Source organism: Papio anubis, chromosome 10 (genome assembly GCF_008728515.1).
Source record: "Papio anubis isolate 15944 chromosome 10, Panubis1.0, whole genome shotgun sequence".
NCBI classification, from domain to species: domain Eukaryota; kingdom Metazoa; phylum Chordata; class Mammalia; order Primates; family Cercopithecidae; genus Papio; species Papio anubis.
Genome location: NC_044985.1, coordinates 34480566 through 34552654, shown reverse-complemented (window position 1 = coordinate 34552654; position 72089 = coordinate 34480566). Strand labels below are relative to the sequence as shown.

Sequence of the window (72089 nt, the reverse complement as noted above, 5' to 3'; positions counted from 1 at the left end):
TGCCTCAGTCACCCAAGTAGCAGGGATTACAGGTGAGTGCCACCACAACTGGCTAATTTTTTGTATTTTTAGTAGAGACTAGGTTTTGTCATGTTGGTCAGGCTGGTCTCGAACTCCTGGCTTCAAGTGATCCACCTGCCTCAGCCTCCCAAAGTGCTCACAGGTGTGAGCCACTGTGCCTGGCCTTGCATGTAATACCACATTTTCTTTATTCATTGATCTATTAATAGACATTTAGTTTGTTTTCACATCTTGGCTACGAACCAGGGAACATACCTTCACCTGCCTGCCCGTCACACCATTGCTCAAAGCCATAAACACAGAAAGCATCCACTCAATGCTAATAGAGACCCTGAACTCTTTCCCAAGTGTAATGTTTGGTTCTAAGCCCTGAATGTAATTGAGGGGGCGGGGGGGAAAGACTTTCTTCAAGCTGTTTACTGCAAGCAACAACCTTCACTCCAAGTTAAACAATTTTTTTAAAGTATCCGAATATCCAATCCCATCCTTGTCTCTATTCCACTAATGAAGTCCAGACTCTGTTTTGAGCACCAAAAACGAGGTCTGGGGATCAGCCTATGCCAGAAGCTATAGTTCAGGTTCAAGAGATTGTTTTTGAAGGGAACAGAACAGTTTGGACTGTTCTGTGAATACTTTGGCGTGTTTTGCATTGAAGCCTTGCTATAATCAAGGCATAGAAAATACTCCACCTAATGTGCCACTGAACCTTGGAACATTTAGTCTTTGGGAGTATATCTTTAGTTTATGAAATGAAACATTTTTAGCTCTATTGGCTAACTGAATTAACTCAAGAACAGCTCAAGTTTATATTGTTCCAGGAGCAAACAAGGTTGAGGTTAGATGGATGCAAATTTCAGTTTAATTTAAGGAAGCATATTCCAACACTAGAACTTAGAGGTGCTTAAACAGTCCCTGTGGTCATCTTCCCAAAGTCATAAGATGAAGCTAGGTTTTCACTTGTATATACGCAAAAGACTCAGTGAAACAGGGGAATCTGAAGGCATTCATCCTGAGGTTGTACAACTTCTCCTTCATGCTGTGGAGAGTATCTGCATATCCAATGAAATGACAGGAAACTAACATCTATTATGCACTTCAAGTTTGCTAGATATTTCATATATTGCATTTAATCCCCATAGAAATCCAGTCATGCTAATATTATCTCCACTTCACTAAAAAGAAACTTAGACTCAGCTATCTGCCCAAGGACAGAGAGACGGAATTAGGCAGAGACATTTCCAACTCTTGAAGCTATGTTCTTAAAATGAACATTTCTAATGCACTTACTGTGTACTAGCATCATACCTAAGCACTTGACACATTTTATCTCCTTTAATCTCCAACAGCCTGATAAAGCAGGTTCCAATTTTATTCCTAGTAATAGAAAAGGGTATTTAGGTTTAAAAGGTTAATCAAATTGTCCAATGAAAAACATTTTGTTAGTAGCAAAAGCAGTATTTGACTCCAAGCAATTTAACTGCACACTTTTAATCATTCGCATAAACTGCCTCGCTTCTATACTAGGCTGCCTGCTGGATTCTACTACAGTAATGACTTTTGGCGTATGTTTCGAACAAGAACTATGCTTTCCTATAGGCCTATTTAGAAATAAACCCAAATTTATTCACAGATAATTTTTTTAATCTAAAGTAATTATAAAACCACAAGTCATAAGCTCTAAATTATTTCTAATTGCTGGAAATATTATCAGAACCACAGTAATGGAATCATGGAGTGAACTGGAGCATAAATGAGGCAGCACTGAGGAACATGCCATTCCCAGAGTCCCAGTTGTACCTCCAGCCCTTTCTGCCCCAATAAAGAATGCACATGGGATTGCCAGCAAGAGTAACATTATTACAGGGATAAACTTGCATTCTAAGTAAGTTATTTGGAAAAATCATTTATAAATTTTAGTACTTTGTGTGTGTGTGTCACAACTTATGACTAATCAAGACATGCCATGATACTGCATCCTCCAAGGACTCTTCCATTCTAACATTCTCTGAATATGTGCAGCAAATAATGTTGATTATCTTCCCAGATCCTTTAGGATCTCATTTTTACATTTTTTGTTTCCTCATTGGAGGATTGCTCATGGGCCAGGCCCCAGGAGTCTTCTTTTCCAGGGCTGAGAGCTAGAAGTGCTGAGAATTTACATCCCCCAAGGGTGGCCCTTAACCAATGACTCTTAGGTATGGGCACATGAAAGTTCACAGCCCTTGCCTTGGGTGGAAAGTACTCACAGGCTGATCCATCGAGGCTGACTTCAGCCTTTCCCTGAGATCACCCTCTTGCTTGGTTTTCTCCCCTTCCCCATCCTGCTTTCCCACACTCTCTTTCCTACTCCTTACTGGCTTTTCCTGGGAGCACTTGGTTAATAGAGTACTTAAACTGGAATAATCCTCTCAGGTCTGTGTCTTGGGAACCAATCCTCAGCCTCTATGGATCAGCCTCTAGGTACTTTCCACCCAGGTCAAGAGGTTGAGGTTTTCATGCTCCCATATTTAGGAGTCATTGGTTAAGGGCCACCCTTGGGGGGTGTAAATACTCGGCACTTCTGGCTCTCAGTCCTGGAAAAGGGGATTCCAGGAGACCATAAGCAGTCCTCCAACTGGGAACCAGGAGATATTACAGACTTTAGGTCCCAGGAATGACAAACAGATTTTATGAAAATACTTGAAGTTGAATGTTTATGGATGCATCTATCAGAAGATAAGAAAGGAAGAGAGGAAAGAGAAGGAGGGAAGGAAGGAGAAAATGAAAAGGAAGGGAGGGAAGGAAGAAATGAATAAGTGAAGGTAGGAAGGAAGAAAGGAAGGAAGAGAAAGAATAAAGAAAATATGCAGGACTCTACTCTGTGGGGTATAGATATAAAACATCTTTCTTTTCCAACCTTTGCTTTCAATGCTACTCAGCCAAATTCATTTTCTTTTCCCTTACCAACGTCGTACAGCATTATCAACACTCAGTCTAGTTTACAAATGAATCTCAGACTTTATTTCAATTGCATCTCTTCCCTTGCTTCCAGGACAGGTTTCAGCTAGGGGATGACTGTTTGGGGAGTACTTATATATGCCAGTGGATGCTTCTGAAAAGTATCTTCCACACTTTTTTTCAAAGTGTAGCTCTTTCTGTGTGTTGATGCTATTGAGAAGGAGAGTAAGGTAAAATAGTGAGGGCTGCCTTAGCTCAGGCTGCCATAGCAAATACCCTAGACTGGGTAGCTTAAACAAGAGAAATTAATTTTCTCACAGTCCTGGAGGCTTCAAGCCTGAAAGCAAAGTGCCAGCATGGCCAGGTTCTGGTGAGGACTCACTTCTGGGTTTGCAGATGGCCATTTTTCTCTGTGTCCTCACCTGGCCTTTCCTCTGTGCTCATGTGGAGAGACAGAGAGTGAAAGAGAGAGGGGGAGAAGGGGAGAGAGAGATCTGGTGCCTCTTTCTCTTCTTTTAAGTCCACCAATCCTACCGGATTAGGATTCTACCCTTATGATTTCATTTAACCTTAGTTACCTCCTAAAAGCCCTTTCTCCAAATACTGTCACATTGTGGGTTAGGGCTTCAACGTATGAGTTTTGAGGGGACGTGATTCAGCCCATGACAGTGAGCATTCTCAGACCTACCTAACTCCTGTCGTGGTCCTCATTCCGAGCAGTCTTCAGTTCTCTGAGTGGCCCTGACCAGGCGTCATGCCCACTGTGGAGCAGTCGCCTCAATGATGGCTCTCATGGGCACATGGGTGAGTCCTCTGGGGGGCATTGCAAGGCCTCTCACTGCTTAGTTCTCCATGGGAAAACTGATCTTAACACTACTGCTTTGTCTACTTCAGCTCCTGCCACCAGAAGTTTACTATGCAGGTGGGGTGCCAACATGATGGCTCAAACTCAGCTAAATTCCATGAGGTACCCTTGGCCTGTGGAAATTTTATTATTTTTCCCCTTATTCTCCTCTTCTGTTTTTATAGGCTCAGCATAGATCAACAGGTCCACTACCTATACAGATATCCAAATGGGCAATATGATACAGTGCCCCATTTGTGTCATACAAAGACACACATTGTCTACTCTCTGTGAGAGATTCTCCTGGAGTCTCATGCCAAGCCACCCTTTAAACTTTAGAAAAGGTACAAAATAATTTCTGAGACACTCATATAGCATCCCTATGAGGTCAATTCTAAAGACACTGATGACTCCTTTTTCCCTGTCCATGCCCAAGTCTTTAAATAGATAGATTGGTGTAGATAGATTATAAATGAGAGGTAGATGGATAGACAGACAATTGAAGGGTTTGCTCAATTATACATGATTCATGATAGATACATAAATTCATAGCTATAGGATTGATTGATAGAGGGTAAATAGATAGATGCCAGATGGATGGATGATTAGATAGATAATAAATGATAATAGCTAGCTAGCTAGATAACTGCATGGGTTTTTCTTCCTCCAGTTAAGTCCTGAAGAAGGTAGTTGGCGCCCCAATGTTGGTAGCTGTTTTGACTGAGGGGTAGCTGAGCACATGTTGTTGTTTTGTCTGTGTGCTGTAGAGCAAGGGTCAGCAAACTATCAGGCCCTGGAATAAGACTGAAGAATCATATATAATCTGGGCCTCTTTTTCTATAGCCTGTGAGCTAAGCATGGGTTTTATATTTTTAAAGTTTTGCGAAAAAGCAAAGTGACAATGGCAATGGCAAAACTTAAAATATTTAGTAGTATTTAGGAGAAAAAGTTGACTAATCCCTACTCTAAGGCCAGTAGAGACAATAGAAAATGTTCCTTTCAAAATCCTGTTACACATTTCCCCGATTCTTTCAGGTGAGGAAAAGGAGTCTGGGATGGGGATTTAGCATTTCTCTTTTGGCCACCACGGAAGATTAACTTTAATAAATATTTATTTAGTACATGCTGTAAAATTAGAATTGTGTTTGGTGAGAAAGTGGTGCAAAAGAATGTAGGTTCATAGAGTTGACCCTCAAGGAGCTGCAAACTCAGGAAAACTCAAGTCATATACGTGAAGTATGAAGCTATAGTACAAAACAATCTATGACTAACCAGCTGAAGAAATGGAACTAACGGTAATTGCTGTTGGATTAAGATGGTAACAAAATCCGCACAGGTTGAAATCACCAGGGAAAAAGAGCCATGGTTTTGACTTTAAAGCATGTTTAGAGATGTGTAAATCCCCACAAATTGGGAAGCCAAGATTTAAGTGCTTGTAATTTCCTGGTACTTGGGAATACCAAATATCCAATGACTTATTAAAATAGGAGATTATTGGTCTAGGAGTCTGAACTCCAGAGCCATCTAAACAGTAGAATTATTCTTGAAAAATTTTTTAGAGATTGCCAGTAATATTACTTGAATCGTGGTTTGCTATTATTCATGGTGCGATAACCTGAATGTATGTATCCTTTGGTGATGTTGCAAAAGCCTAATCCCAAGACTTCAGACAGGATTCCGAGGATCACAAACATTCATCACAGAGCCCCCAAGCCATTGTATAATTTGGAGAGTAATTACTGCTTTACACTGATTAACAGTGGAAAATCTTTTAATTGACAGAATGAGAAAGAAATAGCAATGATACAATGCATCCACAAGATACTGGGGCTGTAGGGGTTCTGCTTTAATCATATGCTGAATGACATCAGGTCCCAGATATTCTGGACAAATAACTTTTCATTCTTCTTAGCTGGTGACCAGCTCTATTTATATCAAATCTCTCAGGGTTAAAAACCTACTATTGCACATTTATCTAGCAAGGGGCTGGGAATGACCAGCACTTGTGATCTGTCAATCATGAGAACATGAAGTTTGATTAAAGTACTGGATGAAAAATAATTGTCAAATACATTCTTGTAATTTTTGTTACTCTAATTGCCAACAAAGCACTTGGGCAAGACCTGGGGAACTCATTGTCTCACTGAGGTTCTAGGATCCTTATTTCAAGCCCATTTCAATCCCTAACTGATCCAGAAGTCACTTCTATAGACCCTTATAGAATCACCCTTTATTATATTAAAGCAAGTGTGTGCCTTGTGTAGTTTAGATATGTCAGTACTGTTGTCTTTGGAATCAAGAGATGAGTTCAAATTACTAGATTCTTGTGTAGTGTATCTATGATGATATAAAAATAATTTCAATACTACTACAGTAGTTTTTAGATTAAAAAAAAAAAAGCTGTTGTTTATAGCCAGTTAAGATAACTGAAGAAAATTTTTTTTCTTTTGGCCAAATACGCATTTTTCTGAGACCTCTCTGGAGGGCAGTGGAACATTACGACCAGTACCAGGCTCTGGGAAATACAACCACATCTGTGTTTCATAATGATTTTGAACCTGGATTTTAGTTGCAGGGATTTTTTTGTCTATTCTGCCAGGGGTATTAACATACTAACTTCCTGTAAAAGGATTTAAAAAAAAAAAAAAAAAAAAAACTAAGAAAAAGGAAAGGAAAGACAAGGAAAGACACCAGGCAGACCTAAGCAGACTAGCTTCCTTTGTTTGCTTGGCATTTAAAATATTCTTCTGAAATGGAACCGACTGTCATTTTCTTTGGTTTGTATCAAACACAAATGATTGAAGTGTGTCCTCTTCACACATCTTCAAAAATGCAAAACAAAAAAGACAGGGACATTTCAAGAACATTCATTCGGGGAGCTAGTGCTTAAAGCAGTGGGTGAGATAGGCATCCAATTTTTGTTGGCTATTCACCAAATCATAGCACTTAGGGAAAAACAACTGCGCATGTTATACTGTCTAAAATATTGACAGACCTGCAAAGCAGGGTTCAGAAATCAGTCTTACAAGCAAGTTCTGAATAGAGAGAATTGGATTTCCTAATCTAGAGCAGATTTTTGACAGATTTCAGCTAAAGAAGACTGATACAATAACAAACGTATGAGTTTTAAAATCAGATAGACCTGGCATTGAATCCTGTTTCTGCCATATATTAGCTGTTTGTCCTCGGGCAAGTTATTTGACTTCTCTAATCTTGTTTCTTCATTTATAAAATAAAGGTAATGGTCCTCTCAAGTAGTACTATTCTGGGAAATTCAAGACAATACATCTAATATCTAGTTGGCTGCCTATTATCAGCTGTGTTTGAATTTATTTTTATTTTAAATTCTGAGTTATGTTTCAGTTTGTTTACGTAAGAACCCCGGGATAGGAATCACCTCAGACTAATGACCTCTTATTTAATTATTTTAACACACTTTTAACACCTTCTGCCTTGAATATAGATTTCATAGTAATTTATTTTAAGACCTGTATAAAATTTGACATATGTAACATAATTTAAGTACTTTACTACTTTGGGACATTTAGGTTGTTTCTAAAGAAGTTTTTTAGGGACCATGAAGAACATTTCTAAATACTCATGAAAAAAAAAAAAAGAAATAAAAACAACAGCAACAAAAATAGAGGCTTATTTAATAATAGAAGTGTCAGGGTCACCTAGGGCAGCACTTACCTAGAAGGACTTCTCTGTCCCTCTTGTCAAGGCTCATCCTGACTCTAACTGCACACTTCCAGTGGGTGATAAAGATCAGGCAGACCACACAGCTCTGGGGCAGAGGATCTGATGGCCTCCTGGAGCTGTCTTCCAAATGGTATCTGTAGGTAGTCTTCCCCATGTGTACCCTCTAAGGAACTGGTGAGTAGCCCCACACTTTGTTTAGGAAAATAGGGTATTTTAGTGGTTGGAATTATTCCCACACCTCTTTTTATGGCAAAGAGTTTTCTCTTCATCAGCAGATTCCATAGTATGTAGAGCAGAAGTCTCCAACTGGCAGCCCAGGGGCTAATTATGGCTGCAGATCTGTTTGGTTTGACCCAAACAGGGCTAAAATTATATGCAAAGTTTGTTGCCAACTTCACATACAGATCTGAATTCCTTGCATCTTTGAGCAACTGGAGGATTTGGCATCACAGAATCTACATTTTTACTTTCCAAAAACGGCCTGGACTTGACTAGTGTCTGTGCCAAAAGAAGAGACATAAACTCTTCATTTTCTCCTTACCTCTTGCCTGCATCATTTATTTGTTTACCTGGCTTCTGTGATATCTGAATTTGCAACTCTCTTCTGCTAGACATCTCTTGTCTTTGTGCCTGTATTTCTGCACAAAGATAGAAATACAATTGAGTAATAAGCACGAGGGGCACGGATTGACTTTCAGTTAGAATACAAAGCTATTAAACATTTATAACCAGATTCTTAGTAAATGCAATCGTTGTGTGTGATCTTTACAAGCAGAGAATAAAAAAGAATTGTGCCAAAAGCAAAACATGATACAGAGCCACATCTAAGACACCGAGTCAGCTCCAAGCCAGGGAAAGTTTATCATTCTACAGAGAGAAGAGGTTGAAGGTCAAGGTGTGTTTGTGTTTATTTGTCTGTATAAATATCATAAAGAGAATTGGTGAAGAAAGCTCAATGCATGTGGGACTTAGGTCTTCTCAATTACCCATTTTATTTTATTTTATTTTTTAACATTTGAATTAAAGAGTTCTACTGAAACACTAATTTGTAGGAAAAGACAAAACCAAAAAACCAAGGACATCAAGTCTTGGCACCTTAATGGAAATATGTAAACAGATGTAATATTTTGACTGAGTTTTATTAAATTGATCCTAATACCAGTTTAATGAAGCATTGTTACTTCATATATATGCTCACCAAAGTATGCAGAATAATATGCTAAACCCCAAGGTACTCAACCACCCAGTTTAAGAAATTATCCATTTAATAAATAGACCAAACCCATCATGTGTCTCTCCTCTATCACATTTTCTTTCAACTGCACCCCAAGGTCATATTTTCCTAAATTTAGTGTTTATGACTTTTGTGCATGATTTTATATTAGGTACATAGATTCACTAATCACATATGTGATATTTTTCAAACTTTAAAATTCATATGTGGCTCGTTTTGGCTGCTATGTGGAATTTTCTTACGAGTATATATATTTTTTTACCATTTTTTTTGCTAGTATAGACATTTCTGCAGTGAACATTTTTGTACTTGTTTTTTTGTGAACCTCTTAAATCTAGAAGTACAATTCCTGCTGGGTAATGGGATATATACCTTTTTTATATCACTAGATTTCGTTAAGTTCTTTCCAATAAAGTATATCAATTTACACTCCTACCAGGGTTGTAACAAAGTTGTTTTGCTATAACCTTGCTAACACTCGTTTTTTATTTAACAAAACTGATGGATGTAAAAATGGTAGTTTAATGTTAGTTTAATTTGCATTTTTCTGATTATTGTTGAAATTTCCTGTTTTTATTTAACAAAACTGATGGATACAAAATGGTATTTTAATATTGATTTAATTTGCAGTTTCCTGATTATTGGTGAAACACTTTGTGTCTGTTTTGGGTTTTCTCTTTGAATGGTTGCTTCAAACCCTTTGTACAATTTTTTTTTTCTCTTGAATTGTTAATTTTTAAGAGAGTTTAATTGAGTTTTAAATACCAAAATGATGATATATTTATACCAATAAACCAGCTATGCACACTGGAATCATCTCAATTTCCTAGGTCCTTTAAAGAATGATTTTAAAAAACAAAATTTAGAAATATATTTTGATGCCATGAACACATGAAAAGGTTAATAGGTCTGGTTGCCAGTTATATTTCCTTAAAATGATTACTGAGTTCTCTTCATATGTGCTAACACATCCTTGATCTTTTAAACTGGTCTCAAGACCATTTAAGATATTTTACACAGATTTCTGAAGAAAAATCTCTGAGACTGATTTATGTAGCTTTGTAAATTGTGTTAAAAAGTCACTTGGATTTATTCCTGGTATTTTACACATTTTATCCACAATCTGCTTATGTAAATGAACACCTTTTTGGATTGTAGAAGGAGAAAAATCTTTTTGTAAGTATTTGGCATCTTCTTTCTATACTAATAATTATTTTTGAAAGCATTCCTTGTATCATAAATTATCTATCTTGTCACAGATGATAATTTCTTTCTTATTTTTCCTTTCTTTCCTTTTTTCTTTTTAATTGAGTAGGACAGTGCTTTCCATGACTGATAAAGCCATGTTTCTCAATTGTACTCTGCATTTCAGCAAAGCCACTCAGCTTTAAAAAGTCATAGATCACCTCAAATTTTTTTCCTGATACATTTTGAATGACACAGACATAGTTCCCATTCATTGCAGCTGTGCATGTAAGTCAGATAGCAGTGAGGTAGTTTGGATAAATGTACAATGAACTGGATTTAAGGTTGTTTGTTTATAGATATATTTTGAGACAAAGTATCAAGTATCAAGATCTTCTCAAAGGCATAATAAATTCTGTAAGCATCAGTGCTAAAATGTCCTTGGATTTTATGTATAACAAGGACAACTGGAAGTCAAATCCAAAGCAAGAATGACCAAAAACAGAGAGAGGGCAAATTGAAAAGATTTTAAACAGATGCAAAAGTATGAGTCCATTTTGTAGACAAATGTAAAATGCATAGAAATCAAGAATAGTTAGAAAGGGAGCTGCTTAAAGTCACCTTCTGGAGGAAGACAAATACACATAAATATAAGTAACACAACCAAAGTGTGTCTTTAAGAGGCTTGAGGGCCAGTGATTAAGAATCATAACCATATTGACGCTGTGAAAATAGGTAAAGTTCTTCTGTTGTAGTAGAACCCTTATAAAATCATTACAGCAAATGATGAGGTCTGAATGATAGCTATAAATCGCATTCAGTCTGAATGCTTTTGAAAACATAGAACTCCACAGTAAATTTCTAAAATGAGTAAATCTATCTGGTGGAAGAAGGAGAGACAAAGTAGAATCCAACTGTGTTTTACGTAGGTTATGCTGGAGGAATAATTTTTAGTTAGAAATTTGCCAGAATCCATTGAGGTGGCATAATAAAGGAGAAATGTTTAGAGAGTGCCAGAGGATCAATGTGAAAATATATCTATTAGCATTAGCAGGAGTACTTAACCATTGGAACAGAATTCAGAGCAAGTAATTGACATATTAGCCCTCCATAGTCAAAGGTATATTTTTACAAAACATCAGTACAGGGTCAGTAGAGGTGACCCAGGAGACCTTAGGAGGTCCTACCATCTGTGACTAATTTTATGTAACATTAAGCAGCACTTTACCTAATCTCTTTTTATGAAATAGAAGCCTTTGAATGTTGTACTTTATTGTCTCTGTAAAGCTGTACTTATATGGTTTCTGTACATTGTCTAATTCTCATAGACAATTAAAGCAGCAAAAAGAATCTCAATATAATCTTATGATAGTTATCATCCTTGAACTTGGAACATGCATTTTTCTTTATGGATCTGTGGATAAATGTAGATATCTTCTGTGTTTTCTATTTGGTATCTCTAAGTACCCGGTGCAAGAGTGAGAACACAGAGTTAACCTAGATCCTTGGGGAAGCTGAGGGAGAATGGTACACAAAGAAATCACCTTGGCCTTGACATTTATGAGAACTTGCTTTCTCTTTTTGCAACAGACCAAAGGTTAGCTTAATATTACATCAAATTTTAAATGACTTGTAATCAAGTAAAATTTGTGCTTCTCTGGGATGTGTATGTTTAACCCATGTCTTAAAACCCCTAGCACATGTGGCAACCCTTCAGAGTGCTGCCTGCCCCAATTTGAGAAGTGTAAGAGTGAAGGAACTGGTGCTGCTGTATAAGACCATTCACTTCATAAATCCTTGACAAGGACTGACAATATGCCCGCCACGAGGTGAGGCTGGGGATACAACAGTGAACAAGACACAAGATTTAGAGCAGGAGTATCCAATCTTCTGGCTTTCCTGAGCCATATCGGAAGGAGGATTGTCTTGGGACACACATAATATACACTAACACTAATGATAACTGATAAGCTAAAATAAAATTGCAAAAAAATCTCATAGTGTTTTAAGAAAGTTTATGAATTTGTGTTGGGCCATGTTCAAAGCCGTCCTGGGCCACATGTGGCCCATGGGCTGCAGGTTGGATAAGCTCGACTTATAGTGGCAACCAGCTTTTACCTGCAAATATTTCTTCCCACAGTATAGATAGACACTCATGCCAAAATGGCCGGACGCAGTGGCTCACGCCTGTAATCCCAGCACTTCGGGAGGCTGAGGTGGGTGGATCACATGAGGTGAGGCGTTCAAGACCAGCCTGGCCAACATGGCGCAACACCATCTCTACTGAAAATATAAAAATTAGCTGGACGTGGTGATACATGTCTATAATCCCAGCTACCTGGGAGGCTGAGGCAGGAGAATCACTTGAACCTGGTAGGTGGCAGTTGCAGTGAGCTGAGATTGCACCACTGTACTCCAACCTGGGCAACAGAGTGAGACTTCATCTCAAAAACAACAACAACAAAAACAAAATACTCATGCAAAAAGGCCAGTGAATGTACTACCTACTGGAAGGGATGATGGTTGACTCAGGAGGCTGAAGAGATCTTCAAGCAATAGAAGCTTGTTGTAATGTCACTTGCATGTGGGTATTAGCCACCAACAGGATCGACACTGCAGGGCAACGCCTTTCAGGACTTTAAGTTTCTCCAAGCACTAGACTCTCCCCTTGGATGAGTCCAAATTGTGTTCCCAAACAGGACAAATTGTGTTCCCTCTAAATTCATATGTTGAAGCCATAACCCCCAGAGTGACTATTTTTGAAGATATAGCGTATTTAAAAAGGTAATTAAGGTTAAATAATGTCATAAAGGTGAGGCCCTAATCCAATAGGATTGGTATTCTTATAAGACGAAGAGATACCAGAGTTCTCTCTCCTTTCCACAGAAGCACAGAGACAAGGTCATGTGATGTTACAAAAAAAAAAAAGAATGCAAGTCACTGATGCATTTAAGTCATCTCCTCAGTGATGGTTAGGTCATAAAACTATAAAAATAATTGTGCTTGGATCATTTTGCCTATTAAGTACTGATATCTAAAGAGTGTACTTCTTAGAAATTTGTATTAAAAAATTATGTTGCTGTATTACCTGTTGCAGTCAATGTTGTGGTCCACATTGATTGCTTAGCACGGTGCTCTCACCAAATCTGCAGGCTTACCTCAAATGTGCATCCTTGACAGACGTAACACAGTTTCTTTAAGTTAATTTGAATTTATATACACAAACTACAACATATGGCCAGTTTAAATAAGCATTGGTTTGGGGGTATTGTAAACACATTTGATAAACTACTTGAAATCCTATTTTGACTATATAGCGTACTGTTCTCCCATCTGGCTCTTCCATGCCATTTTTGAAGTTTTAACGTCAATTTCTACTCAGCCAGCTGATATGCAGCATGAAGACTTGACTTACGCTTCTCAGACATTTCTGTTACTTATTCTAGGTATTGCATGCCCTCCAGGAGCTCTGTAGTTCCTTGGCAAAGTTTTCTTTTTATAGAGAGGGCTTGGCCTTGCTTCCTTTCTAAGTAGGTTCATTTTAAAGGATGTTCTTTCCCAAAGTGGAAATAATTTTTCTGGATGCAAGATAAACTGGTTGTTTAAAGGAGCCAGACACTTCTGCCTGCTAACTTTTTTGAGCCCCCATCACTTTCCACCAAAACAAACACAGGATAGACCATATAAGACAATTATCTTCATAGACAATATAAGCAAACATAATTGACCACTTATTAACTATGCCTACCTAACCTGTCTCCAGAAAGCAGTTTATAGTGAGAAAAACATACAATAATGTTGATAAAATTAATATAAATTAAATATATGAATTAAAAAGAAACCACCATATGCTAATCACTCAGCCTAATGAGTTACTATGATAAAGATTACATTTATCTCTGAGTCTCCTGGAAGTCAAAGCAAAAGCAGATGAGCTATGAGCTCCTGCAGTTGATGATGGGGCAATGATAATTTTTTACTGCCTGTTTTATGTCACCTTTGTCCTAACATACATCTTCCAGCCACCCCATGGGACTAGTCCACCATCCTTATTTTAATACGAGGAAGTAGATACACTTAAAGGGAAAATGCCTTTATCAAGAGAAATAGCTAGAAATCTTGGAAATATTTCAGGTATGGCTGTATCCCACTTTTGTTCTTTCTAAAATCCAGGAGCATAGTATTAAATTTTAACTTAATAAAGGCATTTCTGCAGATTCTCCCTTGTTATCATTACCTGGGAACAGAAAATAAAAATTTGATATTCAAGAGTATACTATTGTAGTTTGTAGGCAATTGTTTTTCTTCCTATGACCAATACTCAGTGGTAATGTAGTCATCAGTTTCCACATACCAGAATATCAGGAAAGTGAAACCATCCCTATAAAGTTTATAAAATTAATCAGGGAAGAAGAGAGGGGGAGAAAAAAAAAAAACCAAGCTTGCAGCACACTTAGCATTAATCATTAGGTCAGCTGCTCTCTGACCCACTTCCTCATAGTCATTTGCTGCCTGTTTCCTCAGAATCACATTAGACCCTGTCCCAGGATTATAGTTCCCTTTAACTGCTCTGTAGATAACATCTTAAGCATTGTGAAACATCAAATTTTCCATTTGAGAGATTCTTTCAGGCCCTGCATACTGATGAAATCACTGATGTCAGTTGGTCTGAAAGACTCCATGACATACTGACTCACTGGATATACGGTTTCCACATCCTGACGAATTCATCCCCTTACCCTGACTGATCAATGATCCCAATTTTCCAGCCCTTTGCCCTCCATGATCCCCTTAAAAACACCTAAGGGAGATGTATCTGAGAGTCCCTCTCATCTCCTTGTTCAGCTACCCTGTGATCATTAAATGCTTTCTTTGCTGCAAACCCTACTGTCTCAGTGTGTTGGTATGTTACTGTGCAGTGGGCATGCAAACCTGACGGGCCTGTAACTAAAGGAAGTTTGTTAAAGGCAGAAAATGTGTTGAGCATGAGTCTCTTTTTATATATGTGTTTTCCACACTCCAATAAAAAATTAATTACTTTATTATTTACCTGGTGTACAAGTTTCCTTGGGCTGCTGTAAGAAATTACCATAATAGGTGGTATAAAACTACAGGGATTTATTCTTTCATGGTTCTGAAGGCCAAAATCAAAGTGCTGGCAGGGAAGCATTTGCTGCTGATGCTTTAGGGGAGAAACCATTTTTTTCCTCCTCCAGCTTCTGGTAGCTGTTGGCATGTCCTGACTTACAGCTACATCACTCCAATCTCTGCCTCTGTAATCGTATCACCTCTTCTTCTTCTGGGTGTCTGTATCTGTTCTCCCTCTGCCTCTGTCTTATGGGGACACCTGTGGTAGCATTGAGGATTCACTTGAATAATCCAGGATAAGCTCCTCCTCTCAAGATTCTTAACTTTGTCACATCTTTTGCCATAAAATAAAATAAAAATGCCCTTTTGCCATTTTTTAAGCTTACCACATCTGTGACCTATGACCCAAAAGATTCACATCTGTCCCACATGTGAAATATATTCACTTAATTCCAACATTGCAAAAATTCTCAATAGATTTAAGCATCTATTCAAGTCCAAAAATATCGTCTAAATATCAGTTCAAAAGTCCCAAGTATCATTGCTATGGTCTGAATGTTTGTGTCTTCCCTAAATTCATATGTTAAATTCTAATCACCAAGGTGATGGTATTACAAGGTGAGGACTTTGGGAGGTGATTAGGTTAGGAGGGCCCTGACCTCCTGAAAGGGATTATAAAAGAGGCCCCAGAAAACTGCCTTGCCTCCTTCCACCATGTGAGGACGCAGCAAGAAGACACCATCCGTGAGGCAGAAATTAAGCCCTCACCAGACTCCGACTCTGCTGCCACCTCAGTCTTAAACCTTCTAGCTTATAGAACTGTAAGAAAAAAAATTCCTGTTGCTTTTAAGTCATCCAATTTTTTGGTAATTTGTTACAGCAGTCTGAATGGACGAAGACAATCATCATCTAAATCAGGTATGGGTGAGGGTCTGGATATGATTTATTCTGGGGCAAAATTCTCCTTCTGTCTGCCTAGGAAATTAGAAAATAAGTTATCTTCTTTCAAAATGTAATGGTGGGACAGACAGTTATAGACATTTTCACTTCAGAAAGGAGTAAATGGAAAGAATAAAATGGTCACAGGTTCCAGGTAAGTTTAAAATTGAGCAGGACAAATTCCATCAGGTTTCAAGGCATGAGAGTCCTCTATGACTCACACCTGTGTACGCCTCGTCATTAATGTCTACTCTCAGAGTCATTCTTTTTCTTGGAGGGTAGCACCTATTTTTAGCTGATTAGTTTTTTCAGCATGTTTTTTGCATGTAGAATTTTGGAGTCCAACAGTATTTCTTCATGTTGTCTTGTCTTTGTCTTTCTCAATCGAACTAACGATGTTTCTGCTAATATAATATTCTTGAAAACCTGTGGGTCTTCTGTGAATTTCACAGGAATACACAACATGAGACAACAGCACGCTCCACAAATCTTCCCTGGATAAACTCATCTTGATTCTTGGCTTCCACTGAGACTATTGAGTGGATCCGTGAGTCACACGCCTAATCTCTTTAGTTAATAGGTGCCCAACTACACCCTTGGTTTTGTCTCCAGAGCGTGCTTTCCTAACAGTGACTCTTCTAATTTTGGCATTATTTTCAAGCTGTAAAGGCTGATAATTTCTCATATCAATATCTGATTCATTTTTGCTTAACTGTTCTTTCCTCAATTTATCTCTTTCCTCTCTCATTTTACTCTAAGCAGCAATAAAAAACCCAGGGCACACCTGCAATACTTTGCATGGATATCTCCTCAGCTAAATGTCCAAGTTTATCACTTACAAATTCTACTTTTCATATAACTGTAGGATGCAGTTTGGCGAAATCTTCTGCAACTATGTAACAAGAGCCACCTCTTCTTCTATTTCCAATAACATGTTCCTCATTTCCTTTTGAGTTCTTGCCAACCATACCTTTAACATTCATATTTCTATCAATATTCTGTTCATGAAAATATATATATTGTCTTAGAAAATAGAAGCCTTCTCTACTGTGCTGCTTCTCCCCTCTGAGCACTCATTAGCAGTGTCTTTTAGTTGCATATTTCTTTTAATAATCTGCTCAAAGCAATGTAGAATTTTTGTGTCATGCACCTCATAATTCTTCCAGACTTTACCCATTGTCCAATTCCAAAGCCACTTTAAAATGTTTAGGTATTGTTACCACAGCACCTCACTTCCTGGTACCCAGATCTGTATTTGTTTACCTCAAACTGGGTGGCTTATGACTACAGGAATTGAGTATCTCACAGTTCTGGAGATTGGAAGTGCAAGATCAAGATATTATTAGGACCACATTCCCTATGAAGCTCAAAAGGAGAATCCATTCTTTGTCTCTTCCAGCTTCTGGTAGCTGTTGGCATTCTTTGACTTGAAGCTACATCACTCCAACCTCTGCCTCTGTGGTCATAACACCTCCCTGTGTTTTGTGTGTCTATCTGATTTCCCTTTGCCTCTCTCCCATAAAGACCTTTGTGATGCCATTTAGGGCCCACCTGGGTACAACCCAGAATGAGATTGTCCTCTCAAGATCCTTAATGTAATCACATCTTTATCCATATTAGGTAATATTTTATACTTTAAAGTATATTTTAATACTTTAGCCAATAAGAAAATATTCACAGGTTCTAGGGATTCAGAAGAAAATATACTTTTTATGTTTTTGCATGGGTTGGGGAGGATATTTATAGTCTACTGTACCCTACAACATCATTAACACTCAGGGGCAAGGAGATTTTTGTGCGGCTATGCCACCAGAGGTAGATTTATTTATTTTTTAAATTTTTAAATGTTTTTGAGACAAGGTCTGGCTCTGTTGCCCAGGCTGGAGTGCAGTGGTGTGATCTGTGCTCACTGCAGCCTCCGCCTCCCAGGTTCAAGCAATCCTCCTGCCTTAGCCTCCCAAATAGCTGGGACTACAGGTGCACACCATCATGCCCAGCTAATTTTTTTTTTTTTTTTTTTGTACAGATGGAGTTTCACTATGTTGACCAGTATCTTGAACTCCTGGGCTCAAGCAATCTGTCCACATTGGCCTCCCAAAGTGCAGAGATCAAAGGCCAAAGGTAGATTTAATGTGCCTGGTGAGTTAGCTCTTGTTTAGAGAACAGATTTGGATTTTAAACCTAAAAGGCACTCTACATAGATTTCAATACTAGATAATAGAAAGGAAAGCATAGTTATTATTTTATGATAAGGCTTATGCCTGTTCATATAGGAAATATATAAGGACTTGAATGTTGAGGATAAGTGTAGGAAAGCAGAGAGGCAGAGGCAGAACTAGGCAGCCTGTTGCTATGGAGATACAATTAGTATTTCCTTTAACTTCCCTAAGAAACCCTGCAGCCAACTTTTCTACATGCAGATATTTAGCACAGTTTGAAATCCTCTTTAGTTTCCCTTGATCACACAAAACGTATTCCCCTCTTCAGCAGAGAATCTTCTACTGAGGTTATTCTGGCGAACAAAGATCTTCCTGCTGCTCATCTTCTTCCTCCCCCAACACATAGACACACTAGCTACACACATGCACATGCCTGCTTGCTTTTTGCCCTCTGTTATTGTAATTCAGCAATTTAAAATCTTTGGTGCACATCATAATTCCATGCTGAGTTATTTAAGGAAATAAATGTCCAGGTTTAGCAATAAAATAGCTGAATCAAAATCTCTGGGGATGAGGTCCAGGCACAAGTGAGAATCTCCAAAGGAGACTGGGATATCCATCAACATATGCAAACACTTGGACTAATTTACTTTCAAGCCTCCTGACTGTCAACCCTAAGTCACTGTCTTAAGTCACTTGCCAATACCATTTCTCTCCCATTTCGTTTGAACTTTGCCTTCAACCCCTGTAATTGGAATTCTCAAATAAGGTCTCTACTATTGTACTTTGAAGCTAACTGCTTGCTTATGCCTAATATCTGGAGTCAGATTGCCCTAGTGGCAGCCTCTGACCAGCCAGTGGGGCATTCACCTGTCACCTAGTTTGTATCCTGCAGACTGCTGAATGCCAAATGCCCAGAATTCCTTTTACTGCCTAATGACATACCTTTCCCTGACTGTCTGTGGAACCGTGAGGACTAGGTATTCTAATCTATGGCAATACCCGATCTTGTCATTGAGTCCTGTCTTATCTTTAAGGAAGCACTGGCAGGAAAACAGGCAAGATTTCAACCATTTCAGCCCTTAGAGAAGCTGCTAAACCCAAACCAAAACACCAACTTGGAACCTAAGCCATTGCAGTCAGTTAGCTATGTTCGCTTTACAAAAAAAAAAAAAAAAAAAGAATAAAAGAAAAAAAGGTAGTGAGATAAGTGCCTCATGAAGTACATATAACATTGTTATATTATCTACTTACTTGTCTGTATTTCTACTAGATTGTATATCCTGAAAAAAATCATACTAATTTTGTTTACTATTATAGTCTCCATATCCCACATGGTGCCTAGCATATAGCAGTTATAATTAATATGTTTTTGATAAATGAATGAATGATTGGGTACAGACATTATAGTTAAAAGACTCTTTATTATCCCTAGCTTCCTACCCAGTACTTGACTTTCCTCCCCTGTGGCTGCCTCAAGTGAATTTAGGGAATAAAGTTCATGTAACCTATGGCCTCTCATGTAATATAGTCTGAAGAGCCAGTACTTTCCATCTAACTAGCCCTATTATGCCCAAACATTAACTGTCCGTGGTTCATGGAGCCTTCCATAGTCTATCACACTACGTTACATTGTCCTTCATTGATAGGTTACCACAGTCTAGCAGTTTTGAGTAGTGTCATTTAAGAAGTGCAACATTCCTCCCCCTTGAAATTGCCATTGAATCCTGCAGATTTGTATTAGTTTGTTCCGGCTGCCAGAGCAAAATGCCACCAATTGGGTGGCTTAAAAAACAGAAATGTATTTTGTTACAATTCTGGAGGCTACAGACCTAAGATCAAGGTGTTGACAGGGTTGAAGCCTGAAGGCTGAAGCCTCTCTCCTTGGCTTACAGTCATATCCCTGCGGCTTCTCATGGTCTTTCCTCTGAGTATATCTGTAGCTTAATTTCCTCTTCATATAAGGATATCAGTCAGATTAGATTAGGGCTAACTCAAATGACCGCATCTTAATTTAAGTAAGTTTAAAGACTTTTAATATAGTCACATTCTGAGATACTGGGGGTTGGGGTTTCAACATACGAATCTTGGCAGCGGTGGGGGGCATGATTCAGCCCATATTATCTCCATATGCCACATCAATAGCTTCCCTCCATGATCAGCACACAACAGTCGTGGGGCTCACCCATTTACCCCACCCTAGAATAAGGGATTACTTTACCAGAGGAAATACATCAGAGAGTGGATTTTTAACTCAATTACTTAAAGCCCTTTCTATAGGGCACTTCCTCACTAACCACACTTAAAATAATTCTCAAGAGTGGATCAGTGGGGTTTCCATTGTTTTTTGCTAATTATTTGTGACAATAATTGCTACACTGTAGTCTCTGAAGTTTTTCTAAAAGAGAGTTTAATAGAATCATCAAACCTTAGTTTATTTGAACTCCACATAAAATGAAATACTGTTTTGTAAACCCCTAAAACCTTCTGTTAAATTTTTTATTTGTGATCTAGATCTACAGAACTCTCCCCTAGGGCTTTACCAACTTTACTTTAGCTCTACTCTACTCTATTTAAAATTCTAAAAACTCCCACCAGTCATGCAGGGCATGAACAGACAACACATAACAAGTTTCCCTGACCCATTCATACCACTGCTCCTCCCTTACCAGAATTGGTGGCCATTTTTCTACCAGGAGCAAAATCTGATCTATCAAAGCCAACAATGATTTCGCAAAATCATTTATTTAAAATTAAATCAGTGATTTAAAATGATTGATCAAAATCCAATTTACTAAAGTCAATGGTAGGTCTATTATTTCTACCACTGATTGATTTATATGTGGGCACATGGGTCCAGTTCTACCCAGTGAGACATGAGAAGACCACCACTAGAGCTTTGGGGAAGTATTTCTTATTCCTAATAAATAAATTTTTAAGAGATACCACTGTTTCTGGAATTGGCTCCTTCCGGTGGGTTCTTGGTCTTGCTGACTTCAAGAATGAAGGAAGCTGCAGACCCTCATGGTGAGTGCTACAGTACTTAAAGATGGTGTGTCAGGAATTTGTTCCTTCAGATGTTCAGATGTGTCCAGAGTTTCTTCCTTCTGGTGGCTTTGTGGTCTTGCTGACTTCAGGAGTGAAGCCACAGACCTTCATGGTGAGTGTTACAGCTCATAAAGGTAGTGTGGACCCAAAGAGTGAGCAGCAGCAAGATTTTTTGGGAAGAGTGAAAGAACAAGGCTCCCACAGTGTGGAAAAGGACCCGACCAGTTTGCGCTGCTGGCGAGAGTGGCCTACTTTTATTCCCTTATTTGGCCCCACCCACATCTTGCTGATTGGTCCATTTTACAGAGCGCTGATTGGTCCATTTTTACAGAGTGCTGATTGGTGTGTTTACAAACCTTTAGCTAGACATAGAGCACTGATTGGTGCGTTTTTACAGAGTGCTGATTGGTACGTTTACAAACCTTTAGCTAGACAGAAAAGCTCTCTAAGTCCCTGCCTGACCCAGAAGCCCAGCCGGCTTCACCTATCAGCACCTTTCTGCCTCTGGACTTTGTCATGTCTAAAATAACTGTAACTACATTACTCTAAGCCTGAAGCTAAAAACCAACAATGGAAGAAAGAACAAGATAACCTTAGGAAGGGAGGTGGGAGTCCCAACACACAATGTCTGAAAGGGTCTTACACCGACTCAGTATCCTTTATTTGAAATGCTTGGGACCAGAAGTGTTTCAGATTTCAATTTTTTTTTTTTTCAGATTTTGGAATATCTGCATATATATGATGAAATATCTTGAGGACAGGGCCCAAGTCTAAATACTAAATTCATTTATGTTTCATGTACACCTTATATACATTAGCCTGAAGGTAATTTTATAAAATATTTTAAAGAATTTTGTGTACAAAAAAAAGTTTTGACTACATCTTGATTGTGATCAATCAAATGAGGTGAAGTGTAGAATTTTCCTCCTGTGGCATCATGCCAGGGCTCAAAAAGTTTCTGATTTTAGAGCATCCTGGATTTCAGATATTTGAATTAGGGGTACTCAACCTGGGTTTCTTATTCTATAAAATTACTCATTCTCATATGGGTTTAATCAATTTCCTTCAGATGTTTTCCTTTCTTGCAGCTGATGGCATTTTAAGTGATTCAGTAATTCACAAATATAAACCAAGGAGCTATAGTGATCCAGGAATTTTACTGGAGTGTGGAAATACTATGAGAACAAGAAAAACAAGTTTCCTATCGGAAAGACTGACATTAAATCAATTGTATTTTTAAATTTAATTCTAACTGAAAATACTACAAAAGAGAAATACAAGATACAATCAGAGTATAAAATAGAAGTCATAACATGAGTTGGGCTTAGATTTGGTATCAAAGAAAACTTCCCTGAGAAAGTGACAATTAACTGTGGATAAAAATATGGAGTGTTTTCAAAATTTCCATTAAATGAGTGATCCTCTTACTGTCCAGAAACTGTGGTATTTTTCTTTTTAACAAAGTAAAGATTCAGAAAGTTTCTACTCTCCTTCTGCTGTTAAATTCTAAACAGAACCCAAAATAAGTCAGAGGCAGGTTTCGAAGGCCATATTCAACAGGAGGTATTTGGTGTTGAGAAAATCTGGGTTAATGTCCTATTTCTACCACTAACTGGCTGTCATAATAGGCAGATTGATTGATTTAATTTATTTTTCAGAGAAAGGGCCTTACTCTGTCACCCAGGCTCAAGTGATCTTCTCACCTCAGGTTCTCAAGTAGCTGAGATTATAGGTGTGTGGCACCATATTTGGCTAATTTTTATTTTTATTTTATTTTATTTTATTTTTTAGAGATTGGTCTCACCATGTTGCCCAGGCTGGTTCTGACCTCCTGGGCTCAAGCAATCTTCCTACCTCAGCCTCCCAAAATGCTGGGATTATAGGCACGAGCCACTGTGCTCAGCCACCATAGGCAGATTTTAACATAGCTATGAGCCTTAGTTTTTTATTCTAGAAAATGAGGCTGAGAATACCTAGCTCATAGGGTTTATAAAAAGTAAGTAAGTATGCAAAGTAGTTAACATAGTGACTGACACATAGAGAGTGCTCTATAAGTGGTAAACATTTTAATTTCTATTTACCAAATAGTTGTTTTTCTAGGCACTTAATGCAATGTGTCTCTGAATATGGCAAATTTTGGTGTGAAAATAATTGTAGTGGATTATTATTCTTTAATTATACTCCGGGAGTTGATTTTTGGTGTTTTTTTTGGTTTTGTTTTTGTTTTTGTTTTTTTTGTCTTCCAATATATTCAGAGGAATCTGAGAGAATAAGTGCTGGTTCTTTGATTATTCAATGAGTACAGTGAACATGAAACTATCTTAGCAGTTTCCAAATGTCCAGCTCAGTATTTCCAAGCACTCGTCACACAGTTTTAAGAAAATATTTCCTAGGCAATGAACAAAACATGATTTCAGTTCAGATTTAATTTTTAAATTTTATTTTCTTAATTGAGTAATAATATATATGAAATAAAGAGCATAAGGTGTACCAATCTTAAATGTATTTCTCAATGATTTCTTACACGTGTGTACATTCAAGTAAACATCACTCAAATTAAAATACTAGATTACTTGAAGCACATTATAAGGTTGCTTCATACCACTCAATACTCTATTTTCCCAGAAATAACTTTTTCTACTTTTGCCGTAGCCTGTTTTTAAAATTTATATAAATATTATTATTCAGAATGTATTTTTCCAACTGTTTTCCTTAACTTATTTGTAATATTATTCATGGTTTTGCATAGTCATTTTTTTCTGTTTATTAGTGTTATATAGTATTCCATTTAATAAGTATACTACAAATTATTTAACTATTCTCCAGATAAGGAGTAATTTGGTTGTTTCAAGTTTAGAAATCTTATTAATAATTATGAACTTTCTTGTCCATGTTTTTGGTGGCTGTATGTACTCATTATCTTGGTGTATAAGTAGGAGGAAAAGTACAGAGTTGTAGGAGAGACAGTGTTTACATTTAGTAGATAATGCCAAACATTTTTCAAAAATGATTGTGCCATTCACAGTCCTACTAGTCAGTGTTTGTTATTGTCTGTTTATAAATTTTTAGCCATTTTAGTCTCATTGTGGTTTTAGTCACTGTTTCCCTGGTGAGTAAAAATGTAAAGTACTCTTTCACATGAATATTGGTAATTTGGATACTCCTTTTTTGTGATGAGTCTATTTAAGTCTTTTGCACAATTAAAAACTTGAGGTGTTTACCATGTCCTTATTGATTTGTAGGAGTTCTTGCTTGCTATATTTCAGATATAAATCATTTTTCAGTAATTTTTCCATCTTTGAATTGGACTTAAAATATGTGTAGTCAGCCACCCATTTATCTTTGAAGGAAATCAGATGCTTCACTTCTTTTGAAAGCTCTCTCATATAAAACAAAAAGAAGGAAGATCACAAAGAAGGATATTCCCTCAAGTTGCTGTTGAATAGATTCTCAGCAGTTGCTAATGAATTTGCTAAAAATGTATTCAAATATTTATTTATTTGAGAAATTTAATAATCTATGCAACTTTCACTGCTCTATGTATGATACTTTTGCCTAAACTAAAAAGACAGTAGTAACCTGAGTTTAGAATAGCAAACTCATTGATTCTGTTATCTTTTTCAGCTGTATAAATCGAATTATTTGAATTATTAATGCACACTGAGGTTACTGAAGAACAATGAAGATTAAATTTATAACCTTAAAGGCCAGAAGAGAGTGAATGATATATTTAAAGTTCTGAAAAAAAATACTGACACTCAAGAATATTATATCCAGTACAATTATCCTTCAGAAGTAACAAACACATGCTGAGGGAATTTGTTACCGCTATACCATCTCACAGGAAATGCTCAGAGGAGTCTTAAACTTGGAAGAGAAAGAACTACATTTAGCATAATGAAACCACACAAAAGTTCAAAACCACTACTAATACAATCACACAAAGGAGGAGGGGAAAGGACTCAAATGGTACCACTGCAGAAATCTACCAAACCACAATGACAAACTATAAAGAGGAAAATAAAAAAAACAAATAATATTTAAAACAACCAGAAAAAAATTAACAACACGACAAGAACAGTTTATTCACTCATTATAGCACAGTTTATTCACTCATTGATTGATGGGCATTTGGATTGGTTCCACAATTTTGCTATTGTGAATTGTGCTGCTGTAAACATATGTGTGCAAGTATCTTTTTCACCTAATGGCTTATTTTTCTCTGAGTAGATACCCAGTAGTAGGATTGCTGGATCAAATGATACTTCTACTTTTAGTTCTTTAAGGATCTCCACACTGTTTTCCATAGTAGCTGTACTAGTTTGCATTCCCACCAGCAGTGGAGAAATGTTCCCTGATCACCACATCCACCCCAATATCACTGCTTTTTATTATTTTGATTATGGCCGTTCTTTCAGGAGTAAGGTGGTATCACATTGTGGTTTTGATTTGGATTTCCCCAATCATTAATGATGTTGATTTTTTTCATATGTTTGTTGGCCATTTGTGTATCTTCTTCTGAGGATTGTCTATTCACATCCTTAGCCCACTTTTTGAAGGAATTGTTTTTTTCTTACTGATTTGTTTGAGTTCATTGTAAATTCTGGATATTTGTTTTTTGTCAGATTTATAAATTGTGAAGATTTTCTCCCGTTTTGTGGGTTGTCTGTTTACTCTGCTGACTGTTCCTTTTGTCATGCAAAAGCTATTTAGTTTAATTAAGTCCCAACTATTTATCTTTGTTTTTATGGCATTTGCTTTTGGGTTTTTGGTCATGAAATCCTTGCTTAAGCCAACGTCTAGAAGGGTTTTCCCAATGTTATCTTCTAGAATTTTTATAGTTTCGGGTATTAGATTTAAGTCCTTAATCCATCTTGAGTTGATTTTTGTATAAGGTGAGAGATGAGGATCCAGTTTCATTCTCCTACATGTGGCTAGCCAATTATCCCAGCATCATTTGTTGAAAAGAGTGTCCTTTCCCCACTTCATGTTTTTGTTTGCTTTGTTGAAGATCAGTTGGCTGTAAGTATTTGAGTTTATTTCTGGGTTCTCTATTCTGTTCCACTGATCTGTGTGCCTATTTTTATACCAATACCATGCTGTTTGGGTGACTGTGGCCTTATAGTATAGTTTGAAATCGGGTAGTGTGATGCCTCCAGATTTGTTCCTTTTGCTTAGTCTTGCTTTGGCTATGTGGGCTCTTTTTTAGTTCCATATTAATTTTAGAATTGTTTTTCTAATTCAGTGAAGAATGATGGTGGTATTTTGATGGGGATTGTGTTGAATTTGTAGATTGCTTTTGACAGTAGGGTCACTTTCACAATATTGATTCCACCTATCCATGAGCATGGGTTTCCATTTGTTTGTGTCATCTATGACTTCTTTCAGCAGTGTTTTGTAGTTTTCCTTGTAGAGGTCTTTTGCCTCCTTGCTTAGGTATATTCCTAAGTATTTTATTTATTTTATTTTTTTGGCAGTTATTGTAGAAAGGATTGAGTTCTTGATTTGATTCTCTGCTTGGTTGCTGTTGGTGTATAGAAGAGCTACCAATTTGTGTAGATTAATCTTGTATCTGAAAACTTTGCTGAATTCTTTTATCAGTTCTAGGAGCTTTCTGGGGGAGTGTTCAGGGTTTTTAAGGTAAATGATCATATCGTCAGCAAACAGTGTCAGTTTGACTTCCTCTTTACCAATTTGGATGCCCTTTATTTCTTTCTCTTCTCTGATTGCTCTGGCTAGGACTTCCAGTACTATGTTGAAGAGGAGAGGTGAGAGTGGGCATCCTTTCCTTGTTCCTTCCAGGGTTATATTACATTGAGGTATATCCCTTAATGTAATATATTACATTGGTATATATCAGCCGATTTTGCTGACTTTTAATCATAAAGGGATGATGGATTTTGTCATGTTTTTCCTGCATCTATTGAGATGATCTTGTGATTTTTGTTATTAATTCTGTTTATTCAGTGTATCATGTTTATTGACTTGTGTATGTTAAACCATCCCTGCATCCCTGATATGAAACCCACTTGATCATCTTGCATTATCTTTTTGATATGTTGTTGGATTCGGTTAGCTAGTATTTTGTTAAGGATTTTAGCATCTATGTTCATCAGGGATGTAGTTTTCTTTTTCAGTTATGTCCTTTCCTGGTTTGGGTATTAGGGTGATACTGGCTTCACCGAATGAATTAGGGAGGGTTCCCTCTTTCTCTATTTTGTGGAATAGTGTAAACAGGATGGGTACCAAATTCTTTGAATGTCTAGTAGAATTCTGCTGGTAGAATTCTAGTAGAAGTCTAGTAGAATACATCTGGTCTTGGACTTTTTTGTTGTTGGTATTTTTAAACTGACATTCCAACCTTGCTGCTTGTTATTGGTCTGTTCAGGGTATCTAATTCTTCCTAATTTAAGTTAGGAGGGTTGTATTTTAACAGGAACTTATCCACCTTTTCTACGTTTTCCAGTTTATGTGTGTAAAGGTGTTCATAGTAGCCTTGAATGGTATTTTGTATTTCAGTGGTGTCAGTTGTAATATCTCCCATTTCATTTCTTAATGAGGTTATTTGGATTTTTCTCCCTTCTTTTCTTGGTTAATCTTGCTAATGGTCTATCTTTTATTTATCTTTTCAAATAACCAGCTTTTTATTTCATTTATCTTTTGCATTTGTTTGTTTCAATTTCATTTAGTTCTGCTCTAATCTTGGTTATTTCCTTTCTTCTGCTGGGTTTGGGTTTGGTTTGTTCTTGTTTCTCTAGTTCCTTGAGTTGTCACCTTAGAATGTCAGTTTGTGCTCTTTTGGTCTTTTTGATGTAGGTGTTTAGGGCTATAAATTTCCTCTTAGCACCACCTTTGCTGTATCCCAGAGGTTTTGATAAATTGTGTCATTATTGTCATTCAGTTCAAAGAATTTTTAAATTTCCATCTTGATTTCATTTCTGACCCAATGCTCATTCAGGAGCAGGTTTTTAAATTTCCATGTATTAGCATGGTTTTGAAGGCTACTTTTAGAGTTGATTTCTAGTTTCATTCTACTGTGGTTTAAATCTATTGTTTCTTTGTTGACTTTCTGTCTTGATGACCTGTCTAGTACTGTCACTAGAGTACTGAAGTCCCCCACTATTATTGTGTTGCTGTCTATCTCATTTCTTAGGTCTATCAGTAATTGTTTTATAAATATGGAAGCTCCAGTGTTAGGTGCATATGTTTAGGATTGTGATATTTTCCTGCTGGACAATGCCTTTTACCATTATATACTGTCCCTCTTTGTCTATTTTAACTGCTGTTTTAAAGTTTATTTTGTCTGATAGAAGAATAGCTACCCCTGCTTACTTTTGGTGTCCATTTGCATGAAATGCCTTTTTTTGCCCCTTTACTTTACGTGAGTCCTTATGTGTTAGGTGAGTCTCATGAAGGCAGCAGATAGTTGGTTGCTGAGTTCTTATCCATTCTGAAGTTCTGTATCTTTTAAGTGTAGCATTTAGGCCATTTACATTCAATGTTAGTATTGAGGTGTGAGGTTCCACTCCATTCACTGTGCTATTTGTTGCCTGTGTATTTTTGGTATTTTTGTTTTTGGTTTTTTAATTGTATTTTTCTTTTATAGGTTCTGTGTGATTTATGCCTTAAAGAGGTTCTGTTTGATGTGTTTCCAGAATCTGTTTCAAGATTTAGAGCTCCTTTTAGCAGTTCTTGTAGTGGTGGATCGGTAGTGGTGAATTCTCTCAGCGTTTGTTTGTCTGAGAAAGACTATCTTTCATTCATATATGATGCTTAGTTTCACTGGATACAAAATTCTTGGCTGGTAACTGTTTTGCTTGAGGAGGCTGAAGATAGGGCCCCAATCTCTTCTAGCTTGTGGGGTTTCTGCTGAGAAATCTGCTGTTAATCTGATAGGTTTTCCTTTATAGGTTACCTGGTGCTTGTGTCTAACAGCTCTTAAGATTCTTTCCTTTGTCTTAACTTTAGATAACCTGATGACAGTGTACCTAGGCAGTGATCTTTTTGTGATGAATTTCCTAGGTGTTCTTTAGGCTTCTTGTGTTTGGATGTCTAGGTCTCTAGCAAGATTGGGGAAGTTTTCCTCGTTTATTCTCCCAAATATGTTTTCCAAATTTTTGATTTCTCTTCTTCCTCAGGAACACCAATTTTTCTTAGGTTTAGTTGTTTAACATAATTCTGGACTTCTTGGGGACTTTGTTCATATTTTCTTATTCTTTTTTCTTTGTTTTTGTTGGGTTGGGTTAATTTGGAGGCCTTGTCTTCGATCTCTGAATTTCTTCCTTCTACTTGTTCAATTCTGTTGCTGAGACTTTCCAGAGCATTTTACATTTCTGTAAGTGTGTCCAATGCTTCCTGAAGTTTTGCCTGTTTTTTCTTTATGCTATCTATTTCCTTGACTATTTCTCCCTTTACTTCTTGTATCTTTTTTTTTTTTTTTTTTTTTTTCCTTGCATTGGGCTTCGCCGTTCTCTCATGCATCCCTGAGTAGTTTAATAACTAACCTCCTAAATTCTTTTTTAGGTAAATCAGAGGTTTTTTGTTCTTGGTTTAGATCCACTGTTGGTGAGCTAGGGTGATTTTCTGGGGTTGTTAAAGAGCCTTGTTTTGTCATACTACCAGAGTTGGTTTTCTGGTTCCTTCTCATTTGGACAAGCTATGTCAGAGGAAAGGTCTAGGGCTCAAGGCTGCTGTTCAGATTCTTTTGTCCCACGGGGTGTTCCTTTGATGTAGTACTTCCCCCTTTTCCTATGGATGTGGCTTCCTGAAAGCTGAACTTATGTGATTGTTATCTCTCTTCTGGGTCTAGCCACCAAGCAAGTCTACCAGGCTCCAGGCTGGTACTGGAAGTTGTCTGCACAGAGTCCTGTGTTGTGAACCATCTATGGGTCTCCCACCTGTGGATACCAGCATCTGTTCTGGTGGAGGTGGCAGGGGACCTCACCTTTTCCGTGCAATTTTTTTTCTCACAATCTTTGAATGTTACTAACCTGTCAATATTCATTTGAATATTGAAAATCAAATTTTTAAAATAGGTTGTTTATTTTGTTGAACTATTATACATGAACTTTATAATATTTTCAGAGAACATAAAAAAGGTATACATTGACAAATAAGCAGCTCCACTTCTGACTCAGTTTTTTAATGGCATTCATCATTAATAAATTCCTTTGTACCTTTTTTTCTGAAAAAGCTATCTGCTTTTTAAAAGTTTATCTTTAACACGCGCACACACATACTCCAAAAAATACAAATAACAGCATAATTTGCACTGCTCTAAACTTTGCTTTTTTCTTAAAAATATAGCTTAGAGATCTCTCCAAATCAGCACCTATTGAGAACTACTACTTCATTCTTTTAATGGCTGCATCTTATGCTATTCTGTGTATGTACTATGAATGATTTAAGCAAATTTCCTACTGGATTACATTTTTTTCTCCTGTTTTTTTATCTATTCTAAATTTGAAGCAATTAACATCTTTGCACATATGTCTTTGCACACATTTGTGCGAAGCTAAGTCAGTCATTTACCCAATTCCTAGAGAGATGGCATTTACACCACAGACTATGGGAATGGGAATTTCCGACAGTGCATACCCTGCAAGGCAGTACTCAGTGACTATAAGACAATGCCCTAAAGGTGAAATGCTAGTTCTAAGTTCAGAGTATTTAAAACATTAATGTGTATTTTTTGATAATCTCATTAACAGTGAGTGTTTGAGAGGGTCTGTTTTCCTCATGGTTCCCATACTGGACAACATACAATCCTATATGAATGGTGCCCCTGGAGTTCCGCAGCATGTGAAATATGGTGGCCCTGATTTCCAAAAGCTCTATAATCAGACTGAATTAGCAGACTCTTAGGTAAAAGTACTATCTTCTTACATTTTAAATTTGTATTTATGTAATTTTAAAGAAGTTTGAGTATGTTTTCTGTTTTTTTTTTTTTTTTGAGACAGAGTCTTGCTCCATCACTCAAGCTGGAGTGCAGTGGTGCGATCTCGGCTCAGTGCAACCTCCTCTTCCTGGGTTCAAGTGATTCTTCAGCCTCAGCCTCCCAAGTGGCTGGGACTACAGGCATGCGCCACTGTGTCCAGCTAATTTTTTTGTATTTTTAGTAGAGACAGTGTTTCAGCATGATAGCCAGGCTGGTCTCGAACTCCTGACCTCAGGTGATTCACCCACCTTGGCCTCTCAAAGTGCTGGGATTACAGGTGTGAGTCACCATGCCCAGCTGAGTACGTTTTTATATGTTTAAAATTTATTTATAGCAGTGTCTAAGTGTGTGTGTACCCTTTGTTCATGCTGTTTGCCTCTGTTTTTCCTAATGGATTGTATGTCAACATTCTTTACATGCTAAGCAATTATTAGATTTAAAATAATTATTTGATATTTTACATATGCTGGATATAATTTTTCCAGTTGTTTGTCATTCTATTAATCATGAACAATTAAATATAGTTTGAGTTGTCTCTCTTATAAAGACTTTTCCCATTCTATGTTAATTTTAAAAAATTACCCATGTTTTCTTTTTAATTCTTTTTAGTCTTTGAAGTAATTTATGAAATGGGGTAAATATCCAATTTTGTGGGGGGTTTTCCTCCAAATGGTTTATTACTTTCTGACACCATTTGTTGAATAACCCATATTTTCTTACCGACAGGAAGTACCACTTTTGTATGCTAAATTCTTATATATATTTGAGTTTGTAGTCCTTTATAACTGAGCCGGGGAAACCAGACAAAAGATCAGAGTTGTACAAAATAAGGTAGGGGGAGGAATAATGGATTAGTTTGGGATATGTTTGTTTGAATTAAATTTAGGACAAATAAATGAAGGGGTCCACTTGGTATTTGGGATTAAAACCAGGCCTTCACAGGAATTTAATTGCAGTCACAAAAGCCTCGTTAAACCCCCCAGTTTGCCCCAAATATTCTGTCTTCAGTTTCCATGTGATTTGTCTTTTATGGCAGGGACTTTCAGTCTTGCCACCACTGCAATTTGGAAAAATAAAATGGTTCTAGCTCCAATTGAGTTGGCAGAAAATTTATCCATGGCCTTTTGTATTTGATTTCATGTAAAGGAAAGGCATGTAGAAATGCACCTTTTATGAGTAGACAGTTCTGGTACCATTGCTATTTAAAATATAGCCTCATTTAATGGTAATATGGCAGAATTCTTTTGAAGTATGGTTTGGTTTCGACAGTTATTTTTATAAAGTTAGCAATGAGACTAGCCTTAAGAAAAAGTTAGAAACTATGTTTTAGTCAAAAAATCCTATTGATGAAAACCTTCCGTAAAGAAACCAAAAACATTATTGACAGTTTACTTCCAATTTGGCATTGGACTGAGTGAGAACATTGGCTGGTTGCAATCCTCTGAAGCATTTTCATCTTATACTAACATCTAGCTAAAACTTCTTTCTGTATTTCCTCTGTTCATTAAGAGGTACAATTCAATATCCAGCCAATTTGTTTGCAAATTCTAATTAGATTTTCACCTGTCCTTTTCACACTTGAGTCTTTCTGGAATGAGTGTGCATATTGGGCCAATTGATATTAGTTGTAATTGTATGCAACAACCAGAATGTGTAGTATTGCTAGATTATAGTTCCCACTTCTACTCAAGGCCTGGAATGCTGGTGCCCTGTGCTGCCCTGAGACTCTGCTTCATACATCCCCACTGCTATAGCTCCATCTGTGGCTTAAACAGCCTCAGGTACTACTTGGGCTGCTATTCCAGAGAGCACAAGCCATAAATTTTGGCAGTGTCCACGTGGTCCTTAGTCTACAATCTCCCAAAATGCAAAAGTGGTGGAGACTTGAAAGCTTCTATGTAAATTTCAGAGGGTGTATCAAAATGCCCGGGTGCTTTTTGACAGACAGAAGCCTATCACAGCAGTGAAGCCACAGCAAAGAGCCTGTACTAGGGCAATGGCTAGTGGAGTTGTGGGATCAGGGCCACCATTCTCCAGACTCCAGAATTATAGACCCTCTGGCAGCATGCAATCACAGCCTGGAAAATCCAGGGATATTGTAGTCACAGGCCAACCTGTGAAAATAGTCATGTGGCCCACCAGTGGCACCAGTGTGCCTAGGATATAGGGCATGGAGTCAAAGGAGAGTATATTGGAGTTTTCAGACTTGACGTCTACCTTGCTGAGTTTTGGATTTATGTGAGGCCTGTTACCCTTTTCTTTTTGCCAATTTATCCCTTTTGGAATAGTAGTGTTTACCCAATGCCTGGTAACCGTTAAATCTTGGAAGAAAAGAACTTAGTTTTTATTTTACAGGCTAATAGCTGGAAGAAACTTTCCCTGAGTCTCATATGAGACTTTGGACTTTGAACTTTTGAGTTGGTGTTGAAATAAGTTAAGACTTTTGGAGACTGTTTTTTGTTTTTTGTTTGTTTGTTTGTTTTATTGAGACAGAGTCTCACTTGTCACCCAGACTAAAGTGCAGTGGCACAATCTTGGTTTACAGCAACATCCAACTCCTGGGTTCAAGCCATTCCTGTGCCTCAGCTACCTGAGTAGCTGGGATTACAGGTGTGCAACACCATGCCTGGCTAATTTTTGTATTTTTAGTTGAGATGGGGTTTCACCATGTTGGCCAGGCTGGTCTCAAACTCCTGGCCCCAAGTGATCTGCCCACTTCGGTCTCCCAAAGTGATAGGATTACAGGCATGAGCCATAGACATGGTCTTGAGGACTATTAAAAAAGGATGATTGGCCGGGAGTGGTGGCTCACACCTGTGATCCCAGCACTTTGGGAGGCCGAGGTAGGCAGATCATGAAGTCAGGAAATCGAGACCATCCTGGCTAACATGGTGAAAACCCATCTCTACTAAAAATACAAAAAATTAGCCGGGTGTGGTGGTGGGTACCTGTAGTCCCAGCTACTCAGGAGGCTGAGGCAAGAGAATGGTGTGAACCTGGGAGGTGGAGCCTGCCATGAGCACACATCATGCCACTGTAGTCCAGCCTGGATGACAGAGCGAGACTCTATCTCAAAAAAAAAAAAAAAAAAAAAAAAAAAAAACAAAAGGATGATTGCATTTTGTAATATGAGAAGAACATGAGATTTGTGGGACTAGGGACAGAATGCTATAATTTGGATGTTTTTTCTCTCCAAATTTCACATGATCTTCAGTGTTGGAGGTGGTGCCTAATGGGAGATGCCTAATATGTTATGAATAGATTAATGCCTTCCCTGGGCTGGTAGTGAGTGAGCTCTTGCTCTGTTGGTTCCTTTGAAATCTGATTATTAAAAAGAGCCTGGCACCTCGCCTCTCACTCTCTTGCTTCCTCTCTCACCATGTGATCTCTGCACACACTGACTCCCTTTTGCCTTCTGCCATGAATGGAAGTAGCCTGAGGCTTTCACCAGATGCTCAGTCTTTCAACCAGTAGAATCATGAGTCAAATAAACCTTTGTTCTTTACAAATTATTTAGCCCCAGTATTCCCTTAGAGTATCACAAATGAACTAAGACAGTCCCCCTAAGTCTTTACTCTTCATTGCTGGACTATATTGCCTCATATTTTTTACCAAGGTACTAGAGAGTACCAAGGTACTCCATTCACTTGGAGAATGAGCATTCATAGGTTGATTTTGGTCATCAGTTGTTGGTGACTTTATCGGGTGACTCTGGACAGAATGAAAGAATGAATAATAGTCTTCAAAACCTCCACCACAGAAAAACGTCTTTTAAGTAGTTAGGATGGTTATGTCAGTCATTCATAAAAAGCTCTTTCTGGTTGATTATTGTAGTAATCCATTTTGCATTGCTATAAAGAAATACCCGAAGCTTGGTAATTTATAAAGAAAAGAGGTTTACTTGGCTCATAGTTCTGTAGGGTGTACAAAAAACATGGCACTGACATGTGCTAAGCTTCTGATGAGGCCTCAGGAAGCTTTTACTTATGGCAGAAGGTGAGATGGCTGGCATGTCATATGGTGGGAGAAGGAGCAAGAGGGTCGGGGGCAGTGCCAGACTATTTTTAACAATCAGATCTCATAGTAACTAATACACTTTGAGGTAACTCATTACCTTGAAGATAGCACCAAGCCATACATGAAGGATCCACCCCTATGAAACAAACACCTCCTACTAGGCCCCACCTTAAAAATTAGGGATCACATTTTAACATGAGATTTGGAAGGGACTAACATCCAAACTCTCTCAGCTTTCCCTGAACACAGGGAACTCACTCAACAAGACCACTGGAAGCATTGCCTTCTCAGAAGAGGTAGCATTTGAACAGAAGCTTGAAGAATGAATGAGGCTGTCAGGCACCCAAGCTGGGAGGCTGTTCCAGGAAGAACCCTGGCAGGGTGCCAACGGAGGGATTGGTGCATTCAGAGAACTCTAAGTAGTTCAAGATTGCCAGTTTGCAAAGAGCAATTCAGAAATGACAGATGAGAGTTGACTTCTAGGTAGTGGCCAGATCCTGAAGTTCTTTGCCAAGTAAAGGAATTTACAGTTTACTCCTATAGGCACTAGGAAAGCATTTTAAGGGTTTTAAGCCAAGGCTTCATGGTTAGATTTTCACATTTGGACTATCATTTTGGCAGCCAGTATAAAAGATGGATTGAAGGGATGTGATCTAGAGGCATGGGCCTGATAGGGGTCTTAGGCTGCCCTGCTCTAGGGAGTTTCTTGGCATTGGAAATAGCAGTAACCCTGAACTTTCCTTTATGGAAAAGGTCTGGGTCAGACCTCGTGGAATTTCAGAGCTCATTGTCAGGTGAGATCAGGAAGGAGGTATAAGGGAAAAATGATAGCCTGAACCATCTAGACTGCATGGTATAACAGGTAGAATTTGGAATTTGAATCAAGTGTGTATGCACTGTGGAACATCTTTTCAGCCATTCCACACATTAAAATGACAGCAGTATCATCCTCAAGTGCAAAATTTCACTATAGCAGCGTTGTCATTTTTATCGTAATGCCATAAGACTTACTTGGAGACCAAACCAATTCATAATTTACCTATTTTTTAACTTCTACAACTAAACTCCCTTGGATTGTGTCCCAGTTGAATTTATAAACAAGCTCTATGTTTCAGGGAGCATGGTTGTGTTGCAAAAGTTAGTGTAAAGTGTACTCTTTTTATTTCAGATAATTGTTAGTCAGATCAGCTTTAGTTTTCTGATATTTATGCCATAGCTACCCTGAGTTGGTCAACAGGGTTATTCCTCCCCTTTTGGAGGATTTACTCATACACACGCACACATGCTACACCCACACACACCTCAAAAGTGCTTCCACACATACAAAAGATGGAATGTTGTCTGTGTGGTTCTTTACCTTCTCTGGGAAAGAAAGCCTTGATTTACTGACCTTAAGTCATAATTTAAAGTTTATCTTCTTTAATGCGTTTTCTAAAATACTTAAAAGATTTGTTTTCATGCCAATTCTGCTATGTCTGTATTTGTGTTACTTTTCTCTTTTTGTCATCTTAAAACAGCATTTTGCCAGAAAAATCAGTATTAAAATAAGCATTTTGAATGGTGTTGGGACCCTGGATGGTTTTGTTACATGAATCATTCCATCAACATTCTAACCCAATGCAGCTAAATATAAATTGACCTCCAGCTCACTGTCACTTTAGAGGTGATACCATTAATCGACCTTCTAGGCAGTATATAGTGTTTTGATGATTTTGCAGTTGGGGTCTGTGTGTCTGTAGGCATATGCACAGGCCACATATGAACATCTGTAGTCTCCTAGACAGCTGCCAAGTTCTGTTTTCATGTTATTGATTACATACTCAGGCATCTCCCCTAATAAAAGAAGCCCATCTAAAATGAAGTGAGCAAAATGGAAAACATACAGCATGGCCAGGGGCCAGGAGGCTGATACATACATTCCCGTAAGCTAACGCCTCACGGTCTTGTGTTGACTGTCAAAACTCATGAACCTCAATTCATGTCACCTGACACTGATTTTTCCTGAATGTTTTACGTCATTCACTCTTTTTGAAGCTAATCAGAACTTGTGATTTTGCAATATAATCATTTCAGAAGACTGAGACCCACATCCAATATAGGACATGAAGAGTTATTCCTTGACTATGTAATAGAAATAGTGTTATTCTGATATATACTGACTATTAGATAACTATAAGTAGAGATTTTGGAGTTAGATTGCTTGGTGGGTTTAAATTCCAACTTACTGACTAGGTGATCTCGAGCAAGTTTCTTAACCTTTCTGTGCCTCAGTTTGCTCATCTGTAAAAAAAGGATGTGGAATACATCCTTTCTAGTAGACTATAATGAGGACTAAGTAAGAAAGTACACATAAAGTGTTTGGAACATAGTAAGTGTTAAATATCTTCTCTGTTATTACTCAAGTATCAATGCCTGACTATCCTGTAGCCCCAGTAAACACTGATGTCCTTTAGTTCCTGCAGGTTAATTATCTGGATTATCATTGATCAAGAATGTGGAAAATCTGTCTTGAGGGTTATGTGAACTCTGTGACTAAGATCTCTCTCTCTCCACCCCACATAATCCCCAAAACCCTACCCAAAGTGATACTACTCATTTTTTCTTGTCACAGTGAATGATAATGAAAAATGTAAAATATAAGGACTATAAGAAACAGCTATTTTACAGTTATCAGAAGTAGATGCTGATTATGATAAAGAACTGAAGAATTCAGGACCCCTCTTGAAGACACCTTGTCAACATGCAATTATCTTTACCTTAAAAAGTGATCATAGAGTATATTTTGCAAATGTGAGAAAAAGGAACATATAAATACTAAATAACGATTCTCACCACAGAATGATTTTTTTCCAGAGCTGCAAATGCCAAAGACCCTGAAGAATTTATTCACCAAAGAATGTTTCAGCATACAAACTAATTTCAGGCAGATATGATTCAGATGATCAAAACAAAGTAATCATTTCCCAGTATCATATAATATAAATATTAATAAAAAGGCATTAATTTTATTTTCAGATGTGAACTATGTTATTTTTCTATTTGTCATTTTCACTTATGCAATGTTTTTGGCAGAATTTTCATAGCTTTCCTAGAAGTAAAATGAAGCTATAGGTATGTGACAGTGCCTACATATATATATAACATATATACAATATATATGAGATATATGTGCATTATATATGTGTGTGCATGTGTGCAGAGATCTACAGAGCGAGTGAGAAACAGAACCCAAATTCTTTGTATGATGAATACTAGTATCTGAACACGTGCCTTTGATGAGATGTCTTGTAAGAGTCAGAGTGCAAATGCATAAAGGGCAGAATGTGTCATAGATCTTGCTCTCTCAGCTATTCCCACTATCCTCTTTAGAGTGGACATGTCAGAAATGGATTTACCTCATTGTCTTTACCAAATAACATGATCTAGGTACAATCAATCTATTTTTTTAAATTTTTCTATGGGAATAATAATAACAATGATGCGGAAGAGGTGTCTGAAGATCAAATGAGATAATGTGTACAGTGATTCATATGTAGTGAAGATTTTTTGTTTTGTTTTTTTGTTTTGTTTTTAAGATGGAGTCTCACTCTGTCACCCAGGCTGGAGTGCAGTGGCTGATCTCGGCTCACTGAAAGCTCCGCCTCCCGGGTTTACGCCATTCTCCTGCCTTAGCCTCCCGAGTAGCTGGGACTACAGGCACCCTCCACCACACCTGGCTAATTTTTTGTATTTTTAGTAGAGACGGGGTTTCACCGTGTTAGCCAGCATGGTCTTGATCTCCTGACCTCGTGATCTGCCCACCTTGGCCTCCCAAAGTGTTGGGATTACAGGTGTGAGCCACCGCGCCCGGCCAGGTTTGTTCTTTTTTATGATTATTAGGCATCTGACTTACTCTAACCTTTTAGCTTCCACACTTTCAGTTGATAGAGTTCCTTAGAGTTTATAAACCCCTTTTAAATTAATTAGCACAGTAGCTTTCAAACAGGCAATATTAGTTCCATTTTTCAGATGAATAAAATTAATAAAACATGACTAGGACAATCGGATTTTTACTAGAGATAATTTTTATTATTGGAATATATAAGAGTGGCTTAGTCCATTGGAGTACTATAACAAAATATCATAGACTGGGTAGCATATGAACAACAGAAATTTGTTTTTCAACATTCTGAAGGCTGGAGGACCCAAGGTAAAGGCACTGGCAGATTCGGTGTCTGGCGAGGGCCTGTTTTCTCATACAAAGATGAAGCCTTTTGCTGTGTCCTCACTTGTCGTCACTTGATGGAAGGAGAGAGGAGTCTCATTAGAGCTAAGGGCACTAATCCTATTCATGAAAGTTCCATCCTCATGGCCTAATCACCTCCCAAAGAGCCTACCTCCTAATGTATTACGTTGGGGGTTAAGATTTTAATATATGAATTTTGAGGGGACACAAACATTCAGACCATGGCAAGGAGTGAATGGCAATTAGTTCAAGAGCATAACTCCCTGGCAGGCCAGGCATTATGTTGATTAATAATCAATAGGGATGCTGCTCCTAGCAAGGTAAGAAAAACGTATTTGGGGACAGAAGTAGTAACAATTTAGAGAGCACATAATGCTTAAATAATAAAATTGCCCATCAGTTTCTGTTGTCTTTCTAATTTATTTCACTTAGCATAGAGGTAAGAGAAGGAAATTTGGAGAGAAAATGCTTTAATTGTATTGGAAATGCTAATCCTTTTTGAACATTTTGAATGATGTTAGTTATCTGGTTCTCCCAAGGAGTTATATTACTTAAGTGACTTCTCTCTGGAATGAAGAATTTTCAACAGAGGGAGTGAAATTCTTGGAAAATATGTATTTGGGAAAAAGAATAAGTATTCCTTGGTTTATTCTCTGAGTTGTTTTTGAACTTTGATTTTTTTAAATTTAAAATTAAAAAAAAATTGTTAATTGAAATATAATTAAAATTCACCAGTTTTAGGTATGGTCCTATGAATTTTGGTACATAAATACATACATGTAACCACCACCACAGTCAAGACAAAACATTTCTATCAATCCTAAAGCATGAACTTGGCTTTGAGTCAAGTTATTCTTAGTAAGTTTTGTGTTTTAAAAATTTCTGAGAATCTGACAAATGCAGTGGTGCTCTTCCTTGGAAAAGTGCGGAGATACACACAATATTACCTACTATTTCAGAGGAATGATGAAATCTAGCCTTGGGTCCCCAGATTCAGAAATAGAGTTTAAATTCTTTACAATTAGTGTCTTTATAAAATAACACATTTTCTTAGAAGTAGAAATCTTATTTTTCTATCTATCAATTGCCTGGAGAGCTGACTTATTTGTTGATGGATGATTTCTTAAATATAATCACTCATCTATACATGAAGATATATTAGGCTTCAAAATTTGTGGATGTGTTAATGGTTAAATTCTTTCAAAGTATTTCAACTTAACATGGACAAAGAGAGGGTTAATGCTAATATATTGGTCTGATTACACCAGTAACTAACCTAGATTTACCAAGCAAGGTGCAGAGCACCCAGTTAAATTTGAATTTCAGATAAACAAACATTTTTCAGTATAAATATTCCCATGCATTGATAGTTCCCATAAAATTCAAATATGTCCCAATGCATAGGTCATACTTTTACTTTAAAAAAAACCTATTAGTTGGTTATCTAAACTCAAATTTAACTGGGTATCCTGAATTATTTTATGATTCCCGCTCCTTCCCATTGGCAAAGATATATTTTGTCATATTTTATTCACTTCCACCTTTGCCATTGTCTGTTGAAAACCCTAGGATGTAGTAGATAGTCATAACATTCGCTAAATGAAAAAAGTTATTCAATTTCTAGATAAGAGAGACTTTATATTTGGTTCAAGTATTTCAAGGAACTTTCTAAGAATTCAACATAGGATTGAACTCCAAGCCAGTCTTAATTTTGAATAATTTTCCCCACATGCAAATTAAAATTAGAATCCACATCTTAACTCCAAAGCCCATGTTTCAACCTCTATTAGTGATTCTCGAAGAAAGACAGACTGCATTTTAGGGAGGATTTTAATTAATAGGGGCAGCATGAGGGGTGGGGAGTGGAGGAGTAGAGAGCTGCTGGAAGTTAGAGGGCAGAAGCCAGGGATACTACATATCCAGCAATATATGGGGACAGTCTCACACAAGAAGGAACTGTTCTGGGTCCCACAGAGTTTTTGAGATTACTACCAGATATTCATGTCAGAAATAGACAAAAATTATCTAAACCTAGAATATAACTCAAACAGACATATATACACAAAATTTTGCATGGTTTTAATATTTTTTAAATTTTCCAGAAGTGAAACTGAAATGTAAGTCAAAAGAAGGTTATCCATAAAATTCTGACAAAAAATCCAACAGTGGATAAAATGCCAGGTGATATCACAAATTGATGAAATGAGCAGAGTAAACCTGCACAGCCAGCTAGGAAATAATAGTTCTAGTGGCCCACAGGCAAGGTCTACAATCCAATTATGTCCACGTCCCAGGTGCAGTGTCGCACCACCTTCAGGCAGTTGTCTTCTCTGGCTTTACATCTTTGGGGACAATTCTGGGTCCTGTGGATGGCTAGAACTTCCAGAACAACAGCAGCAATTCCAGAAATCTCTTGATTAGTTGCTTATTGGTTCATGATCTCAGTAGAATAGCCCACTTTCCCCCTGATATTTCCCTGGATGAAATTGCCTGCCTGGCTTTGCTCTTACATCTATGTTTTCAACTCTCATCTCAACAAGAACTTCAGACTAGCTAGGCACTGTGGCTCACACCTGTAATCCCAGCACTTTGGGAGACTGAGGCAGGTGGATCGCTTGAGCTCAGGAGTGTGAGACCAGGCTGGCCAAAATGGTGAAGCCCCATCTCGACCAAAAATATATTAGCTGGACATGGTGGTACACATCTGTGGTCCCAGGTATTTGGGAGGCTGAGGTGAGAGGATCACTTGAGTCTGGGAGCAGGAGGTTGCAGTGCGCCTCTACACTCCTGCCTGGGTGAAAAAAAAAAACAAAAGCAGGCGGAGCGTGGTGGCTCATGCCTGTAATCCCAGCACTTTGGGAGGCCGAGATGGGCAGATCACAAGGTCAGGAGATTGAGACCATCCTGGCTAACAAGGTGAAACCCCGTCTCTACTACAAATGCAAAAAATTAGCTGGGCGTGGTGGCAGGTGCCTGTAGTCCCAGCTACTTGGGAGGCTGAGGCAGCAGAATGGCGTGAACACAGGAGATGGAGCTTGCAGTGAGCCAAGATGGAGCCAGTGCACTCTAGCCTGGGCCACAGAGTGAGACCCTGTCCACTCCCCCGCCCCGCAAAAAGAAAAGAAAGCAAAAACTTCAGACTAGCTTCCACAGAGAGTGGACATGAGCAGAGGATGGGACCAAATTTATCCCTATCTCCTTATTAAGAATGAACTATCTTACAGTTTTACTCTTTTTTGTTTGTTTTATTGTGGAACTTTCATAAGCGCTTTTTACCATTTTAGAAAATGTCGTCATTAATGGTAATCTTTCTATGATACTTGATCCTTCTATTTAGCAATCTGTATCTGTTCAATTCAATTCTACATGGAGAAGAAAATGTTTCATTTTATTTTCTATTTAAACCACATTGAAATATTATATTATCATAAATTTATTTTTTTATTTATAATATAGATGTGGTGTTGTTTTCTTTTTAAAAATTATGTATACTTTGCAATATTTATTGAAAGCTGATGCTCTGAGTTATCTGATGAGAATACTTCTTTTAAAGAGTACCAGCCAATCTGAACAATGTCTGACATTCAGTTAATTACATTATAAATCACTAGTTGTTAGATTAATTAGCCACAGTATAAAATTATAGCTGGAAAAAAACTATACCAAAAAATAATAGTAGTAAATAATATTTTTGACACATTTCCTAGGAAAACCCTGTAAACATTTAGAGAAACCATTTGCAATTTTACTTGTTATGAATATCTCTTAAAGTGTTCTTAAGTAAAAAACAACATTTCTTATAATCTCAATGAATACGTTCAGCATACATAATATTTGGATAGAGAACTCAAGAAGAGGTAAGGATTTCTTATGGGAAGGCTTGAGGTTGCATTGGTTAAATGACAACCCTAATTCCATTTGTTTGTTGTTGTTGTGGTTGTTGTTGTTGTTTTTGGACAAAATCTTGCTCTGTCACCAGGCTGGAGTGCAGTGGCACAAATCTCGGTTCACTGCAGCCTCCACCTCCTGCGTTCAAGTAATTCACCTGTCTCGGCCTTCCAAGTAGCTGGGACTACAGGCGTGCACCACCATGCCTGGCTAATTTTTGTATTTTTAGTAGAGATGGGGTTTCACCATGTTGGTCAGGCTGGTCTCGAACTCCTGACCTTGTGATTCGCCCACCTGGCCTCTCAAAGTGCTGGGATTACAGGCGTGAGACGCTGTACCCGGCCAGCCCTGATTCTTATAAAATGCCAGTGGACACATCTGGACCAAATATAATGGGGAAAGGTGACACCTTCTCAGAACTGCTCAGGCCACTTGTGTATTTTATTAGCTAAAGGATGCAAAGGGGCATAGTGATTAGGAACCTCATTTGGAGTTGGACAGCACTAAGCTTGAGTTCCAGGTGTGCCACTTCATGGGACTTTAAATATTTTACTTAGTCTCTCTGAAGTTCAATGTTCTCTTCTGTAAGTAAAAATAATTATAGGCCCTACCTTCTATCCTTATAGAAAGTAACACACTTAAGGGCTGCATTAATCTGCACACACTGCCATAGCAAAATACCATAGACTGGTGCCTTAAACAACAGAAATTTATTTTCTTACAGTTGTGGAGGCTGGGAAGTCCAAGATCAAAGGGCTGGCCAATTCAATATCCAGTAAGGGCTCTGGAAACTGAATTGACCAGCCCTTTGATCTTGGACTTCCCAGCCTCCAGAACTGGCTTGCAGATGGCTGACTTCTCCCTGTGTCTTCTCATGGCCTCTTCTCTCTCTCTCACACACACACACACACACAGAAACAGAAAGAGAGAGAGAGAGAGAGAGAGAGACAGACAGACACAGCTGTCTTCTTATGAGGACACTAATCCTATCAGATCAGGACTCTACCCTTATGACCTCATTTGACCTTCATTATCTCTTCAAAGGACTTATCTCCAAATACAGTTACATGGGAGTTTAGGGCTTCAACAGATGAATTTGGGGTTGGGGAGAGGGGACACAATTCAGTTCGTAGCACAGAGCCAGACTGTTAGTTGCACTACTAAACATTGGTTATTACTAATACCAGATGCCTAATCTAACACAACTATGTTGTAAAGTAAGCATTATTATCCTTCTTTTAAACATAAAAAAACTGATGCTTATAAAGCTTTACTCACATCCTTGGGTTATACACACACTAGTACAAGCATCCAGGCAGTGGTGATACTAGAATTTAAAGTTAGTTCAGGTTTTTTGATGGCAATATACATGCTCATTTCACTCCACACTAGATTGCTTTACAGAATAATGGTACTTTAATTCTTATGAATAATTAACATTCTTCCAATACTCTATAATTTGTAAAGTGTTTTCCCAGCCTTTAATGTTCCTGTGGAGGAGGCCTTGGGCTGGTTAAAAAGGAAAGAAAGGGAGGACTGAGGTGAAGGAGGGGGCAAACAGGGACAAAAGAGCTACAAGAAAGAAGGTTTCATTCGAAGAAAGCAGGTAAAATAAAACTTAAATGACTTCTCAGGGCCAGAGAGGCAGCAAAAGATGAAAAAAGGGGGACTCAAAGAAACAACAGGCTTTGCAAGAAAACAGCAAAGCAAGAAATGAGAGTAGAGTTGGCATCAGGGACTATAGGTAGAGCCTACAGTCAGATGCCTCAAGTAACACAAACACGCTGAGAATGGTTCAGCAAGAATTGCAATTGCTGTAGTCAATTAGAAATGGGAAGTGAGCAAGAAGTTTGTTCTGCATGAAAGAGAAGTCCATTGTTGCTATGATCATGGTGGGCGGTTTACGGTGTTGATCTGGAGTCAGATTGCCTGGATTGCACTCTGCCTTCATCTTTTCTAGCTGTGTGACCTTGGGGAATATTGACTTCCCTAGCTGCAGTATGGGAATGTTGATGAATTAAATAATATACTGAGGGTTCTGTGCTTAGCACTCTACCAAGGACACAGTAAAAGCAGCATAGTGAAGTTCTAGCAATGATGAGGAGGAGGAGGAGGAAGAATTTTATCCCTAAAATAATATCCGTCTGACTAATGTGAGACATTATGTGCATTGCAGTTGTGACTGTGTCTCTTACACTCCAGGTGACAGGAGAGAAGGTGCAATATTCCTGTAAAACATCATTATTTGCATTTGACCTTTTCTAGGAAGTACTCAGGAAGACTTAACAGAGACAGTGCCTTAATTAGTGAAAACAGGTTCCATTAGAAGTTCAGGCGAACAGAGCAATGCGGTTAGGCTGAGCTAGGGGTCAAGGGTTAACAGGACTTTCTGAGGAAACATCATCTGTCATTCTTTTGTTCTCCTGTCCAGCCTATCCACACACACTCATGGAAGTCCCCTTTTCTGGACCAGAGGTTAGTGACTGTCTCCCATAGTGAACTGCTTGCCACCCTCAGGAATATTGGTCCCAACATCAGTGAAAGAGAAAGTGAGAGAGCCAGAGCAGGAAGAAAAGAGAAAGAAGAAAAAGAGGAGAGGAAGAAAGTGAATAAATCAGAGATCCCTCAGAAAGATTCTCATAGCCAGAACTCCATGAGAAAGGGCTGAAATATTCATAGCTGAAAATTTCATAGCTGAAAATACTGAAATATTTCTGAGGACTTGCTGCTGAAAAGGTCAGGAAATGGATCATCAACTCAGATCTACAAATTCAAAATTATACTTGCTCATTGTACTAAGTCTTGCTTTTCCCCCCGCAAAGTGTGGGAATTCACAGAATGCCAGATGGAGCATGGGTCTGTTTCAACTCCCAGCTCTTGTGGTGGTTGAAAATGGCTGTGTGGTTGCTCCACCGTGGTTGCTTAGATGACTAAAAGCTTTATTTGGAAAAAGTAATGATAGTTAGTCTCGTGTAGTATCATGTTACAAATGAAACTCATTCATTGAACACCAAAACTGTATGGTTAAATCTGCTTGAAAGATTGTCTGTAAAATAAAAAGGTTAACTTCACAGCTTATCTGTTCCTTATACATTGCGTATCTGTACATAAAGTTTTCTACATTTAAGCTATAATGTTTTCCTAAATGTGCATCATGGAAACGGTAAATCCAGATACTTCATTCCATGTATAATTGAGGTCAGCCTCTGCAGAAAACTGGGACGCCTCGATTATATAATCCCAGTCCACTCCACACCATCCTTGTTATTTACAGTGTCAATCTCATTCTATATTGCCCGTCTCTAAAATAATAAATATCATAGGTAGTTGTCATATATAAACTTTGATGATTTCTTATTTTAATTGAAAGAATTTTAAAGTATTGATGCAAGGTAACATTGATGATTTCAAACAGAATACAATTCCTGAATGAAGCAAGCCAGAAATCTTACATGAGACTATCTTCAGAAAACAACTATTGTGATCATATATCCTCTAGTAAGATGTTCACATTTAATTCAAATGGTCAAGAAGTCTGAGTATCTTTTATTTCCTGAAGGGATGTATATATTTGAAATCTGGCACAACTCACTGAATGTCAGTGCATTAGATATAGGGGGAAGAACAATGAAGAAAAAGAAAATATATAAAAATAGACAGATGATTTTGGGAAGCTTACATGCCTTGGGGGAAAAGAGCTATGAAATAGCTGCTAGCACCCTTGAAAATACTGCTTATGTGCCTCATTATGCCACCTAGATTTCCAGCCTGTCACATTCAATGAGGTCTTTGTGAGCCCATGATGCTAGGGCTGTCAGCCTGATATTCTATAATTTGGAAGACTCCCACCCCTGCCATTTTGTAATGCTTCCTGAAAAGCAATAGAGGAACCTTGCTGGATATTCTAACTTCATTTAATAAGAGTATTTCATGGTTTCAGTAAGAACAGCTCTGTGTGCTGGGGCATCCAGTCATCCTCAGTACCATTCATGCTGCTGCTGCTTCTTTTTTTTTTTTAATTTATGTAGCGTTATAACTCATTGCCTCAGCATGGAAAATTGCATTTGATTCAATTCGTAGAAATTAATGGTATATATAATGGCCCCAAATTCACCACCCTAGTTGCACCTTCTACAATCAGCCTCATCCATTCTCTCAGTTCTGTAGCCTCTCCCCTGAGATTCTGATTGCACATGTTAGGCCATTTCTGGAGAGCTAGATGTGTCTTCTTAGAGAAAGTGCACATTGTCTAGGAGTGGGGCAGCAGCTGCTTAATGCATCTTGTAGTTCTCCATGGAATGACTGGAATTCTGTCTAGCTCCAGAAGGAACAGTGAATCCCTCTTTCTCCTAACATGTGCTTCTTGATGCAGGATTGAGTGGAACTTGTTTCCCTGGAGTGCCCCTAGATTCTGTCCTGGCCTTGGTTGGAGGGCAAATCACTGATGAGGTGGGGACTGGCAGACGCATCTAATGAAGCTTCCAGAAGCCTGCTAGGAAAACAAGGTCAGCACGGGAGTGAAGTGCTGTGATTTGGTGCCTGAAGGAATTATCAGGTGACTGTGAGGGCCCTACACTATGGGAATCAGTAAGATGTGGGATCATCTAGAGAGCCACTTTCCTAAAGAGGAAGAGGATGGATCACTTTCCTTCCTTCTTTCAACATCCTCCCCAAGCTTCTCTTTTCTTTAGAGAATGACAGCCACCTCCACCCACCACCCACCGCCCACCTCCCTTGGAGGACTATAGAATCAGGTATTTTTTTAACAGATTTAGAGAAACCGTTTTGACGACAGGGCTCATATTCTCCCATCTGATTTTGGCAGGTGTAATATATGTTTGGCAGAGGGATAAACTGGGTCTTGTATCTTTGAAGAGATGCTGATGGGATCAAAGCGGAATGACCACAGAGGAAGGAAGGAGAAGACAAGAGAGTCTTAGTACAGCACTCAAGTCCCAGCACCAAATTATTTCGGGAACAGTATCTTCCTCTTCCTGCCTGTTCTCTCAATGTGTGTCCTTGTTTTCTTGCCTCACACAAACATTCTGATGTCCTCAGTGCCCTCGGTTCATTTCTGTTCCTAGCTAGCCAAGAATAATTATTTCTGTTCACATTTTCCTCTTACTATGGCCTCTCTCACATCATGAGGTTACACTGTTAAATTCCAAGGACTATGCACTTGATTTAGGTATATTTGCTAGGAATATTGTCCTCCCTGCTGGAAGAGAACTCTCTCATTTGGCGTCCTGTGCTCTCTCCCTCTCTCTCTCTCTCTCTCTCTCTCAACATTTTCCCTCTAGTTTAGTACAAAGAATCTGTAATCTGCTTTCAGTCATCACTGTTGACACACCAGAGAAATATGACTCTAATTTTTCAAAGAAAATATGAATCACGTAGTGTTCCCCACACAGACAGTACCCTCCTCTGTTAGCTAGCTGTACAATCTAAAATTCTGAGCATGACTTTTCATAGAAGCAATGGTCAGATTATTGGGACTGTACAGAGCAGAGCGCTACAGCACCAGGATATGACCTCATCTGCTCTGAGGAACTAAGTGGGGTTGAGCTGTGTCCATGTTTGGAGGAGCACACTTCCAGTGGAGAGAAGCCCAGGAAGGGTCAGCAATTTCTCATTCTGGACAACAGCCTGCTTCTTTGATGAGAACACTTCAATTGAAAATTAAAATGCAATGATAGGCTCATTATTGTCACAGAAAACTGCTTAATAGAGAATAAACTCTGTTTTTCACTACCAAAGAACTAAATGGCATGGAAAAAGAAACATCAACTAAATGGCATAGAAAAAAGTTAATTAATGGTTCATTTTTGTGGGTGACATAGACAATGTAAATAATGGAAATAAGGTTTGTTTCCAGATGAACAACTTCTAAGGCATGTGCTATGGTCAGAACAGTTTTAGCTTTTTTCGTGTGTGTGTGTATGCAATGCTTTGCATGGAAATGTCCTCATGATGCCCCTGTCATTGCAAGACCTTGAATATCCATATCCTTGATTCATCCAGATTACTATTTCCAAAGCCTTCCGGTAAAATACAGAACAATTGCTAATGAGAATTAACTATTAAACTATTGGGACGGTACTCAGGAACCAGAATATTGCATGAACCAAAGCATCCCATTCTCTAGCCCCTCAGATAAAAGGAATTTATTGTCTTTTGATGACAAGGCAGAGGAAGGACATATGAAGTAGCAGAAGGTGAGTATTCAAGAGCAGCACTTAAGCTTCAATCCTGTCATTACACTCTGCCTACTGAAGGTTCCCACAAAAATCACTTGGACTCAACTCTCTCAGTCTCTCATTACTCATCGGTTACTGCTTCAAGGCTTTTTATCTGACCCACTGTGAGGGGGATGCATTCCAAAGCTGAGAAAATTATTTCCCTTGAGCGTGTTCAGGTGGGTGGGTGAATTTACAGTTGCAGGCATTCAAGAATGTATCAGTGACAGCAAGATTCCTGCAGGTTCATTTCAGCTGCCGAAGAAATGAGTCTGCTGAATATTGATTCTGTTCTGCTTTAGGTGTTGCCCTTGGAGGCAGTCACCATCCACAAACACGCACGTAAACTCATACTCATGCAGCCCACACAGCAACAGCACATTGCTCTTAGATAGAACAGGTAGCTACAGCTTCTGGAATCGACGCTGGGCAGAGAACTATTCTAGACTGTGTGTGTGTGCTGGGGGAGGATGGAGGGTAATTACACGGAAAATAGAGAACATGTGTTAGTAATCTGAAGGTATTGATGGTTTAACAAGAAACATAAAATTAAAGCCTACTAGTACATACAAATAAAATGGGCAATAAAATGTACGCATAAACAACTGAACCAGTACAGTGACAATACTGGCATTTTTGTATGAAGAAATCCTAAACATTTTCGTATGAAGAAAAGGTAAAGAAGCAGAAATTAAAAGGATAACTTGAAGAAGACCATAGGTAGCATGTCAGGCCTGTGGTAAATCTTAGAAGAGATGAACAAAAAGCTAATATTTTTCTAGTCTTAGAGGAAAGACATGAAGTCAGTGTAGTTAAGACAAATGAATGCCGTGGGGCAGCCTATCCAAGACTGTTGTTCCTAAAATCCATGCAATGTTCAGAGGTATTTATCCTATTTTTTGGAATATAAATTCTGGTTTCAGAAAGCAACAAACAATATTCTCTCTTAGAGATTAACGAAGAGTATCAACATCTTAAGGGCCCCGAAGATTCTTCTACAATACAGCTCTCCAGCTGTAACTATTTTTAGTTCCATGTTTCCCAAACTTCTTTGATTAGAAGGGCTTTTTTTTGTGGTCCCAGGAATATTGTAGGAATCTTTTATGACACACAGTTGGAGAAGCAAATAGAATGGAATTATCAAAGATAATGTTGCGTACATATATCTTCCTTTTTCCCTTGCTGGTAGAACCATGGAAATACTTTTCCCAATGGCCTCAAGAACTTGCAAGTTTCTATCTTGTTCATCAACTTATCTTTAAAAAAAAAACTTTCGAGTCAAGTTAATATGATTATTTCATTTCAAAAACATTTGGGACCTAATTGCCTTTATCAAACAAGCTCCCATAATATGTTGAACATATTTGCTATAGTTTGCACTGAATCATCAAAAGGAAAACTGTGGTAAAGAATACATTATGCTGTCTAGAAGCATTTTACGTTGAGGAGCATGAAATCAGGAACCTGAGAGATCACCCTTCAAAGAACTACAATGCAATTATGGTTCAAGGTTGTGTATTGTTTTTAATGCATTCAGTTATGATACATCAAGAAGAAGGTAGCTGAAATGATTTTTGTTAATCACAGCTTATCATCAAACTGAGTTACTTCTTGTTTGTCACAGATTGGGTAATACTTGTTCAGCTGTCTCTAGTCTAAATGTATATAGGGATCCTAGTAATAACTAGCTTAGGAACTGGCCACTGGAGACAAAAGTCACAAACAATGTTTATCACTAGATTCTTTTAAAAGAGGGAGCGTAGGCTGTGTCCTCAGGCCAGAATTCACAACATCCTATAAAAGTAGAAGCAATTTTTCTCATGAATTAAGAGTAGGTTATCTTAGGACAATCAGGTAACAATTAACCTCAACTTTTTGACTAGCACCTAGATAGCATTCAGTGAATTATATCAGTGAGAGATAACTAATTCCATATTCATGATATTATCAGGCTCCATGTTTTTATGTGTGTAATTTCTTGTTAGAAATTCAAGTCCATCGCTTCTAAGTCAGTGAACACATTATGCATGTTTCTCCTTATTTTGAAGTATTTAATGATACATAGTAGGTAAGGAAGATTCAGATATAAAACCTCAAAGTTGAAATATTTATAAAGGGGACAAATTTGACTCCCTAAATATGAAATTAAAACCTCCTCACTATAAAACAGCCTATAAGAGGATGTGAAAAGACAAAACAGTGTAAAAGAAAATATGTGCATCAAATATCATCATCAAAGGCTAATATCCAAACTATTGGAAGAGTTGCTACAATACAATAAGAAACAGACAAATAATATAACACAAAAAGGAAGTAGGGTATAACAGAATGTTCAGACAAAAAGATACAGGTAGTTTATCAACATGTAGAACAATGTTCCACCTTTCTGGTGGTCATTTAAATGCAAATTAAATCAACAGTGAGATATAATTTTAGCCTTATCAGATTAGTAAAAGTCCAGTATTTTTGAAAATATTTTTAAAGCAGCTGAAATCTCAATCAAAAGAGTTGAGAGGGCAACTTTCCAATAGTTATACGTTTATGTAGTATTTAAACCCTTTGACTTAACAATTCTATTCCTACTAATTAATTTTACAGAAATATTTTCTAGAGTGTTTATAAAAGTGTTCAGAAATAACGATGTCCCCTGAAGGATAATTTGTAATAATAGAAATGCAGCATTATTTGTAGTAACAAAAATTTTAAAAATAACCTAAATTCCTATATTGAATATGTTATAGTTGATTCATGGAATAAGAAGACTAATAAGCCATTAGAAGGAATCAGGATTTGCAAAATCTAACAAGGAAACATGTCTATAACATATTGCTAAGTGTAAAACAGCAATGATAAGCAGTTCATATAATTTTATTTTTTAGATAAATACATGTTTGTGTGTGTACACACATGTAAATGATGTAGTAATGAATTTCTTTTTTGTTTTTCTAGACATATTTTATTTTTCAACATTTTATAGAAAACTTTGTTTTTAAAAAAAGCAAAATAAAATACTCAAGCAAAAACACCTCAGATGGGGTAGTGATGGAAGGATGCCATATGGCTAGCCTTAAATGTCTTTTTAAGGTAATTTCCCAAGTCAAACTGTAGGCATGATCTAGGGGATTAGAAGTGCATTAATCCCAAAACTCAGCTATCATTTCTCCATCGCTGCTCCATTGATGGCATCTCATCTTTTCCTTGGACTACTGCCTTGACCTTTAAACTGGTCTCCCTGCTTCCACTGTTGATTCATTGCAACAACCCATTCTCAACATAGCAGGTCGAATAGGCTTTCCAGCATTTCAATGATATGCTTTCTGTTGCACTCAAGATAAAACCCCAAATCCTTAACCTACCCTGTAAGGACCTATGTTATCTTGTCTTCCCCAGTTTTCCAGCCTCCTCCGATTATATGCTACTCCTGCTTCACTAGGCTCCAGCCCTCTGGCCCCTTTCATTTACTCAAGGGCACAACGGCACTCAGTTCTTCCCTGCCATAAAACCGTTTACAAGTTTTTCACTTTTTCCAGAATGCCCTTTCCCTGACTCCAAACCCATCCCATTTCTCCTCAATTCTTGGCTAAGATGCAGTCATTCTTTCTCACTCATCCAGACTTCCTCAGAGAGGCTTTCCTAACTAAATAATATTTCTGTCAGTTTCTTTTACTTTCAGTTTACTTGTCACAGTCTGTAATCACATTATTATACAATTCTTTGCCTAATGTTTGCCTTTCTATCAGAGCAAGATTTATGTAAGTAGCAACCAAATCCTTAAATCAAACAAACAAATAGTCTATGAAATCACTTTGTTAGCATGATACCTGGCAGCATAAGAAATATTTTGAATAAATGAATAAATGAAAGAATATACCAACGCCTCCCACCCTGTTGATTCTTATTTTAAAAGTCCAGTTTTTCTTAAGCTTACTTCTGTAAGCATCTCATAAAATATTCCAAAGTAAAGCCAATAGAAAACCAATCTACCATAATACAGAAGTATTTTAGTTAATGAACTGAAGTACTATTCAGGGTGAGTAGAAACATCCTTGGGTGCCACTTACAAAAACAGGCTCTGCTGTTTTCATATTCTCTCCATCCATAAGAGAGTGGGTGTCTCAACCCTGTTAAGCGTTTGTACTGTTAGAATCCCAGTGACCAGGGGAAGCTAGCATCGCCATTTAAACTGTTATGTCTTAACTCACATTTTATTTCTGGCAATTTAGATTTTATACCCTTCTATCTTTTTTAAATGAAACCACAGCTCATCTGTTCTTACACCCTCCAAACTTAAAAGTTTGTATTTCTTTGACCAAGGAGATGGTAAATTGGGAAAACATGGGAAAACCTCCTACCAGAAGCATCACTATTCTGGGAAGAGAAAGACAAACAGAAGTCGAATCCTGTGTTTATGAGTCAAATGTTGCTTGCCTGTTTTAGATGAGTTTTGCAAAGAGTTTTATTAATGTGCAAGCTTTCTTTCCAAGTTCCACAATTACATTTGTTCTGCTTTCATTTCCTAGTTCCACTAGAAACATCTGCATCTGCATTTGATACCAGTTCCGTAAGTATTTTATGCTAGGTACTCATTACATTTCTTTGAGTTGTATACAATAGAAACTAGAAGATGATCAAAAGGGACAAAAGAAACGAGAAAAGACTTGAACAATGAAGCACTTGAAGGGATGGAGACAAAAAGACTCCAAACTCATGGATGTTTTTCTCTAGAGTTCCGTAAGGAACATGCGTCTGTTCCTTTTTGCCTATTGTTTACTGGTTAAAATTCTCAAGGCCAGGTTCTAACTGGACCAGCTTAAAACAGGTGCCCATGTCAGTGTTCAATCAGGTATTGCCAGCCAGATCCACTTCTGTGAATGGAGTAGGCAGAGAAGGGGTGTTTTGGAAGACACCTTAATGGATATTTATAACAAACAGCCTATAAATTATACTGAAACATTTTATTGATTGACTGATAAGAAAGCTATAAATACAGATGTATAACTCACTGAGAGACTTTGAAAGAGCCATAATCTAATAATAGGATTCTAGAATGGCATATTTTAAATTTGTTCAAATACTGAGAAAGATATAGAAACTTAAAGCACATGGGTAACCTTTATGTTTGGGGTGTAGAAGGTTGACCTTTAGCAATATGGCTTCCTTTGTCTCCAGTCTCCTGCTGGAAAGGGCGTTTTTTTAGTACACATTGTGTCTTACTAGCTTTGACTTTCTCCCTTCTTGCACACCCAAATTCACACCATGGGTTGTTGTCCTCTATGGTTTGTCCCCTTTCTCTTACTATCTTTGTCACTTCATACTACGGCCCTCACCTTATCACCTCATTCTCAAAGATTGACATTAGTCAGCAGGTATTCCGGCCTAAAGTTATTTACCTCCTTTATTCCACCTTCCATGTGCTGCAAGATGAATCTTCCTAAAACACTACTTTTGTCATGATGGCAATCTCCTCAAAAACATTTAATCCATTTTGCTTTCCTACTTAATCAATTATAATCTCCTTTGCTGATCTGCCCAAGTCTTTTAATGGTTTGGCTGTTCTTATCCACACTTCGTTTCCAGTCTTCCTTAATCTGAATGCGTGGGTCTATCAGTTTGGCCTTCTTAATGTCCTCTTCCAACCATATTCACACATCTACTCCCACTCCTGGCTCACGTTTGGTTTTGTACTGTGCTAGAATGCTATACTTCATCCCTCCTGTTCACCTATTGAATTCAGATTATTATTCTAGACCCATCTCAAGGCTTAACCTCCCATGAGGTCTACCTTACGCTTACTGTCCGAATTATTTTAAAAATTATTTTATTTTTGAACTTGGTATGTATTATGATTTTATAAAAGATTATTCTGGGCCAGGCACGGTGGCTCACACCTGTAATCCCAGCACTTTGGAAGGCCGAGGCGGACGGATCATAAGATCAGGAGATGGAGACCATCCTGGCCAACATGGTGAAACCCTGTCTCTACTAAAAATACAAAAATTAGCTGGGCATGGTGGTGCATGCCTGTAGTCCCAGCTACTCAGGAGACTTAAGGCAAGAGAATGGCTTGAAGCCAGTCCAGCCTGGCGACAGAGCAAGACTCCCTCTCAAAAATAAATAAATAAATAAAAATAAATGATTATTCTGTTCTTTAATGTCTGTAAACAATTTGCAAATTTAGCCTACCAATATATAGAAAGTACATAATACTCTTTTATTCCTTATTATTTTAAATATTTATTATATGCTTCCTACATGCCTGACATTGTTGGAGACAATGCAGGTACAAAGAGCAAGACAGATAAGATAAAGAAAGATATAGAAAGATAAGATAAAGAAAGATACTCCCATCGGCATTACTTACGGCAGAAAAAGATAGACTGCAGCCTGGGCAAGGTGAAAAGTGACAAGAGATGTGGTAAGAGAGATAGGGTGAGACTGTGGAGAAATTTGAAAAGTATGGGATAGGGAAAATAGCATGATTTCTTTTCCTCTTCACCCTTCTCCTCCTCCTGTGCTAAACAGTATAGGTTTTATTTTAAAGGTAATGGATGATCACTGACTCCTGTGTAGAAGAAATATTATAAAAGGGCAAATGAAGAAACAGAGGACATGCAGAAATCTGGGGAGGAGATGATGGTGCCTTGGGCTAAGGTGATAGGAATGAAGCTGGAAGAATTGTTTCACGTGTTTATATGTGACCTCTCCTGCTATATGAAGGGCGTGGTGGCTCACACCTGTAATCCCAACACTTTGGGAGGCCGAGGCGGGCGGATCACGAGATCAGGAGATCGATACCATCTGGCTAACATGGTGAAAACCCGTCTCTACTAAAAATACAAAAACATTATCCGGGTGTGGTGGTGGGTGCCTGTAGTCCCCGCTACTCAGGAGGCTGAGGCAGGAGAATGGCGTAACCCGGGAGGCGGAGCTTGCAGTGAGCAGAGATCGCACCACTGCACTCCAGCCTGGGCGACAGAGCAAGACTCCATCTCAAAAAAAACACACACACAAAAACAAAACAAACAAACAAAAAAACCACACCACAGACAGATGATATATCTTAACCTACGAAATATTCCACAGGTAAAAACACACAGCAGATGTTCCGTATATATCTGTTGGCAAACTAATTGATTTAATTTTACCACTGCTTTATTTTAAAAATTGAGCAACAGAAGACTGATAGTATATAATGACTGAATTGGCCAATTTGTTTTCGTTGTTAAACGTTTCTCTTCGTCCTCATAATGGACACCTGCACAATTATTTGTTTGATTTACCAGGCAATGATGTTCAGTCAAGATGAGCCAAACTACTAAATTGAACCTTCTTAACATTTTTCAGTTTTTGGACATGTCCTCAATGTGTCACAATATTGTAAGGATCTTTAATAAGAAAATCTCAAGGCAATGTAAGATAGCTGAACATTTTTTTCTTCCCACAAGTATATTTCTTTTTAGACCAGTGTGTTTGCTTTTGCAAATGTCATGGTAATGTTTCAAATACTTATTTAGTCTCCAATGTATAGTTGTGAGTAGGATGTGCCAATGATTAAAACTCTGTGTATGGAAATAAAAGTGCTGCTTACAAAGGCTGTTAAATCTCAAGACTGTGTTTGGGTGTCTAATTCATTTTTCTTTTTATAACTATAACCTGACCATTTGAGGACTAACTTTTCCCAAGTAACTTTTTGAAAAAAAAAAAATTTAAATGTTCACAAGAGAAAGGCACTATATAAGTGAGTTGACTCAAAGACATGTAATCTGTTCCTTATAGGTAAATCATATAATGAATGCAAAGCCTAGGATGTCAGGTTTCCAGTGAAGTTCTCTTCTGAAAAATTACCGTCAGGGTAGAAAAAATGAAATAATAAATACAAAAGCACTTTGAAACATTTTAAAAATTAAATATGTGGTACTCTTTTTATTTAATAAATCAGAACAGCTTCTTTCTCCTTTATTCAGAACAATTGCAAGCCCTTGGATTCTAAAGCAAATGTTTTTTGGAATGGTTGACTAAAAGCCAGAGTTGATTTCACCAACCTGAAAACCTTCTACCGCCCTGTTTTAATTTGTACAAGAAGCTCTGTGAGAGAAGCCTCCTTCAATATTTACTAATATCATTTCGAAAAAAAAAATTCTAATGAAATGGTTCACTGATGAAAATAATGCCAAGTCCTGATACGGCCCATTGGAATGAAATCACAGTTCCATAGAATTTTAGAAGTGGACAAGGCATTAGAAACCATTTAGTTCAATTCATTTGCTTCTCACATGGTAACAAAAAGCAGGCAAATTTTTGTGACACAGAAGAATAGACAATTGAGAGGGATCCACGCACTGTATCTTCATAACAATAATAAAAAAAAGCATTGTTTACTGACTTCCGTGAACCCTTTTGTGGCAGCATTGAGATTTAACCTCTGGTCTCTGAAGCTGAGGCCAATACTCTTCACCTGCATCCTGAGGCCAATAGTCTTCACCTGCCTCCTGCTTGTTTGAATATCTTCATTTTACTGTATTATTGAAGCCATTCCATTGACTAAATTGTAAACAATAAAATTAAAATGTCTCTGCAAATTTTCTATATTCCAGGAACTGTTCTAAGCACTTACAACTAGTAAATTGTTTTAATCACTACATACCATTATCATTTCTGCTTTACAGATTAGAAAACTGAGGCTCAGAGAGTTTGATCGTTCATCAAAATCCCAGAGATACTGAGTGGCAGAGTATGGATATGAATCCACACAGTATGAATACTAAATACCTGCCCATTACTTTATTTGTGACTACCCAAAGTACTTCACTTAAAATTATAATAAAACTTAGACAATTTATGTTCTTAAAAATAAATAGTATATAAAATTCTGATAATGACTGCTTCTAGTTTTAAAACCCTGATAATTTAACTTTCAGCATTAGGATTTCAAATATATCATCAAAGAAAGAATCTGGGAAATACTTTGCTAATTTGGGGAACATATTACCCTGATTCAAATATTCATGTGAAAGACTCTGCATCTGCTTTGATCTTGTCTGTATCTCCAGATATCAACACAGCACTTGGAATGTGATAGGAGTTCCATAGCATCTATGAAATGAATGAAGGGATGAATTATTGAATTGCAAATAATTTTTATGTGTAAAAATGCTAAAGAATTTTATTAGGGCAAATCTGGTGACTTGCAATGATTCATATAGCTTCACTCAATATCAACAAATTTCTTAAATTACCAAATTACATAATAAGTTTAAGCATTATATGTATTATTAAATAAGTTTATAAAAAATCATGTTGCTTTTCTTTAAGTACTATATGAATTGAATTGTGCTTTTAAAATCTGAACACCAGAAAAATGACAAAATACTGGCAGTTTTTAAAAATCAAAATTTCGACTATCAACATAAATATTTATTCCTCTAAAAAATCACTTTCCTTCCCTTATGATCAAGCAGGTGTAATGACGAAAGATCAATTTAATCCACATATTTAGGAATATTTGCCAAGCAAAATATAAACAAGATAATACTTTTCTTTCAGTGTTTGTTGAATCCCACAATGGTTAGCATAGTGGGCAAATAAATATATGCTTAATTCATTTACTGGGATTTGTTTTATGTTGGTCTTCCCAGATATTTAAAATTTCATTACTCAACAGAAATTATCTACTCAGTAACCTTGGTAACACATATGTTTAAATACTATAGAAAGATAATTAGAAAATAGATGCATTATAAGTAGAAATTTTATACTACAGGAAGCTCAAAATATAAGACTATTTCAAGTACATTGTTTACCATCTTAATTAGCTATTTAAAAAATAAAACGTCTCAACAGATCTGATATTTTTCTCCAGAATGAATTCTAGTCAAGTGAATCAATGCAATTGTTGGGGAAATTTGATATTCAGCCTCTATATAGCTCAAATATTTGATTTCCCTTTGTATTCTAGGCACTATTTTACAGGAAGACCTGTATTATATGGCAGTGCTGGGTGATCTCCCACTAAGTAACAAGGCGGCCTGCTTCTGCTCAGCTTACCCAGCTAGAGAAGAGTAGCCCAGCTCACAGGGGTAAGGTGTGCACTACAGCTGTGCAACATTAGAGAAGCTACTGGATATTTTGAATAGTTCAAACATATTATTTATTTCTTCAGTAATATTGAGATGCTTTATCTTCAATAAGATGATAATTATTTTAGATTCCCCAGCCGTTGTTAAAGCCAGATATAAATTATTCCCTTCATTGGGTGGGTGGGGAGTAGAGGGCAAGCATTAGATGGATGACCTTTAAAAAGTCCTCTCAAACTGAAAGGATGTGGTTTTAGATGTCTATAATCTAGTTGGGGAAATAACCCTGAAGCAAAGCTAACTATGAAGGCTGAATATAATTAATTGCTGAGTAAATCGCCTGAAGGAAGAGAAGCAACATAAAGTTTAACAAAACTTGTGCCAACATGAAGTTTAACAAAACTTGTGTTCAGCACATTTATTATAATAGGATTTTTAAAAAGATCTTATTGGGTGGGAACTGTATTTATAAGTAGAGTTCTCTATGTTTCTGACTATGTTTCTATAAAATGGTGTAATAAATTGAAACGTAATCTACTTTTCTTTTTCTTTCTTTTTTTTTTTGGTGGGGGGGCATAGTCTCGCTCTGTCGCCCAGGCCGAGTGCAGTGGCACGATCTCGGTTCACTGCAAGCTCCGCCTCCGGTTTTCACGCCATTCTCCTGCCTCAGCCTCCCGAGTAGCCATCCCACCTGGCTAGTTTTTTCTTTGTATTTTTAGTAGAGACGGGGTTTCACCGTGTTAGTCAGGATGGTCTCCATCTCCTGACCTTGTGATCTGCCCGCCTCGGCCTCCCCAAGTGTTGGGATTACAGGCGTGAGCTACCGTGCCCAGCCTACTTTTCTTAATCTGTAAGTACCACTGATCACTAAGTAACCAATTTGATCCCAGCATAGTTTATTGAGTTACTGAGATTGGCTGAACCAAATATTCTTGTTTTCATTAATATCCTGGGCAGTTGGATTAATTACAAGGTTATTAACTTTCAAACAATAGGGTTTTTTTTAGATGTCTTTTTAATACTAACTGATCTTTATGATAGTATCTTTCTAATTTCAGTGCTTAAGAATTATATTCAGAGAACCAAGTTTTACAAATATTGAAAGAGCAATTTTCAATGTTATTGCTTGCTTCCTTTTATTGGTTATTGGTATTTTCTCCAATAATTTAAAACAGAAAAAAATGGGCAGTCTTCTTTTGATATTTTATTGGCCAAGCCTCTAATGCACCTCAAGTTACATTTTGGATAACATTGCCCTACATCAGATAACAGCTCTATAATCCTTACCTTCAGCTTCATTCGTCCACTTTTGCCTTTCTTTCCTTCTCTCAGCCCTGCAGATTCTGGTGGTCATGCCAGGGTTAGTTGCTAGAAGTTCTTGGTTACCAAAAAGTCCAGAGAATAATTGTCAATCCACTCTAGAAAACAGCACATGGCAGATTTAGGGAAATAATTCCATTGTAAAACCTAAAGGTTGAATGCTAGTTAAAAACACAGTCATGTCTCGATCTAGCTGGCTTGGACTTCAAAGATGGCAGAGGGCCAATGAATGAAAGTGGTAGGCCATTCTTGATAAAGCCCCTGTTTAAGAGGTCTCCTCCTGCATTAATCTCCTTGGCCCCACATCAGAAGTGGCAGCAATGCCAGCATCCAGCATCTTTCACCTGGGAGAAAAGTACTGGGACCAGAGAGAAAATTTCATTAGTTATTCAGATCCATTTATCTTCTCTACTTTTCAACACCTTTTTTTTTTTTCTTTATTTGTCTCCTCTGTCTCTGAGATTGATTATTCTTATGAGCTTATTTTTTTTGCTTGTATTTTTAGCTAGAAAAAAATTTCAAGTAAGTGAATACCAGAAAAATGCTTTAGGCCTCTGTGAACAGGAGTTATAAGCATACACAAGTGAACTTTTAAATGAGTTAATCATGACTTCAAGATGTACTCAGATACATTGATGATAAAGTAGGACTTCAGGAGGACTATAATAGCAGTCTTTTACCTTTTTTGTTTTGTTTTGTTTTTAAATAGATACTTCACCAGGAATTAATTCAGAATTCTTGTAAATGCTCTTGGCTGAAGGTCCTATTAGCCTTCACTTGAACATTTTGGTCAGGGTTTCTTTTTCCCATTTTGGAAAATCGTTTTCTGGTATCAAAGAAACACATGTAGTATTGATTTTATTTTTTTAAAAAATTGAATTACACAACCATTTCTTTTCTTGCTTCATGACACAGGAAAGGCTTGCTATGTTTTTTGGGAAAGACCTGCCAGTGATCCAAAGGTCAACCTAATCTTCCTGGTAACCCTTCCAAGGGGACTCTGGTACTGTTGATAAATACAGGCGCCACAGATGGCACCATTTTATCTTCCAGAAACCTCCTCCTCTGGATAGCAATGAGTTATAACGCTACATAAATTAAAAAAAAAAAAAAAGTGTGAACATCTTCCCTCTGATCAGCAATAGGTCATTCTGCACAGCATTTCAGAGCTCATGTAAGATGTCCACTGGTCAGTTCATCACAGTGTCTGCGTGCACTCCATTAGCTATGCTGTAAGGAATGCCACTTGCTCTTTGTGTTCTGTGAGGCAGAACAATAGGGCACTCTCCTCTGGAATAGCTGCTGATTCCTTCAAAGTTCAGTCAAAGCCCACATTTTTCCTTTCTGAATAATGTATGAGCTTGGTTCACCCATGTGCTGCTAATCTACTATGGAGGAAGCTTCCAACAGCTTTCAGCCTTTTTGTCCTTGCAACTGAGAAAAACTCACCAGTTCATACAGGAAGACCTTGTGATCAGACTTTGGTAGAAGGATTTTGATGAAAAGGTAGGAGTGAGAGAAACCCAGAGGGGTGTGAATTGCACATAAACAGACAGGCATGCTGACCTTTGAGATGGCATCCAATTCAATATTTCTTACCTCATGGGTTCACGTGAGACAGAAAGTAAACACAGCTTCTGATGCACAACAGTGAGCAGGCATTGTGTTGAAGAAATACTCCTCCATGTCCCCTTGTGAAACGGAGGGCCCAGTCAGTGGCCAGCTTGCAAGCCTTTTTAGTCCATGATGTTCAATGTGCCCCATGGGGGTCTACTTCTATTTTTCACCTGTGTATTATTCCCAGGACCACTGTAACAAATTACCACGAGCTGGGTGGTTTAAAATAGCAGAAATTTATTCTCTCATAGTTCTAGAGCCTAGAAGTCCAAAATGAAGAGGTTGGCAGAGCCATGCTCTCTCTGAAACTTCAAGGGAAGATCCCTTTTTGCCTCTTCCAGCTTCTGGTGGCTCTTGGTGTTCCTTGGCTTGTGGCAATAGAACTCAATCTCTTTCTCCATCTTTAAGTGACCTTCCTTTCTGTGTGTATTCATCTGTCTTCCCATAAGGGCACCAGCCATTGGATTTAAGGCTCAACTGAATCCAGTATGACTATATGTTAGCTAATTACACTTATTTCTAAATAAGCTCACACTCTGAGTTCTGGGATGACATAAATTTTGTAGGGATACTTTTCAACCTAGTATACAACCTATAAGAATAAAGAATCATAATTTATAGACCCCTGTGCTAATTTCTAGAAGTATCTGGGAAGCATGCTTCGTGCCTAGCCATTTTAAAAATGTGGATAAAGATGCTTCTAAGGATCATATTCCATTCCTCAACCAGAGGGAGACAGCTTCACGTGTGCAAAACTACCAGCCTTCTAGGACCAAAGGCTTCCCTATACATATGTGATCAAACCCACATCCTTCAAGGGCCTTTTTTCATATGACTTTTCTCTGGAGCTACTTTTTCCAGAGGACGTTATTAATCTTCTTTTAGTCCCATAAATTTGAGTAGAGTTTTATAAATTTAGAACTTCTCAAGGTCCCCAAAATACACTGTCCAGGTAGGAGGGCAGGAATAAAGCAGTGAAGAATCATGAAATCACAAACATTTAAAGGAAATTGAGGCACTGGGCAGCCAACCCTTTATGGAAGATAGTACCTTACATTTATCAGTTAGCTCCATAAGCAGGAATGACCAAGTATGAAACCAGAAATTTATGTAGTAGATGACTTCTGAAGGATGGAAGAATGTATTATGAGGGAGTTAGGAGGGCCCAAAACAAACCTCACCTGTTTTATCAGTTAGCTTCAAGCTACTCCTGAAGCTCAGAGTGACCTCTTTCCGTCATCTCAATTCTTGCACACCAATCAATCAACATGGGTGTTGTGTTTAACCTCTTGTTGTATTTGGCTAATATCTTCTCACTTGAACTTGTTAAATCTTCCAAGAGTGGAGGAATGTGAGGGGGCAGAGTGTAAGTGAAGACATTTTCTGTTCTCTGGGTCCAAGGAGTACAGGGGGCCTCTCATGCCCAGCAGAGTGGCTAGGGAAAAGCAGGAACAGCATTCTCTAAGGCAGGTGACATGAATTTGAACATTAGAGCAAAACTCCTTTAGCTTTACCATCTCCTGCTAGTCCCTCTGTAGACATTTTTCACCAATATGTTGTCTTTCCTATCCGTTATAATGCTTTAGTTGTGATTAATAAAAGAACCCTGCAAAATGGCCTACAAAACAAGGGGTTTATTACCTCATACCACAAGAATTGTTGAGTCTAGAAGTTTCCAAGATTGGTTAATTTAGCAGCTTAATAATATGAAGGGCTCCGGTGCTGTTGGTCTATCTTCTCTAACTTGGCTATGTTTCCGTTGTGGTCTTGAGATGGCTGAGGCTGATGCAGACATGAAGACCAGGACCACTTTCAGGGGTGGGTCATCAGTGCTCTCCTGTAGGGCCCCAGGTTCAGCAGGTCCTGCTTGGGTGCTAATGCTCTGTGGTCACTGTATTGGAATTCTTAGTAATTCTACTTAGAATTTGTGCTTTGTAAGTGAAGTATGATGGAACAAAGAAGCATGTACCAAGGGTTCAGAGCCCCAACTCATGGGCAGTCCTGCCTGACCTCCTTGCTGGGACAAGTTCTAGGCCACTTGCTCCCAGTCACTGCCCAACAGCTGCTGCCCACCTCTGCCTCTGGCAGAGGTTGGAGTATAGGTGCAGGGGGTCGGGGTCAGAGTAATGTGTGCTGTACATGCTGAGTTGCAGGACGAGGCTCTAGGTGTCTCTGAGGGTGCCCCAAACCCAAAGCACAAATAAAAACCACTATGACAAGTCAAGAAGGAGAGACCATTGAAAAAAAAAAAGGAAAATGTTTGATTCTGCTTCTTGAATAAGGATCTTCACATTTTAAATTTTCACTTGGGCCTGCAAATTATGTGGCTAACTCTGGTTCAGAAATCCAGCAGAGAAAACAGATTTTACTTTGAAAGGCTTTTGTCTGTCTAGAAAAGTCGTCTTCAGATGCTTTGAGGAGATCCTAGTTCCACATAGCTCAGAGCTGGAGCACATGTCCATGCCTGAGATAATGACTGGCCAGCAATTAAGACTACTCTGACTGATACAGATCAATAGAGGTTCACTTTTGGGACAAAGATGGTCTCCATCCTTGAACTCATGGTAGCTTCAAGTATTAGAGCAAACTTGGGTTCAGCAAGTAAGGAAAAATTAGGGTAGAATAGTGGGAGGAGGATGATTTAGGTATAAAATTAGCAGTGTCTGTCACACTGTTTCCTCTATGATTTATCTCCCTTTTCATTCCATTATATCAGCTAGAGAAGTCATAAGGATTCTCAGAAATGACCTAATGAATGCTCTTCCAGTTCTTTTGCAGTGGAAATCACACAGAGAACCCCAAAATCAGAAGGCAGTAAGAAAACGAAAGGGTAGCTACTTTGGTTGAAACAGATGAGTGTTGCTTGGGTCCTAACAAATTAGGAAACCATTACCCTAAAGTAAAAGTCTACTAAACCAATATAATTATGTCAACTTAAATGTTGTTCTTGAAAAATCTTTCCAAGCTACTTATATTCTTTTTTAAGACCTCAAAAATGTCCTAAAAATAGATGTTCGTCAGACGTATGTGCACTTCAGTTTATTTTATTTTCTTACTCAAATGCAATATTTTTTCTTTTTCAGGGCATATAAGATAAACTAACCCATCAGGAAGAGATACTATAACAATTAATGTTTTTCTAGTTTAATTATTGTTTTTACTTAGGACTGAGCATCTCACCAAGCCTTCTGATGTTTGGCCTGTGTACTTAATTTCCAAACTACCAGAATCACATTAAAATTCCTAAGCATTTGGGATTGGATGACTTGATGGAATAGCAGAATGTAACTGGGCAAGAAACTGAGTTGGAAGTTGATTTTGTTTTCTTTTCACACCAAACTCTCAGCTACTGGGCAGACAGATCTTACATCTTTCTTTACCCATTGTCCCAGAAGATTTTTATGCCAACCATTCAGTTCCAGTCACTCTGGTGTACTCCCAGAGGTACAAATGCCACCAGCTGAGAATGTCAGAAGAGGAAATCCAAGCCTGACTATACACTTGAGCTTTACAGAAAACATTTAGCAACTTGGAAAGGCCTCAAGAAAATGTGTCCTAACCCTTCCACATTACATCCACTGCTTTACCATGGTACAAATACATACACTGCAAAACCTTGCCCCGCAAATGCACACTATAATCCACAAAACTGTGCCCTTATGCACACACAGTCAGAAACACAAAAAATTTCTTCTGCATAGGAATTCTGAAAACGAAGACCAGAGTCTGAGGTTTTCACCACAAGGACTCCACCAGGATTAGCACAGATGCTTGGGAAAGAGAGGGGCTCAGTCTGGCAAAACACTCCACACAAACTTGACTGAGCATCACTAGTGGAAGGAGTGGAATGTACCCAAGACACACGGATGCCACAGTGTCTCACTGAATCTTTTCTAGTTCTAAAGATCAGGCTTTAGTTGAGTGATGTTGGTGCACATAGGCTTGCATTTTTTATGTTACCTGTTAGGGTTTCTTGGCTTTGTTCTAATCTTAAGCCTATGGCACAACTAACTGAGGTCAGTTACCTAGAAAAAGTATCTGAAGAGGACTAGGTAAGAAGTGGGCATAGGTGAGTGCTGGATAAAGAAATTCAAACCCTTAAAATACTCTATTTCTTGAGCAATGTCTTTGTTATAAAGAAGGGCATGATGAAAAAATGAGAATCACACTTTGTCTTAGTCTGTTTGTGCTGCTATAACAGAATACCACATAGAGGGGAATTTACCAAAAAAAAAGAGAGAGAGATATTTGTCTCATGGTTCTGGGGTCTGGGAAGTCCAAGACTGAAGGGTCACATCTAGTGAGGGTCTTCTTCCTGTGTCATAACATGGCAGAAGGCATCACACAGCCAACACATGAAACAGAGGAAATCAAGCCAAATTCATCCTTTTATCCTGAGCCCACACCCGTGATAACTAACTCACTCTCATGATAAGGGCACTAATGTTTTCAGAAAGTTGAAGCTCTCATGACCTAATCACCTCTTAAAGGCCCTGGCTGATAATACCGTCACAATGACAATTACATTTCAACATGAGTTTTGGAGGGGACATTCAAACTACTGCACACTTTGACCTGCTTTTTCTAGACTATTGAAGAATTGCCAAGCTGGTTTCAGAATTTTCAATGGCATTTACGTATGTTGGAGATACACAACTCATCTAAAAATCATACGATAACATTCAGAAAAGTGCTTTGTAAGGTAGGAGGGTGATTTTCTTGTTATTTGTCTAAACTCCTCATTTCCAGAGTCTGGCTGAAACTGAGAGGTTGAGCGATTTGCCCTGAGTCACACGATTTCCAGCCCAGTCTCTTGGCTCTCAGTCCAGTCACCACAAAGCAGACAGCTCTAAAAAAAAAGTACCCAGAGCAGATTTTCTTAGGGTAACTAACTTCACCGAATATATTATTATGCATATAATATCAGCAGTTACAATCTCTCTGGAAACCAACATCATTAACTCTAGTAAGTCATGGATGGGAGTTCTTTGGAACGGTCCTTTTCCTGTGGATGAATTATTCAGGCAGTTTTGGAACTCACAGAACTGTTAAATAAATATATATGAAATCTGCCTTTTATGCCTAGTCAGTCTCTGCATGAGTTTTCTTCTAAGACAAAAGGAACAATAGTAGTCACATGCTTGTGATGAATATATGACTCAGAGCTTGAGAAAGCTTGTTAGTGTTTTCCTTTCTATGACATTTAATTTGCTGTGTGTCATTACATCCCCAAGCACTGTTGGCTATGCCAATGTTATGGTCATCTTGGTGCCTGGCTATCAGGTGTGGGGTAACAAGTATGGGGAGCAATGTCAGCTTGAACAAAGAGGACGAGTCACAGAGAAACTAAAGCCCTGTGCTACTCCATGGTTTGTGTTGAGGAGAGTGATAATAGGGCAGCAGGGAATAATTTCTAATCAATGGCAGGCCCACTTTTTGGAGAGAACTTCTTTGATTTTGTAATATTTGAATATTAATTGAGGTAGCACATTTGGCCACTAGTTTCACTGCTCACCTGGTATGAACCTGGTATGAATTGAATATGAGCATATTTTTGACCTGTTATTTCTTGGTTTAATTCAATTAGTCATTCAGGACATAGGATTCTATTTCCCAGGGACTTGCACATGTTTTTAGCAAAGGGCCACATAGTAAATATTTTAGGCTTTGTGGGCAAAACGTCCTCTGCTGGCAATACTCAACATTGCCATTGTAGTATGAAAACAGCCATGGACAATTTGTTGGAAAAAAAAAAAAAAAAAAGGCAGTTGGGGGGCATCGCTTTGTTTCAGTAAAGCTTTATTTACAAAAACAGGAAGCTGGATGGATTTGGTCCATGGGGACATAGTTTGCTGACCTCTGTTCTCATAGTTCTGAAGTTTCTCAACTCACTCTAAAAAGTGAAGGCAGGTCTTAAGGGGCTCTGGGAAGCTTTCAGCTGGAAGAAAACTACGTCTGGGTGGAAAAAGAAGGCAGGGTTTCATATGATTTCTAGATGAATTCTAGCCATCTTTAGAAGTCTGGGAGGGAGAGATTTGGGAAGTTCAATTCACATTAATTGTCCACTGAGGCTTCCCTAGAAAGATTGAATTATCTCTGCGTGAGGTAATTGGTTGAACTGGTCCTCTCATCACATTCTATGCATGCTTTTCACTAAAGAGAGTAGAGATCAGTTGGAGGGAGTTTTCTCTAGTGCCTGCAACCCACTGCCATATTGAAAAAACAGAACCTCACTTGACATGGTTACAGACGCCAAAGAACGTGTATTTTGAATTTATACCTCAGTGTGTGGTAAATATGATTTTGGTCAGTGCAACATAACTTGAAGACATAGAGACATATGGTTTGAGCTCGTGCTGTGTGTGTGTGTGTGTGTGTGTGTGTATAACAGAAAACAATACCATCTGACCAAACAGTAGGCTTGGTGCCAGATGCCAATCTGACTGAGAGGCACACAAGCGAACAAAGCTAACCTCAGCCTTCACTTCCTCCTCCCCCAAGAATCTATTAAAAGACTGAAAAGGACTGTTTAGCATCAGAGAGTGGGACATGATGCTAAAGTGCACATTCTCCAGCGTCAGAAGCAGCAGCAGCTGCAGCCAAGTTTCAATGACAATCACCCGCTCTGCTATGCCTCAGCACATCCCAGAACCCAGAGGAGGAAACTGTAGGACTTCCCGGATGTGGGGATTGGAGCAGGAAGGGAAACAACACACATATTTAGAGCCATAAAAGACAGCTGCAAGGAGGCGAAAACTGTCTGTGTTGCTCTGATGGCAGAGGAGAACTTCAGTCCATTGGTGGAAAACTTTTCACTTTTTCTCTCAAGTCAAACTTAGGAAAAATAAATGAGGTGACAGAGAAGTAGCCTTTGATCCATGTCGTGGGAGAGGCAAAAGGCCCAGGGACTCTGAAGCTTGCTAGTTCTTCCAAATTTTTGCCTATGTAAACACAAAATGAATTGTTTATCAAGTGAATAGCATTTTTTACATTAAATATAGAATCTTTCAAACATACAAGAATTACTAAAATAACAAACACCTGTGTATCCACTGTACATTCCATATATTTTTTTTCCATATATATATATAAAATAAATAAATATAAATAAATACATATATATTTGACGGAATCTAGTTCTGTCGCCCAGGCTGGAGTGCAGTGGCACAATCTTGGCTCACTGCAACTTCTGCCTCCTGGGTTCAAAAGATTCTCCTGCCTCAGCCCCCCGAGTAGCTGGATTACAGGCATGCACTACCACACCTGGCTAATTTTGTATTTTTAGTAGAGACGGGGTTTCTCCGTGTTGGTCAGGCTGGTCTCGGACTCCCGACCTCGGCTGATCCGCGCACCTCGGCCTCCCAAAGTGCTGGGATTACAGTCATAAGCCACTGTGCCCAGCCAAGAAAGAAAATTTTAAAGAAATAAAATATTACAGATACAGTTGAAGCCCCCTGTGTATCACTCTCTTCTCTCATTTCCTTCACTGTGTTTTTGGAGGTAACTCCAGTAATTTCTGAATTTAATGCATGTTTTTCTCAAGAGTATTTTATACTATATATATACATTTATATACACATACCTATATACACACATCCCACAAACATACATATTATATACATAATATAAAAATAATATATAGAACTATTTTGCACATTTCCAATTTTTATAAAAATAGTTTTATGGTAACTTTTGGTACCTTTTGTTCTACAGAAGTTTTAACTTTCATTTAGTAAAATTTGGCAACATTTTCTTTCATGGTTTGTGCATTTTTGTCTTTTTTAAGACTCCTTCCCTATCTGTATTAGGCTATTTTTGCATTGCTATAAAGCAATATGTAAGCCTGGTTCATTTATAGAGGAGAGGTATAATTGGCTCATGGTTCTGCAGGCTGTACAGGAAGCATGGCACAGCATCTACTCGGCCTCTGGTGAGGCCTCAGGAAACTTTTATGGCAGAAGGTGAAGCAGGAGCAGGCATGTCACATGGTGAGAGGGAGCGAGAGTGAGGGGAGAGGTGCCAGACATTTAAACAACCAGATCTCACGTGAAATTAGAGAGAGAGCTCTAACTGGTGGGAAGACAGCACCAACCCCCGGTTCATGAGGGATCTTCCCCCATGACCCAAGCATCTCCCACCAGGCCCCACCTCCAACACTGGGGATTCCATTTCACCGTGAGACTCAGAAGGAACAAACATCTAAATTGTATCACTGTCCTGAAGTCATATCATATTTTCTTATAAATTTTTTTTCTGTTCAAGTCTTTAAATCAACTGGCATTGATTTCCTCAATCCAAATCAGGGAGGCTTATTTTATTTTATAATGTCTATCTGTCCTATGACTGTTTATTGAATTGTCCTTCCTTTCCCCACTGACCTATAACGCCACCTCCATAAACTTGCAATCCTTCCTTGTGTAGCATGCCCTCCTTTACTTGAGGAGAAGGGTCAAGAGCATCATCCAGCACCTGACCGTGAGGCTCCCTGGTAGCCTGAGAAGCGGCTCCCATGCTGCCCAAGTCAGCAGCAGAGAGAAACTTGAAAACTGGAGGGAATCTCTCCTTGTACATTTATGACTTGTGATCAAACTCGGGAGAGAACTTTTTGACTCAAGACCTTTTGATAATTATAAGGGAATTAGTCACGCCAAGCTCACACTCTATTGTCATGAGCTCCAGCCTTCAGAAGATCAGAATGAATCACAGCCAAGGTACAGTCCGTGCCCAGCAGTTCTTTACAGACTAGAGCCAAGCATCAAATTTCATATATTCCAGGTTTAAGAAATGGGATTAGTTGACCTACAATAAACACACTTTATCACTTAGGGGTATTTTGCTCTGTGTCCTGCAAACTGTGATACGTGTGCATTATAAACCTTATACATTATTAACGGAGTTTGTTTTCTTAAAAAAATATCTTGGCAGAATACTATTGGAATTAAACCAATTCAACTTTCTGGACTTGAAAATGGCACAGATCCAGACTGAGATTCAGAAATAAAAAAACAATAATAATCATCAACTATTTTAATTAACAACCACCACAACAATAAATCAGTTATTTGAAGAAAATCTTCACAAATAGCCTTATGGTAGAAATTTCTGTTAATGGAATTACTACAGAAATGCCAACAAATGAAAGGGGAAAATAATCTGACTTTTACTGAACACTTAATATGAGTAAGTCACCACGGAAAGCCCTTTTACATATGCTGTGCCATTTAAAACTTACACAGCCCTCAAAAACGCTATAAAAATTTCCACTTTAAGGATGAGAAGCTGAAGTTTAAAAAACTTGATAAACTTGTCAAGGGTACAGAACTGGTAAGTGGTAGGTCAGGGATTCAAACTCATCCGTTTTTTAACATGGCTACTTGGTTCTAGCACTTGGCTGTGTTGCTGTAAGAAGAATCATTCTAAGGGCCACAGGGATCAAGGTGAAGCTCAGGATGGGAAGTGTTTGGCATCTCCAAGGCTGTCCCGAATCTGCTTTGGAGTAGACCCAACCTATGGCTGACCCCAGAACTACTCAGCCTCTGAGAACCAAACAATCTTCACCTAGAACTGTAGCATTGCATCGTCGGGTGATCTGGAAGCTGGGTCAATGGGATTCTATGTT

General features: G+C 38.1%; 1 long non-coding RNA gene across 2 annotated transcripts; it reads right to left on the bottom strand.

Moving 5' to 3' along the window:
• Nucleotides 1–39157: 39157 nt before the first annotated feature.
• LOC103876243 lies at nucleotides 39158–64388 on the bottom strand. 2 transcript variants are annotated; one of them, XR_001893252.2, is made up of 4 exons: nucleotides 64112–64388; nucleotides 60821–60951; nucleotides 58450–58553; nucleotides 39158–39388 (listed from the first exon to the last, which is right to left on the bottom strand). It is a non-coding gene; the product is annotated as an uncharacterized LOC103876243 (long non-coding RNA). The 2 variants fall into 2 exon arrangements; XR_635404.3 differs by lacking the exon at nucleotides 39158–39388 and adding an exon at nucleotides 57355–58001 and having other exon boundaries at nucleotides 64112–64383.
• Between the last annotated feature and the right edge of the window lie 7701 nt (nucleotides 64389–72089).